This window comes from Camellia sinensis, chromosome 3, assembly GCF_055761805.1.
Source record: "Camellia sinensis isolate YWXY chromosome 3, ASM5576180v1, whole genome shotgun sequence".
In the NCBI taxonomy this organism is placed as follows: Eukaryota; Viridiplantae; Streptophyta; class Magnoliopsida; order Ericales; family Theaceae; genus Camellia; species Camellia sinensis.
Genome location: NC_138963.1, coordinates 81,887,520 through 81,956,380, shown reverse-complemented (window position 1 = coordinate 81,956,380; position 68,861 = coordinate 81,887,520). Strand labels below are relative to the sequence as shown.

The following is a 68,861-nucleotide window of genomic DNA, read 5'->3' as shown; positions in this document are numbered from 1 at the left end:
AAAATAAGTGAAAGGAGTGCATAGCAAGAGGAGGTGTTATCCACGATTGAATATATTGATCGGAGATGGTTGTCACTAAAAGTGATTTCTAATAAGAGATGGTGGCTAACGATAGTTGACACTGGTAGAATGTGGTTAGTGATAACCTGGGGAGGTGGTGATTTGATCATCAGAGGTGATTATCGAATGAGGTCATTGCTGATAGTGTTAAAAAATGGACTTTATCCATAAATTCCTCTCTACCTACTTTTGTTCTACTTAATCCAATTTTTTTTTTTTTTTTTATTTTTTATTTTAAGTCCCCTGAGTAACATAGTTACCAAAATATCCTTACTAATAATAGGATGAAGCGCACATTAATATTCATATTAACAATGTAAATGTTTCATGATGTGAACATTTACACTGTCAAATTTATTTAATGTGAATGTTCATATTAACGAATTGTTAATGGTTTAAAAAATATTTTAAAGGTAAAATTATCCATAAAATACTTTAAATATGAGAATTATAATTTGATAGATCAAATGTCCAAAATAATGGATTTGGAGTGGCGGTTGTGCGGGATGCACAGCCGCTACTGTTGTGCAGTCAAATGGACCTATTTCGGAGCCCATTTCGATAATTCGATCCATTCACATTTTAAAATATATTAAGTAGAACATACTTACAAAAAATTAAGTTAATTGGATATCGTTTACCCATTCATCCACTCACATTTGTATTCATTTTAATACTTTACTTTAAATCACAATTGTTATTTATTTTTGTAAATACAAATGTGAGTGGATGAATGGATAAATAATATCTGATTAACTTAATTTTTTACAAATATTTTCTACTTGATGTATTCTAAAATATAAACAATTCAAATTATCAAAATAGATTCTGAAATGGACCAATTTAACTACACGTACAAAAGTACTTTATTAATTAATTGAGATATAAATACTTGAAAAAAAAACTTCTAACAAATTTCCCATTAAAAATGGGGTGGGTAATGGAAGTGATGAGCGGTGATTCTGGCCTGGAAGTAGTGGGAGAAGGATGAAAGAATGTGGTTTTGTGAAATCAACTTCTTCTTCTTCTTCTTCTTCTCTTTTTTTTTTTTTTTGGTGGGGTATGCTTACAATGATAATAAATTTGGTAAATTATTTATAAGCCTTTGAAAATGAAAATAGATTGTTTTTGTCTGCAATTACAAAAATAATTATAAATAAAAATAGAAAATTAAAGACATAAACATTGTCAATTAGGCCATGTTATTTAGGAAAAATTACAAATTAGTGGTAACTTCACAAATATTTATAAATTTAAGAAAAATTTATAACTTTATTAAAGTTGGCAAAATTTATCACTAATTTAAAATTATTTCGAAAACATATATCAAGCCAAACCAAACCAAGTCTTAAGTCCTATCAAATGGGGTCGGCTACATGAATCCTTCTTCTCCACGCAGCCCTATCAAAGGCCATTTCGTTAGTCAAATTAAGTAGATCCATATCTCTATTTATAATGTTAGCCAACGTTAATCTAAGCCTACCCCATCCCCTAACACTCCCCTCTACCGTTACAGCATCGCATCTCTTCACTACTGCCTCTATTGGTCTCCATTGAATGTGACCAATCCATCTCAATCGATTCTCTCTCAACTTATCTTCTATCGATGCTACTCCCGAATACACTCATTCCTAATTCTGTCCTGTCTTGTCTTGTCTTGTCTAGTTTTGCCACACATCCACCTTAACATTCTCATCTCAGCCATACTCATCTTATTTACATGTTGTTTCTTAGTTGCCCAGCACTCCGTCTCATGCAACATCGCTGGTCTAATAGCCATTCTATAGAACTTATCTTTTAATCTAGTGGGTATTCGTTTATCGCACAGTATCCTAGACGTACTTCTCCATTTACACCGTCCTGCCTTAATCCTGTGGGCTACATCCGCATCAATCTCCCCCGTTGTTGTGATAATCGACCCTAAATAACGAAAATATTCACTCTTTGGCAATTCTTGGTTCTCAATCTTCACTTCTCCTCTACTTTCATTGTTACTTTTACTAAATTTACACTCCATGTACTCTGTCTTATTTATGCTTATCCGAAAACCTTTAGATTCAGGAGCTTTTCTCCAAATCTCCAACTTTGTCTTAACTCCTTCTCTAGTCTCATCCACTAGCATGATATCGTCTGCAAAAAGCGTACACCATGGCACGTCATCCTGAATATTTCTCGTCAACTCATCTATAACTAAACTAAAAAGATAAGGGCTTTAGGTAGATCCTTGGTGTAACCCAACAGTAATACGAAATTCATTTGTCTCTCCAGCAGGCGATCTAATAGTGGTCACCACCCTTTCATACAGGTCCCTAATCACATCAATGTAACCTTTTGTCACCCCTTTTTTCTCTAACACCCACCATATTATATCTCGGGGCACTCTATCATATGCTTTCTCAAGGTCGATAAACACCATATGAATGTTTCTTTTCTTTTCTATATACTTTTCTATTACTCTCATCAAAAGATAAATCGCTTCCATTGTTGACCTGCCGGGCATAAACCCAAATTGATTCTCTGACACCTCTGTTATATCTCGCAATCGGCGTTCCATCACCCACTCCCACACTTTCATTATATGGCACATTAGCTTGATTTCTCTATAGTTGTTGCAATTATGGACATGTCCTTTGTTCTTATATAGTGGTACTAAAATACTCTTCCTCCATTCATTGGCATGTTCCTAGTCAACAAAATTCTGCTAAACAACCTAGTCAACCAAGCAACCCCCTTTTTACCCAAGCACTTCCAAGCTTCAATAGGGATATCATCGGGTCCTAAAGCCTTATTTGATTTCATCTTCTTAAGTACAATCTCTACTTTAAAGTTCCTAATCTTGCGATAAAACCTATAGTCTTGGTTTTTCATATTACTAGCAATTTCTTCCTCTATTGTCGTACCTTTATGTTCCTCATTTAGGCTTGGTTTGGCATAACCAAAAATGTCAAAAAGTCAAAAAGTCAAAAGGTCACTATCCTATTTAAGCTATATCATCTTATTTAAGTCACATCACCTCTCTACCACATCACTTCAAACCCAACCTATATCCAACCCATATTTCATAAAAAGTCAAAAAGTATACTTATTTAGTTTATCCCAAACAACCCCTTAATAGTTTCTTAAAATAGTTCTTCCATCTTTCCTTAATCTCTTCATCTTTCACCAATATCTTAGAATCCTCACTCTTGATGCACTTAACTTGATTAAAATCTCTTGTTTTCCTTTGTCGTGTCTTAGCAAGTTTGTATACTCTCTTCTCTATTTTTTTACTATCTAGTCTAGTATATAGGTCATCATAAGCTTTCAACTTAATCGCTCTTACTACTTTTTTGACTTCCTTATTAGCCAATCTATAGCTCTTAAGATTTTTTTCAGTTCTATCCTTCTGTCACTTTTTAAAGCACTCATTCTTTGCCTTAACTACTGCTTGAACCTCTTCCTTCTACCACCAAGTTTCCCTAGCGCTGGGTCCCGTCCCTTTCGACTCTCCAAGCACTTCCCTTAAGATTCTCCTCATACAATTGGCCATCGAGTTCCACATAGTGTTAACATCATCTTCCAAGTCCCAAGTACCTTCCTTATCCATTCTATTCTTAAATATTTTTAGTTTATTCCCTTTTAGGTCCCACCACCTCGTCCTACGACGCCCACCATCCTTCCTAGCTTGGTATTGCCCTCTAAAATATAAGTCTAGTACCAAAATCCTATGTTGAGAGATCAGGTTCTCTCTAGGAATCACCTTACAATCATTACATTTTAGGCGGTTTACTTTTCTTACTAAGAAGTAACCTATTTGGCTCTTAACTGACCCACTCTTAAAAGTTATCAAATGCTCATCTCTCTTCTTATACATAGTATTGGCCACCATCAGGTCAAAAGCCAACGCAAAATCTAAGATACTCTCTCCAGCCTCATTTCTGTCGCCAAACCCGTATCCACCATGCACCATTTCATAGCCTAGTTTATCTATGCCTACATGGCCATTAAAATCTCCACCTATAACCAGGTTTTCTCCTACGGGCATCTTCTGTAAGATCTCATCCATTTGCTCTCAAAAATTCCTCTTAGTCTGATCATCTAATCCTACTTGAGGGGCGTATGTACTAATAACGTTTACTATATTCCCTCTAATAACTAGTTTAACTAACATAATCCTATCCCCTTTACTAATGACCGCCACTACATTTTCCACCAGACTCTTGACAATTATGATTCCTACCACATTCCTGTGTCTATCCTTATCACTATAATACAGTTTAAAACCAGTATCCTCAATTTCCCTAGCTTTCTCACCCGTCCACTTAGTTTCTTGTACGTAAGCTATACTAACTCTCCTTCTAAACATAACATCTATCAATTCCATCATCTTACCAGTTAAGATTTCTATATTCTAAGTGGCTACCCTAAACCTGTAGTCTTTGACTAGTTTTTTTACCCGTGCTCGTCCAATATTTTTAGAATAGGGTTGAATTTTGTATGTGTCTCACATTGGTTCGGTTGGTGAACATTATTGGTGAAAAAGAGATCATTCACAAAAAAAAAAAAAAAAAAAAAAACAACTTTTGTAAGATAAAGTGTAATGATATTAATTACATTCTGTTTTAATTTCTCACAATCTTTTTGCAAAAGATTAAAAGACAAAAAAAATATTAAAAAAAAAGGTAGATTATAAATAATTAATAATGATATTAATTATATTTTGTTTTAGGGGTTGTTTGGAATGACCTAAATAAGTGTATTTTTTGTTTTTTTACAAAAAGATGTGTAAAAAAATAGAGAGATAATGAGATAAAAAAAAGATAAAAAGTGTGTACTTATTTAATATAGTCAAACTTGAGCTTAATTTCTAACAATTTATTTGCAAAAGATTAAAAGAAAAAAAAATATTAAAAAAAGTAGATCATAAATAATGTTGCTCCACGACAAATTTGTAATGATACTGGTGGCGGGGGCAAGAGATGGTAGACAGAGAAGAATGACTGGAAATTGGTTTTGACAAAAATAAATAAATAATTTTCCAAAATTTCAAAAATTGTTGCAGCATTTTTTTAAAATGAAATTGCTTTTTAATTTCTAAATATTTTGAAAATATATGATTAAAAAAGCACACAAAAACAAAAAGACTTTGTGAAATAAGGCTTAAAAAGAAGAGAAAATTGATCTAATATCCCTTTCTAACTTTTAGTAATAGGAGAGGTCCACAATATATTTTTTTTTTTTTGGCCTAAGATCCCTCACCCACGCCTATATATCACATCTTCTCTCTCTCTCTATCTCTCTCTCTCTCTTTTTCTCTCCTCTGTATTCTCTCTATCTCTGTATATACGGGGCTGCAAGATAACAACATCGTTACTGTGAATCTCATACCGCCATGAAGAGGAAGAAGAAGAGGAAGAAAATTTATTCCTTCAGTTGAATTTTCTCTAGTATTTGAATTTTTTCTGAAAATATTAAACTTTCACTAATTTAGGTTACTTGTTTTGATTTTCACTGATTAGTTGTCTCATTATGTGTAATTTTCCCTTTGAAATGAATTTTCTCTAGCACTAAAGATATCCCCCTTGGATTAATTTTATCTGAACACATTGGACTCTCTTTCTCTCCGTGCTTTGTTTGATTTTCTCTGACTCATTGTCTCTTTGATTTTCTCTCAAATTTTTTCTAGCATTTGAATTTTTCCTACCCACATTAAACCCTCACTAATTTATGTTGCTTGTTTGATTTTCACTGGATTTCAAACTTTGAATTTTATTTTTGATCTTTTGGGATGTGTAGTGTTTGTTGTTTTTTAAACTGTAATTAGATTTTGTATTTTAAGTTTTTTGATAAATTTAGCGTGGTGTTTTCTTGTAAAAATTATAGAAAAATTGGTTTATAAGTAGCTCAATTTTCTCTGGTTTGTTTAAAACACAGAGAAAATTGTGAACAAATTAGAAAGAAAAAAATTGGTCAAAAAACAGAAAAACTTGTGAGCAAATCAGAAAAATTTCAAACCAAAGAAATTTTAAACAAATTTCTCTGTGTTTCAAAATTTCTTTGAATCGAAATTTCTCTATAAAAATTTAAGGACTCCAAACTATTTTAAAAATATTTCATATTCTTTAGGTTATAAAATATTAATAGGCATCTTTAAAAAAATTTCCCTAAAAAAGAACATACACATATCTTTTCTTCTTTCTCGATTTGCTTTCAAATTTTTGTCATCAAAGTCTACTCTTTTCTTTTCATGTAGGGCACTCTCAGTCTATTTTATCATCTTTGCTTTAGAAAAAGAAAAAGGAAAAAAAAAAAGAAAAAAAGAAGCATTAAAAATTTCTTTTTAAAAAATAAAAGCATGCAAATGTTGTTAGGGACTCGGGGCACACAAACTAAAGATAATAATATTACAAGTGTGTGAACTAAAAGTATTCCATTTACGTTATGATTGATGTTTTTAAGTTATGTTTAAAGAAAAATTTACCTATAAATCATATTTTAAGAAATGTTAATTCATTTAAATTTAAAATATTTTTTATAGACCAATTAATTTTGTTGATTTGAAAAAAAAGTAGATTTAATGTATTATTTGTAAATTGAATTTATGTTTATATTTTTATTTCTATTATATTTCCTTCTTTCTTTTTTCTTTTTTTCTTTTTAGGTAAGATATACAACCTAGGATAATCAAATTTGGAATTAATTTTTATATGAGAATTTTATTTTATTTTATTTGAAATGACTTCAAATGTAAGATTCTTTAAATATTTCAAAAAGAGTACAAAAAATGACTTGAAATATATGATTCTTCAAACATTACAAAAAGATGTGAGATTCTTCAAATGTTTCAAAGAAAGTATAAAAACCCCTTAGTAAATTTTGGACAAATGTATAATTTTAAACTATAATACTCCAATGTAACACTCAAACGTAACACTCAAATGTAACGCTTTAAAAAAGAACTTGTCAGTATACTTTTCTCAAATATGACCCCCCTAATGTAACACAAAAAAATTTCTTAGTGTATTTTTTTCAAACATAACATTAAAAAAAAAAAAAGATGTAAGATTCTTCAAACTATTCTAAAAGGAGTACAAAAATTCCTTATTAAGTTTGGACAAATGTAGAATTTCAAACGGTGAGTGTTACATTTAGGAAAAATATACTAAGGAGTTTTTTTAATATTTTGTGTTACATTGGAATTTTATGTTTGAGAAAGTATACTAATTTTTAGTTTTACGTTATTGAAGTGTTATAGTGCAAATTACCCAAATGTGTAATTTTACATGTAGAGAAACTCACTTTTATCCCTAAAAACTTAAACTTAAATGTGTAAGTGATTACCATTTTATATAATTTGTACTTTAATATAACTTTTAAGTTCATAAGAAAAAAAGAAAAGAAAAAATTAAATAATTTATAAAATTACATTTTAAAATTTATTGATATTTCACCATTTTTAAAACTTAAAAATAAGCCAATAAAGAAGTTTTGATAATTAAATAAAAAAATGATTTGATTGACACACCCTCAACATTTTTTAAAACAAAAATGATCATTATCACGAAAAAATTGTAGCATATAATTTATTTTCACAATTCTGAGGACTGAATGATAATCATGCATTCATAGCACAATAGCCCAACATGTTAGCAAACCAAGCTAAGTTTTTTAGGAATTAATAAACTTGACATTTAAATAAAAAAACACACACAATTAATCTAGTGACTGAACCTGCTAGGAACATAAAAAATCCCATATATAAATACACAGATGGAAATTAAAAAAATATATATATATACATATATTTGCATCTATAATTGTGGGACTTTTCCTGCCCACTAACAATTTGGTATTTTTTTTCTATTATAATTTATTTAAATTATTTATCTCATAAATTATAATAAGAAACTGCTTTGAAAGATTGATATTTACATGGCTTATATATAATATAAGAAACTGCTTAGAAGCCATTACAATAAAGAATGACTTCCCTTTCATACCATTATTCTCCATACTTCATTTTGATGCTCTCCGCGATGATGATCCAAAATGTTATATCTCGTAAGCCCAACAATACCGATAAAGTGTACAAAAAATCAATTTCATCAAATATCATTGTACAAATGATTTTCAAATTTACAAAATAAATTTGAAATGAAATGAAAAATAACCAATAAATGGGAAATGGGAAATGGGAAATAGGAAATCTCATGGATAAGTCTTAGTGGTACGAATGTATTCAGACCATAAAGAAGAATGAATGGAATACTGAACATATATGTAAAATATTTTACATAATAAAATGGACACCATAATTTGAAGATGAAGAACAAGCAGAAGCACTAGCAGTAGTAATAATAGTACCAAATTGATCTGTTTTTTTTTTTAATCACTTTTTCTTAAAGCTCAAATTCCAATACTCCCCTATTTCATATCCAATAGGCATAATATAGGCTGGATCTGAACAAGCAGCAGAGATTGACACCTAAAAAAGCCCACAAAAAGATTACAAGACAAAGGAATAAAACCGTTTCCTTTAACCCCATTATCATATGATAATGATCAATAATTCATCTTCTCCTCCAGCCAACAATCTTTCTCTCTCTAACTCAAAAAATACATTAACACCACTCATATATATATATATGTATATATATAAAGTTCTTCCCATTTGCCACTTATATGTACGTTGGATAATAAGCTCCACACCCAGATTCATGAGGCACACGTCGGCATCAGGCAGCTGGAAAACAAGCCCCATCCTCTCTTCTGCAAACACACAAAAATATATAAGTAATAAATATAAAATCACTAGAGAAATAAAAAGGAAAAGGTCAATAGAAAGAAAATGAAAAAAAAATTAATAGGACTTGAATTCAAAACTATGTTTGGTTTAGTTGAAAAATGAAGAAAAAAAAAGTGCCCAAGACTGTGTTTGGTTTATGGATTTAAGAAAAGATTTGGAAAAAAAAAATAAAAAATATATGTGAAATGTAAATAAAATATATCTAGTTTTTAACTAATTTTATATACATTTTTCTTTTCCGTTTTAAATCTCTCCCTAAATCCACGAACCAAACAAAGTCGAAGTTAATTTAAAAGACAAAAGGTGACATTACATTTCTTTCTCACTTTTTTTTCCCTTATATTTTTCATTATAACCAAACAAAAAATAAAATTACACTTCTTTTCCCTTTTTCATTTTTTTCATCAAATCTTTTAACTAAATATAGCTTAAAAGTAAGGCTAAATGTAAACCTATTGTGATTAATGTAATATTTCATTAACTAGAATGGAAAGCAAATTAAATAAATATTTGATATTATCACACATTTTGCTTGTGGTGTGGTGTCTCAGAGTATGCAATAAAACTATACATTTGGAAATATTACTTAAAATTTTTATCTAAAATTATCAATTTATAACTCATATTTATTCTATATATGAATCTTACGCTATACAAATTTAATTTTCACCTCGTAAATATTGAATAATTCTTTTGAGTCCATAGGATTGTATGACCCTAAAGTCGAATTTATAAGTAATCACAGTTTCTGTGAACATGAGCCCTTTACACCTACTATGATGAACCATCACATGGAAACAATTAAAATCATTCAGTACAGTACGCCATTGAACCAACTGCTTTTACTTTCGTTTTTTTTAACTTACCCAAAAAACTGTTTTTACTTTTTTATTATTTGTATATTTTTATAACATGGGACCCACCTAATTTACACGAAATCAACAATCAAAAGTCTACGCCATTGATGAAGGGGGGCATGATTCTATCACATGATTTAGACGATAATCACCTGTGGTCCCCATTTTGTCAACTTTGTGGTGATGATATTAATACATTGTTATGTTATTTGGGAAGAGAAATTATGTAGATAAATTATTTTTTCATTCACACTGAGTAAATACACAATGCAAGTGAGAGGCATATGAGTGATATATATTTTTTAATATTCTTGTATTTTAAGGGTGTATTATGCATTTTATTACTCTTCTCAGTATTTGTTACCTTTTATCACTTATACTCCGTTTAGATATTGAGATGAGAAAAAAAAAATTATCTTTGTATTTGGATGAATAAAAGAGAGAGAGAGTAAATAAAAGAAAGAAAAAAAATATTTTATTTTATTTTATTAAATAATTTTTTATATTAATAAGTTATTTTTCTAATTTCTTCCATCATAGGATAATTTTAATATTTTTTTTAAAAAATCATTAAATTCATTTTTTTCCCACCAAATCTCATAACTCTTAGTTCAAAAAAAAAAAAAACTCATCATTCTTGATGAAAAACAAAACAGACGCCTGTGTTTGGTTTGGGAATTTAAAAAGAAATTTGAAAAAAAAAAGAAAAAAAGTGTGAAATTATATGAAATGTAAGTATATTTTATTTCTATTTTACTTTATTTTTTTCTTTTTCTTTCTAAATTCCTTTTCAAATCTCCCAACCAAATACATCGTAAGTGAAAATTCTTTTCTCGCCATTTCACTTCCTTAACCATCTAAACAAATAAACAAATTTCTTATCCTCACAATTTATTTTTTTTTTTTTTTACCAAACCTCTCTATCCAAAAGAGTGTAATTTATAAACAGAAATGATAAAAACTTGTCTTTCTTATCATCTTTTCCCCCAGTGACTCCATCCAAACAGAGTATTACTGTAATTTTTTCCTTCCCTTTGTTGGTTTTTCATGGTTTTCCAACTACGCTGTCATGAATGTGACAGACATGTAGCTTTAGCTAGTACGCGAGCGAGTAGAAAAAAGAAAGGGTATGGTACGGAAGAACAAACTCACTCTTCGGTGCTTGGCGCGGAGGAGTTCCGGCGAGATCTTGTAGAGATCTTCGTCAACAGCTTTGGGAGTTTTTCTCGGCGGCAGCGGCGGCGGTGGCGGAGAAAGAGAAACGGGGCTCGGCGGTTCCTTCACATCACACACCACCCATGCCTCCTTTTTCGCTCCTTTCACAATCGGGTAACGTGCTTTTGCCTTAAAAAACAAAGAAAGAAAAAACACTCATCACAACAATGTCCCCATTTTCCAAAAATAAAAAACACAGAGTTTGCTTTCAAAAAACAACAAAAATGCTTTCAGAAACGAAAACAGAGTTGGTTATGCTTACCCTTCGGCGAGGGACGACGATCATGGCGGGAGTGACGACGTCGTTCTCGTACAAATCGCCGGCCACGTAGAGATCGCGATCTGCAGAGTAGCTGTAGCGAAGCAAGCCGGCTTGCCTCGCCGATTCGAAGCACTGAGTGAAAGGGAGATCGTCGGTGCAATCCCAGCTTCCGAAAGCCGGTACATGGCTTCTCCGAAAGTCCTATTCATCAATAACACCATTAAAAAAAATAATCAAACATTGTAGTATATTGTAAAAAGTAGTACTATTAGTATAAAATGTGGACATTTTTTAGAAGTCGTGCTAAGAGAAGAATACTTACATCCATGGTGTAGAGAAAGAAGAGTTTCTGGTAGAGAATCTGTGTGTGGGTGAGAGAGAGAGAGAGAGAGAGAGAGAGAGATTGACCTCTCGGCTTGAAAGTGTTTAAAATCGATTTTCTTTGTTGTTGCTTTGTGGTATGTGCGCGTGGGGGTACATATAAGGCCTATTTTCGGAAGCAGGAAGTGTTTGGAAAATGTTAGATTAGTATGTTTTTTGGTTTTTAATGTAAAAATATAAAATAAGAATTGGATTTGTAGTGATTTGATAAAGAAGTGATGTGACGTGATGTGATTTAAATAAGATGATTATGATCTAAATATGATAATGTGTTAAAACAACATGTGCTATTTTAGCACAGGCCAAATAACCACTAAGAAAAAAAAAGTTTTTTTTTTATTCTTTTTATTTTTTTGAAAAAAATTACTTAAAAAAAATATAAAAATAACATAATTTAAAGGGGAACATTTTCATAAATCTCATTTTACTTACTTATGTTCCATTTAGTTCACATTATTTTCTGATATTGCAATAAGTCCTATGGGTGAATGTTATCCCTAATAATATGAATGTTTACATTTATAATTTGAATGTAAACACCGTCAATGTGAATGTTCACACCATCAATGTTAATATTTACATTGCCAATTTGAATGTTCACACTGTTAATGTGAACTTTCACACGTCAATATGAATATTCACATTACCAAATTACTAACCGCTCAAAAAATATTTATAAGGGTAAAAATATTCATAAAATTCCTTAAATATGAGAATTAAGATTTGATAGATCAAATATTCAAATAATAAAACTTATTGAAATATAAAAATATATCTTATAGACTAATTAAAATATAAACACTTAAAATAAAAGTTCTAATAAATCTCTAATTTAAATAAGTCAATATGTAAATAATGATTTTTTCCTAACGGGGAAAATAAGCCTATATATAAGAAAAAGGTGAAGGAGGCTTTATTTGCAAAGACTATTTTTTACTTTTTGGACTAAAATTTACAAAAATATAAAATAAATTAAAATAGTTATTAAGATAAAATATCATATTAAACTCATAATTATTTTATTTTTTCTCTTACAAATATCATATCAAAAAAAATTATAAAAAGATTAAATATCTTTTCAAATATATTTTAATCTATTAAAATAATTAAAAATTAAAATAATTTATTAAAATAGTCAATTTTTCATATGAAGTCAAAGAATGTTGGGTTTTTCTGTTGAACAGACACACTCACGTGACATTTTGACAAGGCTTGTTAATTTTGGAATAATTTTTTTTTCCCCTAATGCTAAGTATATGCTAATAAATCAAACACCCACAAAATAAAAATAAAAATAAATAAATAAATAAAATTACTTTGGAATTTATTTATTTAATATATTTTTTGACTTTTTATAAAGAAATGTAAAAAATATAAAAAAAAAACTAACTTTTTGGTTTTGGTTTCCAGGAAATATATTTCATAAAATTCTACTTTTTTATTTTTCGTATTTTTTATTTTCAATGAATTTTTTTTAATATTTTAAGATTTTTTTTTTAACATAAATACACTTAAAAAGTATAATATTTGTGAAAAAAATATTCAAAAAATTCACCAAATATAAAAAATATAAAAATACAAAATTCAGCACATTTTTCATATTTTTGTGTATTTATTAATTTTTTAAAATATTTTTTCACAAATATTTTATTATTTAGATATTACTAAGTAAGGTGCATTTACAAAAGTAAAAAAATTATTTAAAATTTTAAAAATATTCATTAAAAATAAAAAAACAAGAAAAACAAAAAAACTCAAGTTTTTAGAAAATTAAATTTAAAAAACTAAAATCAAACCCATGTAATCCAAATAAATATAGTTATCAAATAAGGGCACTTATTTGCATTCCCAATCAATCCCGTAATTGGGTTTGGTTAACTAGTAAATTGATTGTACGTTGTGAAATTATGAGGGTGATTTGAAAAAGAAAAATAAAAAAATGTGTAAAATATATGTGAAATATTGTTATATTTAATTCACATTTTACTTTTCTTTTTTTTTTTCCTTTTTAAATATCTCTCTAAATGCTTGAACCAATCTTTGCCTCCGTTTGGCAAGTGGGTTGACTTTTTGACTTTTTGATTTTTTTGACTATTTTAGCCTTGGGTTAAAAAGTTTGATTTGGGAAGAACTTTTTGACTTTTTGGCTTTTTTGACTTTTTTTATGAGAGAAGAATGTAATGATTATGAGTTAGATGTGATATTTTATTTTTTGTAACTAAAATAGTTTATTTTATCTTTTGTGACTAAAATAGCCAAAAAAGCCCGTTTAGCTCTTGCCAAACGGAGCATTCTGCACACTCTCATAAATCAAGCATATACATTTTAAGTTTTTCTTTTTATCAAAATGTCTTAACAGCATTCATTAACAAAACTCTATAGTTTTATTTTTTATCTCATTTTGCCACACTTAGACACAAAGATCACATTTGATTTGAGTTTATAAATTCTTTTGACAAAATAAAAATTAATTTGACAAAAATAAATATCAAAAATATATTTTTGATTTGTTAAATTATTTATACCTTCTCAAAAGATAAAATTATATAAAAAAGATAATTATTTTTTAGTTTTACATTTTTTTTTATCAATTTAATTTTTAATTTTTTTAAAATTAATTTTCAAAACCAAACCAAACATAGCCAAAGCATTGGAGCTCACAATAATAAATGAGAAATGTTTGGTAACTCAAATTTTTTTGACCCGAATGGCTCGAATGTATTAAAACGATGTCATTTTACACTCAAAACGACGTCGTTTTATGACATTCGAGCCATTCGGACTATGAAAATTTGGATTACTAAGCATTATTGATAATAAATATACATGACACCCACTTGTGTTGGGAGGTTTGGCGACAATCTAAATACAGAGCTTATTTGTTACAAGTTATCACATCATTTTTTTATTTTTTTATATATTTTTTTTTATAAAAAATCAAAAAAAATAACTAAATAGACCAACTCCAAACCACTTGTGTGAAAAAAAGATACAAGAAAAATGGATTAGATGCAGTATTTTCCCTAAAAGAAAATAGGGTATACTTCATATTCAATTCTTGTAGGGTGGAGCTACACGTAGGGTTGTCTTGGAAAATTGGTTAAAAATTGATTTTTTAATTTTTTTAATTTTTTTTAAATGTATAAAAAATAGAGTAATGATATGACTAAAAATAGATTAAAAAGTTGACTTTTGACTTTTAAGATTTTTAGTAAAATGTCAAAAGTCATATAATTCCTAAAGCACTATTTGGAATAAACTAAAATGAATTTGACTTGCGCATTATTTTTTAAATATTTTTTTGTATATGAATTTTTAGTCCTAGAATTACTAAAAAATAGATGTGCACCCTTGATTTTTTTGTGTGGATAATCTCTAACGACTAAACCCATATTATTAGGCAAAACACAATTATTAAATTGATGAACCTGAATATGAATTCTGTCCACATGTACTCTAATTATGTTCACATGTATGTAAACGTAGAATTTGGGAATGTTGTTGCGCACTGTGCATCTTGGTAGACTCATTTCGAAACTTATTTTGATAATTTGAACAATTTACTTTTTTATGAATACCGAGTAGAATATATTGGTAAAAAATTAAATTGATTAGATATCGATTATCTTTTTATCAAATTATTAAAATGAATAAACTATTTGAATCATTAAAGAGTTTTGAAATGAGCCCAATAAATTATACAACAATTATTGGAGTGCATTATACGCATCAATAATCCCAAATCTATAAACGAAACAAAAATGCCTTAGACCCCCAACTGGGGGTGCTGGGGTCGGCTCCTATTGGCCAAAAAAAAATTGTTTTTTTTTTTTAATTTTCGACCAACCCCAGTGCGCCACGTCACTGGGGGTTGACCCCCACTGGGGTCTGTAGCACAACCCATAAAACGAAATACTCAAAATTATCTCATTTTTTTAACCATGATATCACTTTTAGGGTGTGTTTGATTGGGGGGATAATGGGGGACTATTTACTGTGTGGATTGTAATTCGGAAGAAACATCCAATCCAGCGTTTGTTTTTTTTTTAATCCGCCGGATATAGAGTCAGGCCGGACTCCTTATCCCCCATATGGGGGACTATTGTGTCCTAAAGGGGGGTGAGACAATTTTGGGGGGACAATGTTGGGATTAGGTGATAAAATGACTATTTTGACCCTCTACTATTTAATTATGTATTATATTTAGTAAAATTCAATAAAATTTAAATGTCTCAATTTAAAAATAAAATAATTTTATTTAACTTTTTATTGGTGTTTTATTTATTTAATTTTTTTAAAATAATTTTTTATAGATATTTTGTTGATATTTTATTTTAAAATTTTGTTTATATTTTATTTAATTTCATTATTTAAATTTTAATAGATGTTTTATTTAATTTCATTGTTTAAATATTATTATTTTTAAAAAAAAATATTTAAAATTTTAATTAAAAAATAACATATATTTTTATTGATATTTTATTTATTTTATTTATTTTATTTTTTTTAAAAAAAAATTATTTAATTGTGTAAAAAATAAAATAAAATAAATTTTTAATGTAGATAAAAATAATTAAAATATTAAAGATATGTTTAATATTGCTATTATTTAATAAACTATTGAAAATGGGTAAAATAGCCTTTTGATCATTTATCCTATCTAGTCTGTCTAACCAAACGTTGAATTCACTAAAAATAGTCATTTCCAGATATCTAATCCTATAAAAAAACAAACACATGATACATATCCAATCCAACTAAATAGTCCGGGGAATTCACAGTCTCAGGACTCAAATCCGATAGATTCTAATCCCCCCTTATCCAGTCCATCCAATGGTGTGTCTAATTGAAGGGATAAGAGGGGGGACTATTTACTGTACAGATTGTAATCCGAGGGAAGTATCCAATCCGCCGTTTGTTTGTTTTTTTAGTCCGCCGGACATGGAGTCTGGCCGGACTCTTTATCCCCCCATATGGGGGACTATTGTGTCCTAGGGGGGGTACGGGACAATTTTTGGAGGACTATCCACTGTTGGGATTAGGTGGTAAAATGATCATTTTGACCATCTACTATTTAATTATGTATTATATTTAATAAAATTCAATAAAATTTAAATGTCTCAATTTAAAAATAAAATAATTTTATTTAACTTTTTATTGATGTTTTCTTTATTTATTTTTTAAAATAATTTTTTATAGATATTTTATTGATGTTTATTTTAAAATTTTGTTTATATGTTATTTAATTTCATTATTTAAATTTAATAGATGTTTTATTTAATTTCATTGTTTAATTATTATTATTTTTTAAAATAATAAAATTTAAAATTTTAATTAAAAAAATAACATATATTTTTATTGATATTTTATTTATTTTATTTAAAAAAGTAAATTTATTTAATTGTGTAAAAAATAAAATAAAATAAATTTTTATTTAATCTAGCTAAAAATAATTAAAATATTAAATATAGGTTTAATATTGCTATTACTTAGTAAATAATTGAAAAATGGTAAAATAGTCTTTTGTTCATTTATCATTTCCAGGCATGTAATCTCATGAAAAAACAAACACATGATACATATTCAATCCAACCAAATAGACTGGGGGATTCACAGTTCCAGAACTCAAGTCCAATAGATTCTAATCTCTTCTTATTCAATCCGTCCAATTAAACACCTGTATATGCCATGTGCTATCCAGTTTACTATGATATCACTTTTAGTTTAGTATTTTATTCAACAATATTTGATAATTGATGATTGGCGTAAGATAATACCATCTTATTTGTTATGAGCACTTAATTTTTAATTTATCGATTGGGAAGTTGGGTGGACTTTTTAGTTTTTTAATTTTTTTAGCTATTTTAATCTGGGGCTAAAAAGCCTGGTTTGATAAGGACTTTAGGTTTTTTTGATTTTTTTTTGAAAGAAAGAATGTAATGATTATGGATTGGATGTGATGTTTTGTCTTATTGAATTAAAAAACTTATTTTGTTTTTTGTGACTATTTTAGCCAAAAAAAACCTCAAAATTATCTTCCCAAACGGAGCTAAAATTTGTTTAGGATGGTTTGAATTACCATGTCAATTTTAATATTTTCCAACTAATTATAATTGATCAAATCAATAAAAATAAACTCAAAATCCATTTTGCCAATATTTACCTTCTATAGGCCTATTTTAGCAACCCAACATTTTAATAAAAAAATCACTATAAAAAATTCAACTCTTTTTTTCTATTATTTTACATGTCTTTTCATAAAAAATTAAAAAAAGGCTAAAAAAATAATTCCCAAAACAGCTCCAAATGTGAAAAAATAGAATTTTAAGTTTTCTTCAGCAATATAATTAATCAAAGTGAAGAATAATTCTATGGATATGAACACTTTTTTTAAATCTTACGCTTTGTTTGAAAACATCACAAAGTAGCTTAAAAATAAAAAATTATTAAAAAGTAAAAAAAATAAGAAATATCAAAAAATTAAAAATTTCTATTCATTTATTTTAATTTTTATACATCTTTTTTGTAAAAAATAAAAAATTATTTCAAACATATTAATTCTTTTTATCTTATATTTTAACTAAAAAATTACTTAAAAAAGTTTCTAAAGGACCTAAACAAATATAATTAGTTGTAAAATTTGAACTAAATAAATTTGATAAATAAATTATTAATAAAAAAATAATAATGCTTGGACATCGAATGAGTGATCACAAAATAATTTTCCAATTTCTTTTCCAACAATGATTCATCCCATTAAAAATATCACCACTAATAGCACTAATGCATTAAAAAAGTAAAAAAAAAAAAAAACACAACTCCAAAGTCAAAACATCACATCATTAATGACAAGACCCACTGTCACCTAATTAGTGGGAGCACTAATTAGTGCTCCAAGCATTTTTCTTTCTTTTTGGAGGTGCAGGTTGATTTAAAAGGAAAGAGAAGGACGACCGAGAAAGGGGGGAAAAGTAGGCATGGGATCCAGAGAGAGAATTCTACAAAGTGGAAAAGAGAAAAAAAAAGCAGCAAACCCAGATACCCAAGTTTGACAGTAGCAATCAGAGAAACAACAAGGACAGAGGAGATAAGAAGAGAGAGAGAGAGAGAGGGGGGGAGAGATGGTTTTTTTTTTTTTTTTTTATCGGAAAATTTTTCCTACGTGAGGAGTCGCACAGCGGAAACATTAAATTCATATTAAGTGTTGATTAGATAATTTAAAATTCAACCTCTTAATCAATTGTGTTTCGTTCAAAAAATTAACTCAAAAAGGAGGGAATTGTGTTTCGTTCAAAAAATTAACTCAAAAAGGAGAGAATTGAACCTATGACCTTAAGACTTAAACTGTAAATCTTAATCACAATGCCATCTACCCAGGATTATTGCTTTTCTTTTACTTTTTATATTTTGAGTTGAAAAATGCTTGGGAGCACTAATTAGTGCTCGTGGCAGTGGGTCCCATCATTAATGATGTGATGTTTTGGTTTTGAAATTGTATTTTTTTCTTTTTTTTTTACTTTTTTAATGTATTAATGCTATTAATGGTGATGTTTTTAGTGGGATGAATCATTGTTGATTTTGAGTTTTCTTCTTTGACACTTTTTCTTTTCTTTCCTTGTTCCTTATCAATGGATACAGTTGCTTTAAGCCTCGTTTACAGCTGATGAATCGAAGTGTATATTCCAATGTATTACCGATAAAGGTGTGGCTTTGTTCCGTGAGAGATTGGTACTTACCAATTGTGAAAACGCAGAGAGCTTGAAAATGGCTTTTTAACCCCCAACACGCCTAGGCTCAGAGAGAGATGTCAGAGTAAGAACTTGGTGCTTTGTGCCACGCTCTCGCGATAGGAAAAGTAAAAAAGTAATACTTAAATGGAGGAGAGAGAAGAAGAAGACAGTGGAGGACAATAGTCTGTTACTGTGTGAGGTCAACACCACACAGTTATAGCCAGGTTTGAATAGCACTGTTTGTTTGCAGCTTTTACTAATATAGCATTAATATTATTAAAATCTTGCAGTGGACGGTGTCCAACGATTAGGAAATTCTAGCATTGTCGTGGGAAAACAAAACATAGCCTTGTTTGGTTTATGTTTCTCAAAAAATTTTGAGAAAAATTCTTTACAAATAAGTTTTCTAAAGTAATCAAATCAAACAAATTTTCTCAATTTTTTTTTTAAAACTTGTTTGGTTTACAAATTTTCCAAACAAATCTATCTCTCATACACATCAAATTAATTACTTTTCCAAAACTCTCTCTCAAAATAATTTTTCAAAACATCTTTTGAAAAAAAATTAAACCAAACAAATTTTCGTACTTTTTATCTCAAAACATGTTTCTCAAATATAAACCAAACAAGGCCTTGAATTTGCAACAATAATTCATTTCATTAATTTGAGAACATTAATTGATAACTAATAAGATAAAAATTAAAAAAAAAAAATACAAGAGCAAAACATCTTATCATGTGAGACTTATACTATTTTAAAATTATTAATACTCTTCTTTTTAGTGATCTCACTTATTTTTCTTTGAACTTAATGGACTGATTATTTGTTAGAAAATGTTTCCCAGCTCCAATTTTAAATTTTTAAATCAATCTCAATTGATGTGTTGTGAGTTATATTATTTAAAAATTTTATTAAAATATAAGATAAATTATTTACACTCCTATCGAGATTATTTAGGGCTATTTTGGGAAGTTGACTAAAAGCCACTTTTTTTGGTTTGTAGCAAAAGTCAAAAGTTAGCTTTTTTGTTTTTTTTTTTCATTTGGGAAGTTGGTTTTTAGCCAACGGTGAAATTATAATTTTACCTTCATGAGTCAAAATGTGTTACATAGGTGAAGTCGTAAATATTTTAAATAAATGGGGGTAGTTTCGTCATTTTATTATGATTTAACATCATAAACAAACATTAATAAAAAAAGTCAAAAGTCACTTTTTACCAACTTCCCAAATCATTTGTCTAAAAAAGCCAAAAATTTGGTTAAAAGCCAAAAAGTTACTTTTTACCATTTTCCCAAAATAAGCCTTACACTCCAATCGAGCTTTAGTTAAATAACTATTTTTTTTTAAATTTTAAAATTATATCCTGTATTTCAAAATTTACATTCACATGATAATTTACCCTTATTCTTAAGTAAACGGTAGGAATTATTATAGTATTGAACAATCTGATTTAACTTGAAATCTTTTTGATAAACTAATAAAATTTACAAAAAAATTATGTTAGATGAAAAAAGAAATTTAGACTCTGCTTAATTTAGTTTTTGAATCATGATTTGAATTTTAAAAAGAGAAAAATTGTTCAGTTTTGAGGCCTCTTTTGGAAGTATCATTTTTTAGCCTAAAAGCTAAAAAATCACTGACAAAAATTAAAAAGCCAACAATCTATATCAAAAACTCAAAGATTTATTTTTCTCTTTATTTTTTGTACATATTTTTATAAAAAAATTAAAAAGTCATCCCAAACATATTTTAATCAAAAAATTACTAAAAAAACATGTTCCCAAACTAGGCATGAGTTTTGAGTTGTATTTTGAAATTTTTTGAGTTTATATTTTTTAATATTAAAAAAATTTCTTAATTTTATTTTTTTAGGATAAATATTTTTTATTATAAAAATTATTTGGTTATGAGTTTTGAAAATTTTTAATTCAAATACTTATTTGAGTTCTAAACTAAACACTACCTAAGTTCGTGGAACCATGTTTGATTTGTTATTTAGAAAACATTTCATAATATTTTTTTGAAAAAAAAATAGAAACTAATTTAATGAAAATATATTTAATTTGTAAAAATTATATCTAACTTCTCAAAAATAAAATTATATAAAATGATAATTATTTATTATTTTTTTATTTCTTAACCAAATTAATTTTTAATTTTTTTTGAAATTTTTTTTAAAATAAATACTGAACAACTATTGCCTGACTTGACATGATGTATCAGTCAAATATCATCATTTCTCTACATAATATAGTTAGGGGTATTTTAATCAATTTACTATCTACATCAACGACGTTAATTGTAATGGAACATGATGTAATTTTTAAAATCTCATAGAAAAATCTGTAATTTAGTTAAATCTCAAGAGGCGTGTGTAATTTGCCCTTAAAATATAAAACTATTCAATTAATGCTTGTCATGTCATTGATGTTTAAAATGGGATGTATCATTGTTATTATTTGTTTACGAAATTCTCCTACACACACCCTTACTATACCCATTATTAAATTATGTTATTTTCTTCTTTAGTTATAACCATTTTTTTTCCTTTAATTATAACCTTATTTTAATTATAACTCATGAGATCTTTAATTATTCCTTATGTTCTGTTTGGTTATGATTTTTTATTTATTCATAATTATGACTCAAAAAATATGAAATTATGCAATTTTCTTATTTAGTTATAAAGTGTATACGATACACACTTCAAAGGTTATGTACGATAGCTTTAGGGGTGTAAATTTAGCCTGGCCCATCCGGACCCGAGCTGGGGCCAGCCCATATCGGGTCTCGCGGGCTCCTGCCAAAGTTCGAGCAGGGTCGGGCAGGCCCACGGGCCAGCAAATAAGGCCCAGGCTTAGGTGTATTCGGGCCTTGGGCGGGCCGATGGGCTTGGTCTCAGGCTTAGGCAGGGCTTGAACATTTTTTTTTATATTTTTTTTAACAAAAAATGACACTAGGCCTCGGGCGGCTTGGGTTTTGAGTGAGCCTTGTGCGGGCCGATAGGGCGATCCAGGCAGGCCGGGTCGGGCTTCAAAACGATGGCGCAAGCCTAGACCTAGGGTCTCGGTCTGAGCTAGGCTCGGGCCTTGGCCTAATCCGGTCAGGCCCACCCTAGGCCGCAGGTGAGCTTTAGGCCGCCCACGGACTATGGGCCATTTTTACAATCATAGATAGTCTTTCCCTATTTGTTTAGTAATGCTAAGCACCTTTAAAATTTTATCAAAATTTCTACTAAATATTTTATGGATATTAGATTTGCATGGGACCTATATGGTGTGAATTCTATACTCATATGAGATATTTGGTAAAAATTTTGATAAAATTTTTGAAACATGTAGCATTTTTCTTATTTGGTGGTTTAGGAACAATTTTTTTTACGTTATTTACAAAGACAAATGATAATAAATTTGCAAAGACAAATGATAATAAATGTATTGTTTAATATTGAGAAATGTTTAAAAAGTGTTTTGAAATTGTATGAAAATATTAATAACTGTATTAGTTTTAATAAAGGTGCCTTAAATTTAATAAAAAGTATTTTATATTATTTATTTATTTATTTATTTATTTATTTTGCCTTTTACTTATGCTTTAGAGACACTCATTATTAATAGGGAAAAGTTAGGGATCATGAAAATTTTGTCATGAAAATGATCATGAAAAATTTATAATCCTTAGATTACCTTGATTAGTGCGTGGTGCTTTATTCTAAGTGTAATCTAAGGGTCACAAAACTTTCATGATTATTTTCATGACAAAATTTTCATGATATCTAACATTGCTGTTATTAATAATAAGACAATTTAATAAATGACACTTGTCATATTGTCCACCATAAACCAAACAAAAATTATTGGATCCCATTATCTTAACCAATGAGAATTAAATTAGTGTACACCACATGAAATTGCGTCAAGCACACCAAATAATTTTTTTTAAAATTTTTTTGGGAGTTAAAAAAAGAGTAAATTGTACTTAACCTTTTATATTTGGCCACTTTCCTAATTTGACCCTTACAGTTTATTTTTAATATTTAAATTTTTTTCTAATTTAGTTCTAAAAGTAACTTTCTTTAAAAATTGGACAGAAAATAAAAACATAAACAATCATATGAGATAAAAAATATGTTATTATATTAGAAATATGAGTTTGTGTCAAATGTGTGAGTTATATATAATAAAATATTTTTATACTATGTGACTGTCAATTTATTATTTTCTATCTAATTTTTGGCAGAGGTAAACTAAGAAAAACTTAAAACATGAATGGGTCAAAGCAGAGGGGTGGGGGGGGGGGGACTTTAAAGGTTAAAGTGAAAAAGTGATCAAATATAAAGAGAGCAAATTGTAATTTATCCTTAAAAAAATAAGGGTTACTTACACTTTTTACTCTTGTAGTTTGATCTAAATTTCATTTTAGTTCTTATAGTTTAAATTGAACAATTTGGTCTCTACACTTTAAGTGTAATTTCAATTTGGTCATTTTATTCAAATTAAAAGTGAAAATTAACAATTTTGATATATTTGTCAATTTTTTAAAGTTTACACATAGAAAAAATTAATAAAAATTTAGACAGATGGACCAAATTGAAATTGGAGTAAAAGTGTAGGGACTAAATTATTCAAATTGAAATAATAGGGATTAAAGTTAAATTTGAGTTAAACTATAAGGGTGAAAAGTGTAATTAATTCAAAAAACTAATATATTTGCAAAGGTTTTTTTTTTTTTTTAATGAGAAATTGATGAGACATTTGACTTTTTTAGCTGATGACAAAGAATTTAGTGGCATTTTGATTTTTTTTTTAATTAACAAAACTTCAGTAGCGTTTGGTAAAGTTTTCTAAATATGATTTGAGAATAGAGTTGTATTTTGAGTTTATAAGTTTTGGAATTATGATTTGAGTGTGGAAAATTTATTTGGTGAATGAGTTTTGAATTGAGTAGGAATTTTTGATATGGCATATGATATTTGATACAAAAACTTACAACTCATAGCCAAACACACAATTCAAAATTCTATTCAAAGCTTATAATTTTTTTTAAAAAAAAATTCTAATTTTTTTTATTCAAAATATAATAAATAATAGGTGCCAATTGTAATAATAAAATAAAATTAAAAAAAACTATCCCGGTCAACAGGCCGGACGTTCGGGAGGACGACCGGTTAGCCCAAATTTTCCCGCCTCAGAAAGAGTTTTCATAAGTGGGTGTGGAATTAATTTTTAAAAATTCTAAATAAACAAAACACTCAAAATAAGAAGCGGAAATATGTTTAGAGAAACTAACTAAACACAACCTTCATTTTTGTATGCAGTCTCCAAACGCCAGCTCAATATAGTTTTTGTATATAAAACTCATTATTTTGAATCAATTAAAATTAGTATTTATGTACAAAATTTTAAAATATACGAACAAATTTATTTTTTGATTAAGCGATAAGTGGTTTCATTTGATAAATATGTAAGCACAAGTAAGCACAATCAGATCCAAGGTAAGTTGGGTTTGTTTGATATAATTTATTTTTAGTTAAAAGTTGATAATTAAAAACAGAAGGTAAAAGCATATCTCTTACACTTTTTAAAATTTTAATTTTTTTTTTGAAGTTATTTCTACCTAATAGGTTATAATACAGGCTCTGAAAATTAAATAAGTTATATACAACTCATATAAGTTGTAGTAAACAGTCCCGTTGTAACAAAGTGCATGATAAGTAAAATTAATTTTAATGATAATAAAATTACAAAAAAACATTTTGTTATTGAGGGGAAGATTTGTGTTGAACAAGTGGGCCGAGATACGGCAGCACGGAATATGGTGTTGGGCTAAAGACGCTGCGCTTGGCCAAATTGCACCAACACAACGCTTCGGCCCATTACGTTGGGCCAGGCTGAGGGCCGCCGGGATTATGGAGGCATATCGGTGTTTAGTCGAGTTAGGATCATGTGGAACCGGATATTTGGTTAGGTCTGCACAGATGCGTTGGGCCGAGCTATGGACGGTTCGAACTGATGTGACCCATGAGACTGATGTGTGAGGCCGAGATGCCGAACGGCATGCCCCGCATCTGGTCAGTTCTAATGGACCGGTTTGGTTTACTTGGCAGTAGCTATCCATCATAATGTTTATGTTTCACCAAGTAATAGCTCGGTTTGATATTCTACATAGGCCAATGATAAGAAAAGGGGAATCCACTCCTGGTATGCGTCAATACCGTTTGGTGGTGGGACAAACACTGTTTAGGGGTTTTGGTCTCTACACGTGTAAGAAATATAGAGAGGAGCACAACCGCCTGTCCAGAGAAGGACAACAGAGGTAGTGCGCCCACAATCTCTGAGGCTGGATGGCCAGCCTTGAACAGGAGGAGCATGCAACCATTAGAGGTAAGCTATTTTTGATCTATACTCTCTCTCTAGAAAGTGCTCTGTCTTCTCTCTTCTTCTCCAAGTGTACTAACTCGACTGTTGGAGGGTTTATCCGGCAGTACATTGCCGGACAGCTCACCATCTTTCTGTTCTCAGGTTGAGCGACATCACACGAGGCTTGGACATAAGGAGTACGGAGAACAACAAACGTTTCCTTCCCGCACAATTGGTGCCGTCTGTGGGAAGTCATTGACAAACAAACCTTGCTCTCCAAGCTTTTTTAACAGATTTCCATGGAAAACAACGACGAAACACTACTGTCCGTCATCGACGGCGTCACACCAGAGATCGGTCCGGAGGAAAGATGGCCCTCCCTCTATTTCGACCATGGCGGGCCTGGAGACCTCCTCTAGAGGGCAGCTCAAGGACGTGCAAGACAAACGTGCGAGTAGCACTGACCATTCAAAGAGTCCTGAGGGTCGTCGACGGCGAGGAGAATCGCTTGCTCAGCGCCTGTAGCATAAACTTAGAGAACAGGACACCCTAATTCAGAAGATGGCGGCTGAAATGGAGAAGTTGAAGCAACAAATCAAAGGGAAGGGTGTTTCTAGAGTGGGCGACCATAGTGAGTGCACCCAACCCCGTCGCTCTGACTTCATCACTAACGAGGGACACCCTCGCTCTCTATCACCAGAAGCTACGGAGTTGGTGATTCCGACCCATCGATGGAGAGGTCCTACACATGAGACAGCTGCTACCATCCCTCGACGACGTCGAGATACTCTTACTCCGCCCGTTTAGAGGACCTAAGGGATGTGCTGGAGGAGCGAGCACGCCGCAGAGAGGCCTAAAGTGTGCCGTCGTTGCAAAGGTTGAACCCCTAAATCTATTGCAGTAAGGAGGTGGCCATGCCAGTGCTAAGAGTGGTGGCTCCATCACTAATTAATAGAGACCTGGCAAGACTTACCGTTACCCCACTATCTCCAGAAATCGAGTGCACACCACTCCCTACCGAATTCCACTAACCTAAGTTCACGCTATACGACGACAAGATGGATCCGTACATGCATGCTAGCATGTTAGTCATTACCGGCAAGCGATGGCAGGCCATCAGCGCAACGATGCCTTGATGTGTCTTATCTTCCCAGTAAGTTTAGGAGAACTAGGGCTAAAATGGTTTGAAAGGCTTCCAGAGGAGAGTATCGAGGGGTGGCAACAACTAGCGAAAGCCTTTGTCACCAGATTCAAGACCAATACTCAAACACTGAAGGAGGTTGACCACTTTCTGGGTATCAAGATAGAGTCGGGTGGTTCTTTGAAGGCATACAATAGCAAGTATTGGGAGACCTACAATGAAATCTTCGATTGCCCCACCAATTTGGCGATCACCCAATATAAGTGAGGTCTACCAGTCGAACATAGGCTGCGAGACTCGCTTACGATGCATCAGCCTACAACTATGGAATCCTTAATGCAGCGGATCAATGAGCGCATCCGAGTTGAGGATGATGTCGCCACAGCAACCATAACCGAGAAGGTAAATCCGATTGCGATGGACAGACGTGTGGCTGGGAAGGTTCACTCAGTGGGGTAGGAGGATAACCACCCTAATGACCGAGTTAGAGAACAACATTGCGATACTAACCGCAATGACAGAAACACAGGCCGTGAGAATGACCGAGCTAACGCTTCTCGCAACGAAGAGGAAAATGCCAAGAGAAAGTTGAAGGCACAAGCCGAAATCACCACAGTCTTTAAGATCCTAATTTATCGCATCCTCAGTGAAATCCGAGGTGAGCCATACGTTCATTAGTTGGTAAAATTGGGAGATACACAGAGGGGCTTCAACTCAAGTTATTGTTGCACCTTCCATGAAGAAATGGGGCACCGAATGAAGGACTGCATGCCGCTGAAACAATACTTAGAAGAGCTGGTTGCGGCTGGGCACTTAGATCAGAACATAGATGGAGGCATGAGGGCCGCTCCGCAAGGACAAGCCAAACCAAATGGTCTTGCCATCTTGGACGCGGCACCCTAAGGAGTCATCAACGTTATTCACGGCATCATCGAGCCAGCACGGGATTGCGAACTCAAGGGGATGATCAAGAGGCCAAGCACATGAGGGAAGTGCTCTCTGTTCAGCCTATCGTAAAGAAAGAGAAGACCGAGATACGAGACATCATATCCTTTTTCAACAAGGACTTGGAGAGAATTCAAATCCCACATAACGACGCCTTGGTAGTAACGCTTCGCGTTAAGGATTTTGACATCAAGTTAATTTTGATCGACCAGGGCAGTTCGGTCGAGATCATGTACTACGACGCATTCAAGCAGATGAAATTGGAGGACAAAGACTTGGCCCCCGCAACGTCTCCTTTGGTTGGTTTCAACTCTCAACCAGAATGGCTGATCGAGAAGATCATATTGTCGGTCAAGGCTAGATCAGTTACGAAGCAAGTGGAGTTTTGGGTGCTGAAGGTCCCATCGACCTACAACTTGATCTTGGGGAGGGGCTTGTTGCACGCCATGCAAGCAGTGACGTCAACTTACCACCAGGTTATGCACTTTCCTGCTCCAGCCGGGCATATCAAAGAGGTTTGGGGGGACCAAGTGATGGCAAAGCAATGCTTCGTTACAGTAAATGGCAACCGAGCTGCCAAAGGCTTTGTCCAAATGATAAAAGGGCCAGAAGGAAAGGAAGTCCTGGAGGATGTGGGAAGAAAAGCTGAAGAAAAGTCGGTTGAAGACTTAGTGGAGGTTCGGGTTGATGAGAATGATCCAAACAAATTCTTTCTCTTGGGCTCATCACTGTCTAGCGCCGAGCGGTTGAAGTACATCAACTTTCTAATCTCCAATATTGAGGTCTTTGCGTGGATGCCTTGCGATATGCCTAGCGTCGACCCAAGCTTCATTTTTCATCAGTTGAACGTCTTCCCCATTGCTTGGCCAGTCATCCAGAGAACACGACGCTCAGCTTTGCACCATGTCGAAGTGGTGGCGAAAGAGGTAAAAAACTTGCTAGAGACTGGGGCAATTGAAGAAGTGCATTACCCCAAATAGATTTCTAACATGATAGCGGTGCCGAATAAAATTGGAAAATGACGAGTGTGCTTTGATTACAAAACGGTCAACCGCGCCTATCCCAAGGATAGCTTCCCCCTCCAAAGAATCGACCAGCTGGTGGACCTTACAGTTGGCCATCAAAGGTTTAGTTTTCTGGACGCGTATCGCGACTACCACCAAATTGCCATGTACGAACCAGACCAAGAGATCACCTCATTCACCACTCCAAGAGGCTTGTACTGTTATAAGGTCATGCCGTTTGGTCTTAAAAATGCCGGGGCAACTTTTTAGAGGATGTGACCAAAATATTCGCTCCCCTTCTTGGCCGCACTATGGAAGCCTATATTGATGATATGGTAGTAAGGGGTAAGGATAAATCCTAACACCTTACCGACCTAGCAGAGATGTTCGCCGCACTCAAACACCACAAGCTGTGCTTGAATGCCTCCAAGTGTGCTTTCGGAGTCGAAACTGGAAAATTTCTAGGGTTTTTGGTCACCAACCGAGCCGAAGCCGACCCTTTTCAGATCAAGGCAATACAAGAACTGGAGTGGCCAAACACCATAAAGGACGTGCAACATCTTGCTGGAATGACGACAGCGCTGAACAGATTTATCAGTCGGTCATTAGATCGTTGTAGGCCCTTTTTCAAGACTTTGAAAGCCAAGTTTTTCTGGGATGCAGAGTGCGACCGCGCTTTGGCGGATCTAAAGGCATATCTCTCTTTAATTTCAATCTTGGTCACACCATGGTTAGGCGAAGGGCTCTATCTCTGCTTAGCAGTTTCTCAGTATGTGGTAAGCACAATTTTCATCCGTGCTGAAAGGATTCAGCACCTCCCTATTTTTTATGTTAGCAAGACACCGCTCCCAGCCGAATCGAGATATCTGCCACTTGAAAAATTGGCTCTAGCTCTCATGATGGCCTCCAGAAAGTTGGTGCACTATTTTTATGCCCACACAATAGTAGTGTTAACTGAATTTTCGCTCAAAGTGCTCTTTGAGAAGACAAATTTCACTGGCAGAATTTTTAAGTGAGCATTAGAGCTGGGGCAGTACGACATCAAGTTCTAGCCGCGTACAGCTATTAAAGCTCATGCCCTTGCCGACTTCGTGGCGGAATTTTCCCCTGGCACTCATCCTGTTTGTTCTATTGATTTGGCTAGTGCGGACTTGGCACAGCCTACGGATTCAATGACACAAAAAAAAGGGTGAGGAACAAGCAATAGAACGGCAAGATGATACCGGGTTAGCAGGGGAGGAGCCGGCTAATTTACCGAATGACAAGCTAGGTGAAAATACAAGAAAGCATATGGCTGAATTGACCAGTATCTCGCATTTGAAAAACTCTCAAAATCCCTTCGACTGTTGAAAATTGTTCATTGGTGAGATATGGAAGCTCTTCGTCGATGGAGCCTCCAATAGGCATGGCGCCAGGTTGGGGGTCATGTTGACATCGCCAGATGGACTGACCATTGAGCATGTTATCACGCTTGGGTTCCCAGCATCCAATAATTAGGCTGAATATGAAGCTCTCCTCGCCGGGTTGGAGAGTGCTCTACGAATGAAGACATCAGAGCTTATGGTATTCAGCGACTCCAAACTGGTGGTCAATCAGGTTTCTGGGGAATATGAGGCCAAGGATAAAAGGATGGCCAAGTATCAAGCGCTGGTGCGCATCGAGGTCAAAAATTTTGCCGCGATAAGAATAAAACAAATTAACTGTGAAGAAAATAGTCAAGCCGACGAATTGGCCGATCTAGCATCTATGCAAACGTCCTTTCCCAATCCTTTGATGATAGAATTCTTACCTCGATCAAGCATTGAGGAACCTTCTACATCGACTTGGGCCGTCCTAGATAGATCCAATCGTCACCTTACTAAAAAATTGAATTCTTCCCACTGAAAAGAAGGAAGCCAACAAGATTAGGGCCAAGTTAGAGCGGTTTTGACTCTCTCCATCTAGCGCTTTGTACAAAAAGTCCTTTACTGGGCCGTACCTAAAGTGTGTCCATCCCAGCAAGGTTGAGGCTTTTGTCTCCGAGATTCATGAAGACATTTGTGGTAGCCATATTAGGGGCAGATCTCTAGCATACCGAGCAATTCCCAGGGTTATTGGTGGCCGTGTATGTAAGCTGACGAACAAAAAATATGTTTGCAAATGCGAAAAATGCCAAAATTTTGCTCATCAGATCCACCAACCGGCCAGAGAGTTGCTCCCCTTGACAAGTCCATGGTTATTTGCCCTCTAGGCGCTAGATATCGTTGGGCCACTCCCAACGGCTCCGAGGCAATTGCAAGTTTTTCATTGCTGCCACTGATTGCTTCACCAAATAGGTGGAAGTCGAGCCATTGGCCACCATCAAGGAGAAAGATGTAAAGAAGTTCATCTGGCAGAATATCATCACTCAATTTGGCATCCCAAAGGCCCTTATCTCGGATAATGGCACGCAATTTGATAGAAAACTCTTTCGCGAATTTTGTGAAGAGTTGAAGATTGAGTTCTACAATTCTACGTCGGCCTACCCTCTGTCAAATGGTCAAGTCGAAGCTTCAAACAAGACTATCTTGGACGGGCTGAAGAAACAACTTGAGAAGGCCAAAGGCAGGTGGGCTGAATAACTCCCCAACATGCTCAAACTACCCCGAGGCGCTCGACCGGGAAGACTCCATTCGCCCTAGCTTATGGCATAGAGGCAGTTATACCCTTGGAGATCAGCATGCCAACCATCCGATTTGAAAACTTTGAGCCTGACTTGAATGGTGAAGCTATCGCCCTGGAGTTGGACCTGGCTGAAGAAAGAAGGGAACGGGCGCTAATCTACATTGCGGCCTATCAACAAAAGCTCTTCAAGAAATATAATAAAACCGTGCATCCACGTCTATTCAAAGTTGGGGACTGGGTCTTGAGGAAGGTGATGGGCGACACGTTGGTCCCTGGAGCAGGCAAATTAGTTGCAAATTGGGACGACCCATACAAGATAGTAAGCCTGGCCGGCAAAGGAGCGTACCATTTGGAGGACTTGGACGACAAAGCCATACCAAGGTCATGGAATGCGGCCAACCTCAAGCTATTTTACTTTTGAAATGTAATCTTTTATTCTTTTTTATTTTTTGAAACTTGGCCTTTTGTTATTAGATGTAATGTATGATGTGTAATAGAAATTAGCCACTTCTTTCTCTTGTATTATGCATTTCTGTACTAAAGTATTAAGCTACTGTGAGTGCTAGGGGCAATTCGGCCTTAGCTGCGACGGTCCACAGTGTGGAAAATTAGGGCACAAGACCAGGCTGAATTTGCTCAAACCTGGCTGACTTTGCCTGCTGTGCAAACAGTTTGCTTGTTCTGAGTTGATTTTGCTCATATTTGCCTGAGCTAATTTTTGCTCACCATTGTCGAGCTGAGTTTGCTAATGTATGAAACAAGTTGATGATATGCCCAACTTCTGAGCTGATTTTGCTCTCTGGGATAAAGTTGGTGTTCCACCAAACTTCTGCTATAAAATCGAGTTGACTTTACTCGTTAACCCGACCTGACTTTGCTCGCCAAAAATGAGTATGCGCTTTGTCCAAACTCAAGGATCCCTCAATCAAGCTGATTTTGCTCACCCGAGAAAAAAGCTGGTGTTTTGCCCAACTTATGTTAGAACCAAGCTGACTTTGCTCGACAAAAGGGGTTGTGCCTTCTGAGCTGACTTTGTTCACCCGCTCAAACAATTGGTGTTTTGTTGAACTTGAGGTTGGAAACCGAGCTAACTTCGCTCGCTACCCCGAGCTAATTTTTCTTGCTATGGAGAAAGTTGGTGTTATGAACGATTTTTGTACTGATACCGAGCTGAGTTCTTTCGTTACTTTGAGTTGGTTTTGCTCGCCTACAAAATAGTTTGCACTTTGTCCAGCTCATGGATTAATCTTTCATCACACTGAGCTGAATTTTTTCTCGAGAGATGCATGCTTCCCTAATTTTGTAAAGGAATTTTACGTTTATACACATTTGAAAAGTTATCCGAGCAGAAATTCGCTCGGCATAACAAAGATCATTACACCATGGAGCACTGCAAGCAGATTTTCATCTCGGCTACGTGCAAGTTTAGCCTGACATAATTAAACCAAGCAGTTTTTATCTCGGCAACATTGAAAGCAATAATCACAATCATTCAAACAAAGAATTGAAGAGAATGAAACAACGAATGCGTATGGAGAGCAAAAAGTCGTGCTTTTCGTTCATGATGAAGTTCAGTTACAAAAGGTGGGTTTCTCCATAGCCTGGTTACAAAAAACAAAAAACAAAAAGAAAAAGAGAAAGAGAGAAGTCCTAATCTATGTTCACTGTGTCTTCTTGGTCAGCCACCTCCTCATCATCGACTTGCTGCGTGGCCTCAACTCCAGAATCTAGGCCCACGTCAGCATCTAGCTCATCTTGATTATTGCTTTACGACGCCTCCTCAGAAATGGCTAGTAGTGCGGCTGCATTCGCAGCCTGTTGAACGGGCTCTTCTTTGGCTCCAGCTGTATGGGCCACTTTGATAAGCTTTTTTTGCGCGGTCGAATTATACGCTTGCATGCATGTAGGAATGAAGACAGGCGGAGGGTTGTTGAAGATATCCGACTCTGACCCTTGGCCAAGTTTCTCTGCGGCAGCCTTCCAACTACACCGAAAGAAAATGTCCTTAGTTCCCTCCACCTGCCGTTCATACACTTTTTTCCCTCCAGCATAGCCCCGATCTTCGGCATCATCAACTTGTTTTTTTCCGCTCGGCCTTATGGACGGCGCAGAGCTTGCGTAGCTCGGCCAGATACAGTTCCTTTTTCACTTGCACGACCTTCTCCTTCTCTTCATCGGCCTTCACAAGCTTTTCAGCTAGGAGCTTTCGCTCGGCTAGCACTGCCTCGTGAAAGGTCTTCAGTTTCTCCAGCTCAACCGTCTTTGTCTTATTATCGTTTATTGCCTCCAGCAAACTCTGCCGCACAAAGATCATGCGCTCATGAGCGAGGTAATTTTTTTGCGCGGCCTGCAATGAAGAAGATGTCAATACTCGCCAAGCGATAACTTGTTAACCAGGAAGGTCGCATACATACCAAAACAATTGATTTCATGATCGACTTAAGGATTTTCAGGTCGGAAAGCTCTTCCTGCCTCTTCATGTCGGTTGGAAGAAACAGGCTCTTGGTCATCTGGAAACCGAGCGAGTAGTCCTTATCAGCATACATCGAATCAAACGTGCTCACCGCTCGACCCTTGTACTTCAATTCGGGCGACCAGACCGGGGGGGCAGTAGGGCGTGCAGATTGCTCGGCAAAGTTTTGTTCAGTCTGCTCGCCTTGATCGGCGGACGGCATCTCGGTTGAGTATTCATCGACCCAGCGTTGCTCGGTCGAACCTCACCTTTGCCTGACCAGAAGCTTGCTCACTAGCAAGAGCCAATACTGGTCTCTCCTGTTGCACGACTGGTCGAGAGGATTGGCCTCCTACCATCTCTATAGGCTGCGAGTCGCTCGGCTCACCCGTGATCATCGATTTGATGGCGCGATTTTTGCCATCTCTTGTTCAGTAGTCAGGGGGAGAAGTTTGATTAACGGAAGAGTTGGATTTGGTTCTAGAGAGGGGGCACGAAGAAAGTCGGTGATCTTGCTTTTGCTCAGTGCTGTGTGCCTATAGCTCGGTTCATATTCGAGCAGCTTTTGGGCCTCTCTTTCTTTGATCGGATGCCGAAGAGCAACCCTTATAGCCTCTCGATTAGCGTTGGAGTAATCGTCCGCCAAGAGTTTGTAATCTGCAAAAATGAAACAAGGGTTAGATCGGCAAAGATAAATCAAATCCAAACAATTAAACCGTGCTATGACGCTCACTAGTGCTCCCAAAATTTTTACGTATGTACTACCCGGTATGGGCGTTTCGGTGTGTTTGTAATTTCCAGACGCCCACAAAAAGTCGTCATCGTTCATCTCTTTATCTGGGTTACCTTGTACAAGCTTTGCTCTGCCTTTTCTAACCTTCAGGTACCAGCAGAAGCCACACTTATTCTTACTAAGTGTGTATTGGTGGAATATCTCAGCAAGGCCAAGATTCAGACTGAGTATCCGATTCAGCATGGCTACGCTGTTTATTATTTTGTATGTGTTGTTGGAGACTTGGGTGGGGCACAACCTAGTCTGCCTAAAAAATTCGCAGACTAAGGGTTGGACCGGGAAGCGTAAGCCACCTTCCATAATAGACACGACCGTGAAGGGGCATTTGTTCAGTTTGCCTCAGGAAGTGTCTCCTTTCTTGGCCAGCTCTAGGTGGACGTCGTCTGGAATGTTGTATTCTCTGTGAAACTCGGCCATTGCCCCAGGCGAGCTAACCATAATGCGGTATTTCTCCATTTATCTCGGTTTTATTCTATATAGTAAATTTGATAGTAGCTCGATCATAATTAAGCGGCTTAGGTGATTATTTGTTCGGTCTTTGAGCCTTACCGATGGTGATGTCGATGTGTGCCTGGTCGGTCCTAGTTCTATATCGTTAAAAATAAGTGCAAGTGTTAGTACGGCGACGAGTGCACGACCCTCAAACACGCCTAGCTCAGCCACGAAAGTTCTAGTACCTTCTGGTCTTAACTAGGTATTTTCAACTCGGCAATGAACTTAAATCAATTGGCCTATTTTGGGCCTTCATCCGAACCGCTTGACACTCATCTCGGCTAGATGTTCTTATAAGCTTATAGGGCAGTCATAGTCACTTGGGAAGAGCACGAACCAGTTCCGGCTCGGCTCGACTCGGCTCTATCCTATTTGTGTATCTAAAATTGGAATTTAGCTCGGTTTTGTCCATAAGTCAATCAGGTCATCCTAAACTAAGGACCATATACTGAAATTAAAGGAAATAAGGGGCACAGGGGCCCCATTTATGTTTTTTATTCCAGTTTGGCTAATTTCTATGAATATCCACCAGTTTTACCCCAAAGAAGGGGCACGGGCAAGGTGGTAACAACCCCACATGAAGAAATTTCGAAGAACACGAAGAACAACAATGGAGAAGAGGGAAAAGTAAAGAGAAACTCATGAATTTGGGCGTCAAATCAAGGTCCAGCCGACCTCAATCTCTGTTGCAATGACCTTGAGAGAGGAAAGCACTGGAAACGGAGCAAACGGGAGTGACGACGGCGATAGAGGTAGAAGCTTAAGGGTTTAGGGTTTTGCACAGAGGAGGTGTACAGTGATGGGGTCGAAGGACTGACCTTTCGCGTATATAGGAGATGATGAAGAGGCGCCAACTTTTCAAATTTTAGAGATAGTGGGGACAGTTGTAGGATTGCACAGAACCAATAGGGAAAAGCCACGTGGCATCGATGTGATGGGTTGTCAGTACGGCTGATCAATGGATGACAAGATAACCAGCACAAGTCTCAACGACCGGCCTAAATGGATAGCTCGGTTGAAAGAGTAATCCCACTCCCATTTAGCTCGGATGAGATTAAGGGGCAATTGAAAGGGAGATTTGTGCCGAACAAGTGGGCCGAGATACCGCAGCACAGAATATGGTGTTGGGCCATATGAGGGCCGAAGACACTGTACCTGGCCCAATTGCACCAACACAACGCTTCTGCCCATTACGTTGGGCCGGGCTGAGGGTCGCTTAGATTATGGAGGCATGCAGGTGTTTAGTCGAGTTAGGATCACGCGGAACTGGATATTTGGTTAGGTCTGCATAGATGCGTTGGACCGAGCTATAGACGGTTTGGACTGATGTGATCTATGAGATCACTATGTGAGGTCGAGATGCTGAACGCCATGCCCCGCATCTGGTCAGTTCTGATGGACCGGTTTGGTTTTGCTTGGCAGTAGCTATCTATCATAATGTTTATGTTTCACTAAGTAATAGCTCAGTTCGATATTCCACGTGGGCCAACGATAAGAAAAGGGGAATCCACTCCTTGTATGTGTCAATACCATTTGGGGGTGCGACAAACACTGTTTGGGGGGTTTTGGTCTCTACACGTATAAGAAATGTAGAGGGGAGCACAGCCGCCTATCTAGAGAAGGACAACAGAGGTAGTGCGCCCACAATCTTTGAGGCTGCATGGCCAGCCTTGAATAGGAGAAGCATGCAACCGTTAGAGGTAAGCTACTTTTGATATACTCTCTCTCTCTAGAAAGTGCTCTGCTTTCTCTCTTCTTCTCCAAGTGTGCTAACTTGATCATCAGAGGGTTTATCCGGCAGCTCACCGCTGGGCAGCTCACCATCTTTCTGTTCTTAGGTTGAGCGACATCACACGAGACTTTGACACAAGGAGTACGGAGAACGACGAACATTTCATTCCTCCCTGTACAGTTATAATAAAATAAAATAAATAAATACTTCAATTTTACTAATTACCAATTGATGATGAATTTTTTTAGGTATGGTTCTTAAAATTTATGGATAATTGGTAAAAATTCCACTCATGGGGTTGTATATTTGGTCAAAGGTTTGACCCTTTTTTTTTTTTGGGGGGGGGGGAGGGGGAGGGAAGGGGTGATAAAGATATGTTTAAGAAATTATTTGATGAGAAGAACAAATTATTTTTTTGAAGAATTTTTTTTCCAATTGTACTCTCATTGCTAGACTGCTGCAAGATTGTCAGAAAAGTCACCAGCACCGAAATGTTTGCCTAAAAAGTTAACGGTGGCAATTGGCAACGATAGTGATGGTAGTGGTAATGATATGAAGAAATAAGTAAATTAAGTGAACAAATAAGTGGTACTAGTGGCGACTCTAGAAATTTATTTTAGGGTAGACATTCAAAAAGTTTAGCTTTGTTTGGTTTATATTTTTGGAAGTTATTTTTAAACGGATTTTTGTTTGTTTTTATTGAGCTTTTCATATTTTAGTCAATTTTTTTTTTGTTTTTTGTTTTTGTTAACTTTTCAGATACATCAAGATTAAATGCATCTTAAAAGTATTAAAAAAAAAACTAAAATATGAAAAAAAAATTAACTAAAAACAAATGAAAATCCTAACAAAAATGCATAGATTTTTGTTTGAATTTTAGTTTATATTTAATAAATATTTTTAATATTTTAACTAATTTGTTTTACATTTTAGATACATCTGGATTAGATGCATCTAAAAAGTACAAAAAAATATTAAATTATAAAAAAATCACTAAAAATAAAAATAAAAAAACTCTCTAAAAACAATTTTGGAAAAATCAATCCAAATAGGCACTTACATTTTATAAATCTACAATTAAACTTTTCAAATAAAAAAATAAAATGATATAATATATCGATGCCATTGCTTTAAAAATAATGTAGATAACTTTTACATAAATATGTTGTCTTTATCACTAGCATGGTAAAACGAGATTTTTTTCTTATAGAGTTTGGTTTCGTTATTGAGAGGGGAGTTTGCGTCAAGCAAACGGGTCAAGCTATTTGTGACTTGGGCCTTGCCCGTTGGATTACGCGACTGAGTTGGCATAGCCGATGGCAGTTTGGCTGAGGTTCTAAATCAAGCGGCTGAGTTAGCCCAAGGTCCGGAAGTTGGATTGGGCTAAGCCGACCTAGGTTAAGCGATGGTTCAAGGCCGAGCAAGGTCAGCGGGAATGAATAGAGATGGGAAAACCGAGCTAGTTATTGAGCTTGACCCTGACCGGGCTATGCCTAGCTCGGTAGAAATTGCCAGGTGGTCCAATTGGAGTGCGAGAAGAGAAACTCGCCAATGGTGTGCGTCAATACCGTTTGGCAGTTTGGCCAATGTTGTTTGGTGGTATTGACGGGTACACATGTAAAGAATAGAGAGGGCAGTACAGCCACGCGTCCAGGAAAAGATGAGCAAAGTGGCGCGCGTAGAGGCTATATAGACTGAGCGGCGCTTCTATACAAGAGGTTTGATTTTCTGACAACCCAGGGCTCTATCTCTCTTTGATCTTCTCTCTCTTTCTTTCTCTAAAAAGGTGCTAACTTGATCGTCAGAGGGGCTTTCCGGCATCACACCCGCCGGGCAGCTCACCGTCGTTGTGTTCTCAGGTTTTGCGGAATGGAGCAAAGCTTGGACACGAGTAGTACAGATAGTGATGAATATTTGCTCCCCGTACAGTTATGATAAATTTGTACAATAAATTATAAAATAAGTTTTTAATTGTTCAATAAATTAGGAACATGAATAAGCATAAGATTTGAAACAAGATAAAATGCATAGAAATATATATTTATATTGGATTATTGTTTAGGCAGTTAGTTACATATCTTGGAGAGAACAAACAAAAACAAACACAAAGTAGAGGAAAATGTATAATACACACCCAAAATAGGGAGTGAATTATATGCATCAGTTATGATATTTGTAATTTTTGATTATGATTTATTGTGATATTAGCTATCACATATTATGAATATTATTTTGATCATTATCAAAAAGATATTTGTTTATATTTTATATGGTGTTTGATTATGAATCATTATTTTTTTTAGTTATGAATAAATAAAATTTAATTATGATATTAATATCACAAATATCATTGTATTGGTAATAATTGTGAGACCATTAACTATACAATATTGACTTGTAAGGTAACAAACAAATTATTGTAATCCAAACATTATTGTTCTAAACGTGAGTGGATTATGATTTGGTATTTAATAGGGTGGAGTAGGTGTTCAGCCAGGTAAATTGAGTTGATTGGGTGTTCAATCAATTGGATATGATATTCAAACTTAAATAATAGACGGGTATAACATATACTAGTTTTGGGGTGGAGTCACGATGGAGTTACATAATTTATTTTAATTATTTTGTCTTTATTTTCATGTAAGACATAGTGTTATATATATATATATATATATATATTTTGGGATAACTTGTTTCAAGTAAATAAGTTAATGGCTCATAGGTGGACTTTGAAGGGTTGGGTGATGTTATCAGGATTAGGATTGCTTTGTGGATTTAGATCTTCTTGTCCCTCTTTGAATTGCTCTATGAATGACATTGTGTATAACCTGCAGCAAGTGAAGTTCTGAATCAAGAGTTGATTTGGTTTGCAGATTGCAGCAGTGTGTGTTGTGGCATGATGTGGTTTTGGTGTTAGGCTACTGTGTGGCTTTTTGTCTTTTTGTTCTTCTCCTTGATTTTGCGTTGGTTTCTCATCAACTTTTTGTGGTTGTGCTAGTAGATGATTGGGCATTCTGGTGCCATTCTAGTTGGGATTGGAGTAGTTTGTTTTGATACTCTTTGCACATCCACCGCTTTATTGATGTAATCTTATATGAAATGTATGTTTTTGTCATTAATAAAAAAAAATTTACTGATAAAAAAAAAGAAAAAAAAAAAGAGTTGATTTATGATCCCAAAACTAATAATCAGAAAACAAACCTTAGAAACACCCACATTTCTTAATAATTAGTGTTTTTTTTTCAACTTATTTAAGTTATTCGTTCCTATCTCATAAATTATAAGCATAGCTGCACCAAATAATTTGACATGAATTTCTAAATTTTTTAAAAGATATTCATTTGCATACCCTTGTTAAAGGATAGACGGTCTTGGGTAGGAGTGTAAATTTGGCTCGGCCCGACTTCAAGTTGGCTCATTATCAGGCTGTGCGGGCTCTTGCCAAAAATCAGGCTTGGCCGGGCCGGCCCACTTGCTTAAAGGGTACTCAAGCCTCGAGTGTGTTGGGCTAGCGAGCCTAGGCTCGGGCTTGGGGCGGGCTTCGGCCAAGCCTAACCATTTTTTTTCAATTTTTTTTTTTTATCAAAAATGACACTGGGTTTCGGGCGGGACGGGATGGGCTGGGCCGGGCCTTGAGTAGGCCGATGGATTGGGCTTCGAAACAAATGGCCCAAGCCTATGGTCTCAGGCTGGACTCAGGCTCGGGCCTAGCTGGGCTAGACTTTGGGTGGACCGGTGGCCTAAATTTATGCTCCTATCTCTAAGTGATATATGAATAATGAGATGAAATGTGAACAAAGAAATAAACAAATAACTGACGTGAATGAATAAGTGAATAATGGACACAGACAAATAGAAAGGAGTTTGCAAATTGATAATTGTCCTTTTAGTCCTGAAAAATAGAATTTGAACCAGTCTAAAAAGTGTAGAAAAAAACATATGACTTGATTATAAAAAAATTTACTTACTTTCTTATTCGTACAAAAGGAAAAGAAAAAAATCCTCGGTTAAACTTGAACTGCAAAATGGGGCATTGGTAGCTGAGAGATCTACTGTGAACATGTGAAGGAAGAGAGAGGGTCTCCCTAGAAAAAAACTAACTCAAAAGTCAAAGATATTAGAGCAATTACCAATGTCATGGAGATTCTAACCTAGACAGTGTACGAGAAGGTCAAAATCAGACTATGGAGTCAAACAAAAGGTTTGCTTCCCATAAAATTTTCTTCAGTAAAGGTGCCGTTTTAGACGAAAAATTAAGGTGAGGTTTGACATTTTTTAAAAAAATTAAAAAATTAAAAAGTTATTAGTTTATTTAAGTGATATTATTTTTTTATTACATTACTTTAAACTTAATTCATATTTTATAAAAAGTTAAAAAATATACTTATTTAAAATATTTCAAACAATTCGTAAGGCCAAGAATATAAAGTTGAATCCAAATAACTGTTTTTTTATTTTTTTATTTTTATAGAGAAATGTTGACAACCATTCATATATAGAGGTGTTTTGGAAGAGTTCGGATCCTCTCCTTGAGGGAGGTCCTTGAGTTCCTGCGGGCAACGGCTCAGATCAGCCGTTGGACATCCAACGGCTGAGATTAAAACAAAACAAAAAAAAAAAATTGAAATTTTGGTCGCTCTCCCGCCCAAACAAAAACACAACTCAGAGCTTATACAGAGCTTTCTCGCACAGCACTCAGCACACACCCCTTCTCCTCCGTCGAACCCATCCTCACCGGCGGCGACCCACTGTCGATACAAATTCTGTCTCCTTCGCTGCTACATTCTTCTTCTCCCCCTCACCGAGCAACTCTGCCCTCCCTTACATCGTTCGTTGATTTGAAGTCATTGACGAGATTTCACCAGAAAATAAGAATCAATCTGAAAATTGAAGATGGTTGAAGAAATAGAAATTTGCATTTTTGTTTTTTTTTTCTTCTTATTTTTATAATGATTTGTAAGTCTATGGATTTGCAGTGGCTTGGAGAAATAGAAATCTGCACTTTAGGTTTTTTCTTCTTTTTTTTATAATGATTTGTAAGTCTGTGGATTTGCAATGGCTATTGATATGTATAATTTTGGGTTGAGTTGTTTGTGAATTTGAGATGTTTGTTTAAATGCCTCAATGAAATTGTTTTTCATTGTAAGTCTGCTGCTGAAATCAATTTGTATGCATCCTTATGCATGAACATTCTAATTTCAAGACACCATGATTAGAATAGAGATCATTAAGTTATTTCAAGTTACATCCAAACATTCAAAATCTACTTAAAAGGAACTAAGGAAATGAAGATATTTACACAAGAATTCCATGAAAAGAAAAGCATTTGTAACCAAAGAGCAAGAATAAATGGGCAAACTAGGAGTGCAAACCATGATAAATTTTACACTCGTTTTGCTATCATGTAAATCAGAAGTTTTACTAGAGCTTACAAAGATGACAGAGGAAATTTCCAAAAGGCTTGCCTAGGTGACATGAAAATGAAATCACGATGAAATATCAACATCGAGAGAGAGAGAGAGAGCAAAAAAAGGAAAAATCTATTGACTTAGCTAAAAATCAGATTTTGAAGTTTATACAGCGTTGATTTGCTAAAACTTTATCAATACAATTATTGCAAAAACTAGAATAAATTTAGCCAACTGTGTGATGTGTATTTTCCGATCACAGAATCTGGCTCTGACCAAGCAAAGAGTAACTTCTTGTTCTTAAGAGCATCTCCAACCCATCCTTCAAAACTTCAAATATGAAGGATCCTTTCTAATTTTGAGCTCCAACCCATCCTTCATTTCTTCCTCCCAAATGAAGGAAGATGGATTGATCCTTCAAATATGAAGAGAGGATGAACAAAATGAAGGAGCCTCTAAAACACTATTCACTCTACATTTCTTATTATATTCAAAATAACTTTTAATGTGTAAATTTAATTTTTATAAAATTGACATCAATAAAAAGTATAAAATCATACCTTTAAAATGAGTATAATATTAAATATATTTTACAAAAATTTTAAAATTAAATATTTATTAATGAACAAAAATTACTTTTTGATTGGAGTTCGAATGAAAGAAATGAAGGCTTGTGATTGGAGTTTGAATGAATAGTGATCTCCTCTATATTTACTTTTTGCATCTAAGATAGTACAGCTGATAATAAAATGGGACTCCCATGTTTAAAGCTGGATGAGCTTTTCAGTAAATGAACACATCCACATTTACAGGTGATTCTAAACATTGTTATGAATGGAGTAGGCATCATCATCAAGTGATTTCCCTGGCACTACTAATATAGTTTCATTTGGAATTTGGAAAAGGATACTCAAAAAAACTAGTATCTTAATTCCAGTATTGATTTCGGAATCTGCAAATTTTGTGGCAATAGTGTTTTAGATAAATAAAGGCGTCAATACAATAATAAATCCGACCATCTTTGGTCACTCTTTTTATTCAAATCTTTCCAAACATCAAATTATCATCAAACAAGGGGAAAACATAGCAGCAGCACATGGACAACAACACATGAAATATATCTGCAACACATGGATAGGTGCTCTGTTTTGTTAATGTTTATGAGCTACTATTGTAGAAATTTGCAGTGAACAAAGATGAACAATCAGTTTAATGTTTATGAATAGTTTAAGCAGTGAACAAAGATGAACAATTAATGTTTATGACTAGTTTAATTAATGTTTATGAAGATGAACAAGCAGTGAACAAAGATGAACAATCAGAAATATTATATTCCTCTTTTAGTTAAACCAAGCAGTGAACAATCAGAAATATTATATTCAGTTTAATTAACAATCAGTTAATTTGTGGATGAAGATTACCAGAAATATTATAAAATCATTTTATAAAATTATCACATTTGATTTGTGAATATAAATCATTTTATAAAATTATCACAATCAGAAATATTACATTCACAAACCAAACCCAAAAATTTCAGAGCTATAATTATCAAAGAAGATTACCAGCTATAATCAACAAAGGACTGGAAGAGGAAGAGTTCAAGAAGATGACCGAAATTTGAGAACTTTTCGTCGTTAACATATAACTTGTCGTCAATTACAAATCATTCAACAATTCAACAATGAAAGTTAACATGTAATTAAATCAACATTTCATTGAGGCATTTAAACAAACATCTCAAATTCACAAACAACTCAACCCAAAATTGTACAGATCAATAGCCACTGCAAATCCACAAACTTACAAATCATTATAAAAATAAGAAGAAGAAAAAACCTAAAGTGCAGATTTCTATTTCTCCAAGCCACTGCAAATCCATAGACTTACAAATCATTATAAAAATAAGAAGAAAAAAAAAACAAAAATGCAAATTTCTATTTCTTCAACCATCTTCAATTTTCAGATTGATTCTTATTTTCTGGTGAAATCTCGTCAATGACTTCAAATCAACGAACGATGTAAGGAAGGGCAGAGTTGCTCGGTGAGGGGGAGGAGAAGAATGTAGCAGCGAAGGAGACAGAATCTGTATCGACAGTGGGTCGCCGCCGGTGAGGATGGGTTCGACGGAGGAGAAGGGGTGTGTGCTGAGTGCTGTGCGAGAATGCTCTGTATAAGCACTGAGTTGTGTTTTTGTTTGGGCGGGAGAGCGACCAAAATTTCAATTTTTTTTTTGTTTTGTTTTAATCTCAGCCGTTGGATGTCCAACGGCTGATCTGAGCCGTTGCCCGCAGGAACTCAAGGACCTCCCTCAAGGAGAGGATCCGAACTCGTTTTGGAAAGATGGTAAAAAGTTCTTTTTTGACTTTTAAAACTTTTTGACTTTTTTGTTTAATATTTGTTTATGTTGTCATGTCACTATGTCTTAATGTCAATTGACCAAAATATCCCTACCCAATTGAAAATTTACACATTTTTACCATGTCATTTTCCACCTATAGAGGGTAATTTCGTAATTTCCCTTTTGGCTTATAACCACAATCCCAAATCAATTTTATGGCCAAAAAAGCTACTTTTGGCGTTTGAGTAATAAACCAAAACGCCACTTATAAGTGTGTTTCAAAAATGAGCCATAATTATGAACAGAAAAATGTCTAAAACAATTTTTAAGGTAGTTGTTAGTGTTAAAAAATATGTAAAAAGTATATTTGAACAATAGTGTTATATGTATTAATTAATGTAAATACTAGTGTACTAATTAATATTATGTCATTGTCACTGACCCTATCTATTATACAAATTACAAATACACAAAACTTCTAAAATTATGTTACATCATCTGTTAGTATACCAGTTAGTACATTAATTAATACATATAATATTATTCATATTTGAATATGTAAAAAATTTCCAGATCAAAAAGGAATATGTAAAAGTACTTTGTAGGAATAGAAATTTCAACCCGGCCCGACGGGGATCCGATCCCCTGACCCTGATTAGAATGGTTTTTTCCTGAAAAATACCCCCACGGGGACGGGGATGGTATTCAAAATTGAATCCCCGATCAATTTCGGGCTGGGGACGGGGATAGCTTTCACAGCCCCAGACCCGGTCCCATTTCCTCGATGTGAAATTACTGTTATGCCCCTATATATATATATATATATATAAACCAAACCCTAACATAACACAACCCCTCAAGCCTTACCGTCTGTCTCTCATCTCTTTTTGGCTCTCTCTCTCTCTCTAACCCTCTCATCATCACCAATCGATCTCTCTCCCTCCGTTGTAAGCATCATCAAACACTCTTCAACACACACACACACACACACACACACACACACACACACACACACACACACTCTTCAAAAAACCAGATTCAATCAATTGCGCTTAGAGAGAGGAATTCTAAAGAGAGAGTCGCAGAGAAGAAGAGGGCGGAGAGTGGGCCAGATTTGTTGCAGTCTCCACCAAGAAGGCTCATCGACGGCGGCGGGTTATGGTTTTTGTTGATGCCTTCCTCAGATTCGTCTCTCCCACTCCCTTCCCTCAAATCTATCGTTTGGACCATCCGATTGACCAATAGATGTTGAAGCACTTGAGATCGTGGTTAAACTTTGATTTGTGTAGGAAAATGGGTATTATTGTGTCTTTTTTAGCGGATTTTCTTTCAATGGTGTCCTCTGTTCACTTTTTTCACTCTGATGTTAATTTAGTGAGTAGTGTTGAAGTTGATCATTGGTTTGATTGTTTCTTGTTGAGGTACGAGAAATGGATTCATTTGTTTTTGGTTTGATATTTTTCAAAATACTCAAAAAGTTGGTTAATTGTTAAACTGCAAACAACATTCAGCTTCTTCTTCATTTAGCCGCTGTATTTTGTTTTGTTTTTTTTTTTTTTTTGGACCGGAAAATTTTCGGGGTCGGGGAAACTCGATTCCCGTTAGGAGGTGAGGGCGGGGACGGTGATAGGTTCCCCGTCGGGGATTGGGGCTGGGGACGGGGAGATTTTCACCATCGGGGATCGGGGATGGGAAGTGTGATCCCCGGCCCCGCCCCAGCCCGTTGTCATTCCTAGTACTTTGAAAATGTGAAGATTTATTGAAATTATACATGTTTTGACATTTAGGCTTGGTTTGGCATATCCCAAATAATTTAAAAAATTAAAAAGTTACTAAAAAAGTTAAAAAGTTATCACTATTCACCAAAAAAAAAATAATTTTACACACAAATTATTACAACTCAGCCTGACGTCCCACAGACTGTTGCTGAGTTTTTTAGAAAAATTGCACGGGCGTGGTGCGCAAACAGCATAGTGCTGTTCGGCCTGTGGGGGCCTATCACGGGTCTCGTTTTGATAATCTGAACCGTTCAATGTGTAAAACTCGTCGAGTACTATATGTCTGCAAAAAATCACGTTGATTAGATATCGCTAACTATATAATCAAACCAGTTTTGTATAAAAAAAATAGATGGTGTTATAGTTAATGGTTAAAAAAAACTAATCGGGTCAGATAGCTATCGATATCTGATCATCGTGATTTTTTACAGGCATATAGTATTCGATGAGTTGTACACATTGAACGGTTCAGATTATCAAAACGGGACTCGTGAGGGCCCCCACGGGCAGAACAACACCATCCAATGCAATGCCCGAAAAGTAGGCAACCATTTATTATCATCAATTCACTCTACCCAGACTGTACGGCCGTACTGCCTACTGTCCTTATCTTCTCCTACACACTAATTTATACAATTTTTTCATAAAAAGTCAAAAGTTAACCCTAACAACCATATTTTTTTCTTCAACTTTTTAATCCAAAAAGTCAAAAAGGGCCCTTATTTAGGACATTTCAAACAACCCCTTTTAATACTTCTTATTGATATTCATTAGGATTGTTATTAGCAAGACCTATAACTAGGAGTGAGCAGCGGATATACCGATCTATCTAAACCGACCGAATCGAACCGATCAGCCGCATTTTGGACGAATCTGTGATGACGAGTGGATGGTTGCGGATTGATTTCTTCCAATCCGCCTAGTTTTGGACGGATGGCGGATTTGAAGTTTCTTTGGCTGCAACTGAACCGCGAAACCGTGAACACCCCTAGTAATTTGTAAAATTTTGTGTTTTCAATTTGTTTAGATATTCTATTTGTGTTTTCAATTGAAAAAGAGTTTAATATTCTGTTGAAAAAGAGTTTTCAACTTGAATATATTTTTTGAATTGAAAAAAATGAATGTATTATTTATCTATATTTTTTGGTTTTTAAATCTAACTCTAAAAATAATAAATAAAAAAATGATATATGCTGGTTGGTTTTTGTTTTCAAAAATAGATATAGACGTAACAATACAGAGGCATACAATATCTACTACTACTCTGTTCATGGTTTTGATGGTTTGAATTGTTTTTGTATTTTAAGAACTAGAGATTGTAATATTTTATGTGGATGAGGTACGCTGTGATTGTAATTTGTAGATGAGATATGCAGTGATTGTAATATTCTAAAGTTTCAAGCTTTTTTTCTTTGGATGAGGCATGCAGTGATTGTAATACTTTTTTAAGTCATTGACTCTTAATACTTTTTTTTTCTCTCGAGGAAGTGCACAAGTTGAATTATGTTTAAAATTTATAAAATTTTAAACCGCCAAACTGATTCGCATCCATCTGTCAATCCGCTCAATCCACATCCATCGAATTGGCAGACGGATGTGGATTGATTTTCTCTAATTCGTTAATTTGACGGATGAATGATAGATTGGAGGTTCCGTGGCCACAATCAACCCGTGCCCACCCCTATCCATAACTATACACCAATATGTATTAAAAAAAATGTGGACAATTTTGTAATACATACCTCAAAAAAGGTGTGTTTTGTTTGCCCTAGTTATGACCTTTATGTTATTTAGTTATGACTTATTAGTAAGTGCAAAAGATCATCATATAACGTATTATTATCCTCGAAAATGAATATGTATGTCATACATGACTTGATTGCATTTAAATCTTAATAGAATTCTAATGAAAGGAATTTAGTATAATAAAATAATATTTTAAATTGATTTATTGTTGAGTTTTGAAGTTTACGAGGGCAAACTGCAAATGATTTAATATTTAAGGAGAGTAATTACAATTATAAAAATATTATATTAAAATAGACTATTAATCCAAATAGAGTAATGTTAGAAACTCACACATTTTAATAAAATTCTAATGAAAGGAATTTAATATAATAAAATAATATTTTGAAGTGATTTACTGTTGAGTTTTGAAGTTTACGATGACAAAGTGCAAATGAATTAATATTTAAGGAGAATAATTACAAATATAAAAATATTACATTAAAATAGACTATTAATCCAAATAGAGTAATGTTAGAAACCAATACATTTATACTTATAAATTTACCGGTAATGATGTGGCATGAGAATTGGGTTCACAATCATTAAGTGTATAACAAATTAAAAATTAACACATATCCTGTTACATCATTATGGATACCTTTTGAGAATAGTAAACATTTTTCAAATCCAACAATAGTTAGAAAGTTAACAAATAGCAAACTTAACGGTCAATCACCAAGCTCAAGCCCAACAATCAACAATTCAATGATTAAAAAGTCAACAACCATCAGACTTAATAATCAATCACCAAGTTTAAACCCAACAACCACTAATAGTTAATAGCTAAAAAGTCAACAAACATCAAACCTAATGGAGAAAAGTTAAGAATTATGAAATTTTTTTCATGAAAATGATCATGAAAGATTTATAATCTTTGGATTACCTTCATTAGTGTGTGGTGCTTTATTTTAAGTGTAATCCAATGGTCACAAAGCTTTCATAATTATTTTCATGAAAGATTTTTCATGATACTTAACATTGTTGAACTTAATAATCAATCACTAAGTTTAAACCCAACAACCACTAATAATTAATATTTAAAAAGTCAACAAACATCAAATTTAAGGGTGATTCCATTTGTATTCAAATAATAACTCAGTACTTACAACTAAAATTTTAAAATTTTAGTTCTTATTATATCCTAATTTAAATTTATTGATAAGGACACTAAACATTAAACCCTAAAAGAAAATATTATTTTTTTCTCATAGTACGCTCAAACAATTTATACGTATTTTTCATATTCAATTCTCTTCATCTTCATTTCTAAATTTTAATTATCAATAAAAAATTAAATCTCACGGAGTCAACCTTTTCGTCTATCTTTAAAATTAAAATCAAAACTATTATTGAATCAAATTTTTGAAATTGCAACGAAACAGAGAGTGTGAAAGCTGCAAATATGTAGTCAATTTTCGAAATTGCAATGCTCCAACAAGTTTTCCTCTTTCTTTTTTTTAACCTATTTGTAAACCCCTATTCACCCACAAACATAAATTGCTAATTTTATTTCTTGAGTTTTGATCTGTTATATTTGAGAAATTTAGATTTTGTGTGGCTGAAATTTGTGTTTGGTGATTGTTATTTAATTTAGGTATCTAAAGAGGCTGAAGAGAGGCATGTATTTTGTCGTTTTCCTTTGTTGTTCTCCTTCGCTGATACCGTCGTTCCATGTATGTGAATAAAAAGAATAATTCAAATGAGAAATCTGTTTAAAATTTTTTTTCTTCAAAATTATAGAATAAATCTTATTAATAAAAGATGGAAAAGCCATCAGCAAACATCTTTCTCCATAGAGGAGTAAGGCCAAAAAGGAGGTCTGAACTTCCATATAAGAGTACCAGACAAACTCACCCCATGTCTTGCCAAACATTATGCTACACCATTAGCACACCTTCTTACAAAACTCAACTCACAACACTTGAAATTATTCATCAAGCATCTAACATCATTAATGAGTCCTTCCACATTTGTAACCACCATTGTCTCCTTCGATATCGTACAAATGACGACTTATTGTACATCACCCTCAAGGACAATATTCCAAAGTTGTAGCTTCAGTGCAAAATGTAAGCTCTCCCGTGCAGCCAAAACTTCAATGGTGAGAGGTTCAAAATTCCTCCGCATATGCATAGTTCTAGCAGCTATGGAAATTTAGAATTTTTGATTTGTTTATTATTTGGATGTATTTTGAAGGGTAATTTAAGAAAACAATATGAGATTTATTAAAAGTAAATTATAACCATACATAATTTAATAGTGTCTATTGAGAAGTTGAACGTATTTAATAATTTTTGTAATGCAAATAGAATCCCCTATACTTAACAATTAATCACTAAGCTCAAGCCCAATAATCAATAATAGTTGGAAAGTTAACAAATATCGAACTTAACAATCAATCACCAAGCCCAAGTCCAACAATCACTAACTTAACAATCGATAACCAAGCCTAAGCTCAACAACCACTAATAGTTAGTAGTTAGAAAGTTGATAAACATCAAACTTTACAATCATTCAACAAGTCCAAACAACTACTAACTTAACAATCAATCACTAAGATTTGATAAATTCTCATTTTGATGAAAAAAATATTTCTTATTTAATTTGATGAACATTTGATAAATAAATTGGAGATGATTTTTGAATAGTATTTCTCATCAAATATAAATTTGATGGAAAAAAAAAAAGATTAAGGTGTACATAGTGGAAAACTTTACGTTCACCATTATAACGGTGTTATATGTAAACACTAGTGGTTATGTGAACACTAGTGATTGATACACGTGATATATGTGTAATTTAAATAAGTAAAAATAAAATAAAATATGTATTATATACTGCGTGTCATTCAAGTAGTAAGAATCTTTTCTAATAAACCGAAGGACCAAGGTTTGGATCCCACTTCTCCCATCCATCTAGTTTAGCCGTTGGTACATGTAATGCGTGTGCAATTTAAATAAGTAAGAATAAAAATAAATAATAAAGAAATTAATATTATAATATGTCTATTGTCTAAGTGGTAAGAGTCTTCTAATTTAAACCAAAGTTTTTAGGTTCAAGCCTTGTGCATCTCTTTGTATAACTTTTTGTTTAAAATAGAAAAATCTGACACGTGGCATAAGGAGAAACAAAGGTTTCAGGATACCAATTGAGGCCTTTTGCTTAATATAACTAGTGGATGGCCTTTTGCTTAATATAACTAGTAGTTGGCACACGCAATGTATGTGTAACTCAAATAAATAAAATAAAACAATTTATTTATTATATATTGTGCCATTCTAGTGGTAAAAGTCTTCTAAAATTTCTTCAATATACCCAAGGTCCAATATTTGTGTTAGTATAATTGTAGAGAGTGAGAGAGAGAGAATAGAGAATCTTTCTATATTGAATAATATTATGTGTTACAATACAATAGAAAGTCCCTATATATAGGATGAATAAGAGTAGACAACAATAAATCTACCAAAAAGGAAGTCCTAAATAACGAAGAAATATAATAGAAATAATAATCTTAGGGCTCATGTCATGTATATACATGAACAGTTTGAAATCCACTTCTCCCATCTATATAAAAAAAGGGGAATGATCCAGGCCCCAGCACCCCAGTGCCCCCACACTGTTGTGAGAGAGGGGTGGAGAAAAAAAAGAAAAAAAAAGAAAAAATATAATGTGTGGTCACAAATCAATTGGAGGTCATGGGAGTCAAAAATGGTGAGGGTCTCAAGTATTTTTCATAAGAAAATGAGGGACGTGGTACAAGATGAAACAAGTAAAGGTGTTAGGTTTGAGTCTTACCCTCTTTTTTTAATCTTTTTTTTTTTCATTTTTTTTTTATATTGAGAAATCCATTTAGCACGTAGAGAAGTCAAGGCTTTATAACACTAATATGGGTGTTCACTTTATATATATATAAAATATAATATATAGTATAGTAGAGATATTAGCTGGTGATCAACTCCTCAGTAATTATATTGGAGACCTTTGTGGTCCAACAAGGTTTTGTTGTAGTGATGATTAGTATGATCATGTATTGCCATCCTTTTTTATTAATATATTCTAATATTTTGTAAAAAAAAAATTATACATTTTGTGAGTGTCAAAGTAGAAATCACAAGAATTATTTGATGATTTTAGTATTTTTACAAAAAGATTTGATGACTGCTATAATTCCAACAATGTTTAAGCTAGGGTCGGGCCTTTCCATCAAATCAAATAGAAAACTCCGAAATTGTCATTCTAGGAACCAGAATATGTGATTGATCAACTATTGCGGTTCAAGTAGCTATTCTCTTCCCTTTTTTTCAAACTCCCATTTGTATTGAAAGGGTTGGGCTAAAAACTCTTCCGTTATGTTTGATTTATAAATTTGGATAGAAATTTAAAAATAAAAAGGCAAAAAGTAAATAAAATATAATTACATTTCAATTATATTTTGCACACATTTTCCTATCCAAATCGAAAAACTAAACACAGCCTTAAGTTCTAGACAAATGTTTGAGACTTCTAAAATGTCCCCTCAAGTTGATCTACAATGATGTATCATGATAGGTATCCACATTTGATTTGTCACACCTTCAACCATATAGGATCTAACACCCTTTTTTTTTATCAGCAAAAAGAAACTTTATTGATGAAAAAAGCAAGATACATGTGAAACTTACATCAACAAAGAAGGGAAGTGCAAAAAGCATCATAACTAACCAAATCAATCCCAACTAGGTTGGCAGCGATGAGGTAGCACAATCCTATGCTAGCACTAAACCCAAGATTGGTGAGGAACCAATCAAAAGAAACAAAAAGAGAGGAAAGGAAAAAAAACAACAAATAGCCAGAGCACACCCATAGCCAGGCCAGTAGCAACATCAGATCCTAAACTGAGAAATGAGCAGCACACCACAAACACTCCTAGATCCCAGACACAGTAGCAAAATCAACAACCATTTGGACTATACTAACATACAGTAACACCATCTGGACTACAACAAAAACAACAACAGCTACAACAACTTCACACCACAGCATTGCAGTAGCAACACTTCCTCAGCACCAGCAAGGTCCAAGCTCCAAACCTCTCAGCTGCTCCTGCTTCTCCAGCATAAGTAGCCCAGCAAACTACAGACCCCTTCAAATCCCTTCAACTACTATGACATCCTGAACTGAACCACACCAGTAATGTCACGACCCAAACCTACCCCCTAAAAGTTTGGACATGACTGGCTTGACTCGAGGCCTTGATTTAATTATTTTAAACGTTACTCAATCTTGGGGCCTGGACGGAAGCAAAATAATAGAAGAATAAACATTCATTAAGCTGTGTCTAGATGCCGGGATCATGTTGCATTACCATATATATGCATAACGTTCCAGGTACCATTCACATTACAGAATGCGAAAGGGAATCAACTCGTAAGTTAAGTTTTAACAACACCTACATACATATTTATAGTTCCCAAAAACGATAATAAAATATGCCATCATAGGGACTTTCCAAAATATAACAAAAGAGTCACTTTAGGTGACTTAGCAAAACGGGTTCAGCTATAGGCTTCAGGGCTGACCTAGGGTTGACCCGCGAGCTGGTTACCTAGAAAACATTTAGGAAAGTAGAGTGAGCAAAACCCAGTGAATGATAGTAGTACAAATAAATTAAAGGTACAAACATGAGTTAACATTGCATATTCATAATTCATAATCTCACTCATTTTTTCTTTTCTGAACGGCCTTCAGCCCATATAAGACAGAACGACCTTAGGCCCAACAGAATACAGAACGGCCTTAGGCCTAACAGAGTACAGAACGACCTTAGGCCCAACAGAATACAAAACGGCCTTCGGCCTATCGTAGTACAGAACGGCCTTAGGCCCATCATGTTAACAAAATAGCCTTGGGCCCACCATATTAGCAAACAGAACAACCTCAGGTCCATATGTCACGTGTTAACGTTCAAACATATATCAGACGTATCGCATATGGCATAAGGTACGCATAGAGTGAATAAGATCTTAACTAACATATATTAACACAAAACGTTAACAGAGCATAATATTATGTTACTATCACTCATAGTGATGTGGGTGAACGCTGGTTCCCTCTTGCGGATGCCCTACACAGAGCGCATAAAGCGTAAGTACATCACCTTTTCTTAATTTTCTTTCATTTCTTATTTTTCAATTCGCTATGTTTCATGTAATTAAATACACCATAGGAGCATCAAACGGGCATAACAACATGTTCAGAGAGACGAAAAGAGCGAGAGAAAATTACAGAGTTTTCCCAACTTGGGCCGCACGTATGGAAATCCCCACCGCACGTGCGGGAAGGTGCGCCACATGTGCCTTTTTAGCAGAATACTCCCAACCTTCTCCCTTGTTTTCTGCACGTGCGGCTGTGCCTCCCGCACGTACGGTAATGGGCCTCGCACGTGTGGTCGTTTACCCTGTTTTTTCTGTCCGAAACTTCAACAATTACAAGTGCACAAGGGGTAGTCACATAGCCAAATTCAAGGTAGATGCACACCAAAAACATAGCATATAAACATATAAACACAAAATTCTAGTCTTTTGGCCTTTACACCTCAAAAGTTCTATGATTTCTCCATGATTCCCTCACTCATACTATGTAAATATACATGTGCAATGTCTAGCTTTCCATTTGTGTGAATTCAAACATACAAAAGAGTGAGATTAGACACAACATAGAGAAATCAAGTGACTAAGTTTCCCCTTGTACATATTTAAGAGGTACATGGTCATTTATAAGATTCAATTCTTCCCAATCATAACCCTAACTTTCATGGCGTAAGGATACTTCAAGTCAAAACTTAGTTCCGAGGAATTGAGAGTTTACTAATGATCTATACTCACCTTCAATTGGATTCTTCAATTGTTCCTAGCAAGTTCTGGAATCCCCAAATCTTGTAACTTTCCTCTTTTTCCCTTTTCTTTCTCTCTTTTTCAAGATTCTCAAGGTTTTCCACTCAACATATATATATATATATATATAAAGAGATGAGTTCAAAGAGGGGGTTTATATAACACATAGATAAGTTTTTAATTTCTAAACTTGCCAAACGAGCCCTAACGAATCAGAAAAAATAAATTTTCAATTAAACCTCCCAAGTATCTTTAAAAATTCCCACTAGCATGTTCACATGCTCAATTTCAGCTTATCGCGCCTCTACGCCTTTAAATTTCTAAGGTAACATTTTAATTTTAACAAATGTGTTCCAATATTCAACAGATAGATAACATAATCAAACAATTCCCACATGTAAGCATAACTTTGCATGAAGTTTCACATTAAACATGTCATATCTCAACTAGGGATGTAAAGCATATAAGAGGGTCAAGCTATTACAAGTAACACCCCAACAATAGGACCTAACAACACTTTTATCCCAAACACTATCTAACCTGATGTAAATTAATCACCATATCTTGAACTAAGTACTGTAACCCTGCAATATTACTCTTTGCCCAAAAAGCTATCTTATACCTCACTAAATCTACTAGCGCAACAAAATTAGGAAGTCTCCCAGCGAACACCTTCTCATTCCTCAGCTTTCACACTGACCGCAACATTACAAGTGGCACCAAGATCCAGATTTTCCTCTCATTCTTCTTGAGTTTCACCCCAACCCACCATTGTAACAAAGCTTCAACTGTACATGGTACCACCCAATACATATCCCACCAGTTTAGTAATTCAGACCATACCCTCCATACCGGTGGGCAATGAAGTAAAACATGACTAATTGATTCAATTGCATTTCTGCATAATGGACACAAGACACTAACCTGATCATCCAACACACCAATCCTATGTAAAAACTCAGCAGTCTTTACTCTTCTCCTCCAGGCTAACCACCCAAAGAACTGCACTTTTGGTGGAGCCACAGACTTCCACGGCCTTTTAGCAACACACAGAGCAGGTCCCTTATTAACTTGAAGCCACTTCCACACAGATGCCATTGTGAACTGGCTTGAAGAATTCACCCCCCAATGCAAACAATAAACCAAATTCCCATTCTTGACAAGGCCATCATTCAACCAATCTCTCAACCTGTATACCTCTTCTTCTCCCCAAGCTCTTAATTATCTTCAAAACCTTAAACTCCATTGTCCTGACCTGCTCTTTGCTGCCTATACTGCATGACCAAACCCTCATTGTTCACTGATAACTGAAACAATCTTGGGAATTCCTCCCTTAGCACTCTATTGTTGCACCACTTATCAATCTAAAATTTAATTCTTTCCCCATTCCCAGTCCTTACTTTTGCATTTTCCAAATAGAACTTTACCATCAGTGGGTTATCTTTAGAAATACTCAAAATACCTTGCCAAATTGGAGAAACTCTACCTTCTACCATTCTCACAGGCCAACACCCTCCACCCTCCTTTCCATATATATTGCGCACTACTGACTTCCACAATGCATCATCCTCAACACCATATTTCCACCACCACTTCAAAAGAAAGCTAGCATTCATATCATTGATACTCCTCACCCATAAACCACCTTGACTCTTGGACTTAGATACCTCATTCCATCCTACTAAATAAGCCTTTCTCCTAATCTCACTCCCCTTCCACAAAAACTGAGCCTGCAGTTGCTCAATTGATTTCACCACTCCCTTAGGCATCTTAAAAATAGAAATGTAGTACGAAGGTAAACAAGATACCACCGATTTAATTAGTGTTAGCCTACTTGCGAAAGAAAATAGCTTCCTTTTCCACAAAGACAATTTTTTCCTTACTTTATCAATTACTGGTTGCCAAGTTGACTGTCTTCTCGGATTAAGCCCCAAAGGTATGCCCAAGTACACCAAAGGCAGCTTTTGAGTTTTACAATTTAGAACTACTGCAAAATTTGACACTTTCGTATCTGAAACACCTATCCCATACACAACACTTTTATAAAAATTAATCTTCAGGCTTGACATCACTTCAAAGCACCTAAGCACCCTTTTAATCGAAAATATCTTCTCTAGATCAGCTTCACAAAAAATGATTGTGTCATTGGCAAACTGCAAATGTGATACACTCATTACATTAGACTTCACATTAGCTCCCTTAAATAGCCCCAATTGCTGAGCCCTTGTCAACAACATGTTCAGACCCTCAGCCACTAGATTAAACAAGAACAGTGAAAGAGGATCCCCTTGTCTTAACCCTTTTTGGGGTGAAAACTCATCCGTTGGTGAACCATTTACTAGAACTAAAATCCTAGATGAAGATAGACACTCCTTAATCCAGCCAAGCCACTTCTTCCCGAACCCGAAGTTAGACAACATTGAGAACAAAAAACCCCAATTAATTGAGTCGTAAGCCTTCTCAAGATCAAGCTTTAGAATCACACTTCTCTGTTGTGACGATTTCCACCATTCAATATCTTCATTAGCTATCATGACACCATCTAGAATACACCTTCCACCTATAAAAGCAGTCTGCACCTTACTTATCACCCTAGGCAGAATCTTCTTTAATCTGTGAGACAGAACCTTCGCCAGAATTTTATACATCGAATTTACCAAGCTAATTGACCTGAAATCCACCAAATCCACTGGGTTGTCTTTCTTTGGAACTAGTGTGATGAATGACCTATTCATGAAACTCCTTCATGAACTGGAGAATGTCATCCTTCATTACTTTCCAATTCTTCTAAATGCATGCTAAATTGAACCCATATGGCCCTGGAGCTTTATTCTCGTCACAATCTTTGACAGCAGCCCACACTTCCTCCTCCGAGAAATCTGCTACTAGCTCCCTAGCTGACCCATCAACTCCTATATTCACAAAAGTCCCTTCCAACTTAGGTCTACCTCTCCACCTTTCTGAGCATACTTTGTTGAAGTATCTAAACACAACCTGTTTTACCCGAGTAGGATCTTCAATGACCACCCCATTCTCCTTAACTAAATCCAACATATTTTTACTTTGTCTTCTACTTGCCATAACATGGAAATATCTTGAGTGAAATTGTGAGTTTAGTATTTCTCTAAATTCTATTTCACTTTGATATATATGATTTGTTTGTATGAGGCGTAGACTCTGTGAATATGGGTTCAGTGTAATTTTCTTTTGGAGAGGTTTGCCACTATTTGAAAAACAAATGATAAATTACACTTACATCTCTGGATGTTTGAAGAAAATATAATTAGTTTTACATTTTTAACATAATTACACTAATTTCTTTAAAATTTTAATTCATATAATATTTAGACCATTTTTCAATAATAATTTTTTAATTATATGAATGAAGCACTAAAAGGTATATTTATATGTCTGATGAATCAGTTCCAAAGATTATATCAGCCAAGTGAAAAACAAGAGATTTCCTTGAAGCAACAAGTATCCAGGAAAAATAGACAAAATGTTGGGTTCTATCTTTCAGAAGACCTCTTTTTGCGTGGGAAGAGGAGGAGGTTGAAAGATTGAATCCGTTCTGGGTGCAGGTCCAGTATGGAGTGAGTGTATTGTTGATAATCTCAGATGGAAATGTGATTAAACAGGGGTGTACAAAGCTAATCAAGTCTACAGATGGGGTGAAGCTACATTTGGGCCCATATTAGAGTCAATTGAACTAATTTGGAATAATATTTCCCCTCCCAAAGCTAAGTTCATCACCTAGTTGGCTTGGAAAGGAAGATTGAAGACTATAGAGATGCTTCATAGACATGGAATTCTAGGGTAGAATGTTGATTTAAACTGTGTGTTCTGTCATGAGGAGATGGAATCCTTGAATCATATTATGTTACATTGCCCTTTCACATGGAATGTCTGGTCCGCTATCATCAAGTGGTGGGGCTTACATTGGGCTATTCCTGGATCAATTGATTGCCTACTTCAATGGTGGTTAGGTTGGAAAGGCAATAAAAAGGAAAGACAGATTTGATTTCAATGACACTACTATGGTCTTTTTGTACTTTCAGGAATGAATGCATCTCTAATAATCTTCTACCAAAGATTGAGGAGCTGCGTGACCTTAACAAAATTAGAGTGGCTATTTGGGTGAAGTCTTAATCAAAAGGGTTCTTCTATTCTGTTAGTGAGATGGTTCACAATTTGCAACAAGTGAGAAGGTGCTCTGGATCCTGTTGATGGTGCAAGCTGGCTGGAGTGTGTTTTATTTTTGTGGTCTGTTTTGCCTTTGTTCTGCTTTGTTTGCATTGTGGTGCGTTCTGTTGTGCAGCTTGCTCATTAGTGATGGCTATCCTTATGTGTTTGGATGGGCCATCCTTTTGTCTTGTTGCTCGTTATCTTTCTTTGTTTTTGGTTTGATGCTTACTAGCTTTTGATGGTGTGCTAGCATATAATTGTATGGGTTTATCGGTGCCACCTTAATTAAGATCAGTTTGTATCATTATAATGCTCTTTGCACTCATTCCTTTCCTTTATTGATGTACCATTTCGTTTTTCATTAATAAAATTTCTTTCTTTTGTTATTAAAAAAAAAGAGAGAGTATATTTATCTTCGTTTATTTCAGTGTCTATCTATTATTGGCATTAGTTTCGATCACTTTAATTTGTCTTTAAAAAAATGGTATTACTAATCTAGTCATATCAAATATCATTCCCATCATTAGGAGAGTCCTTACTACAAGATTGTTCTGAAAAGTTTTAAAAGAAAAAAAAAAAAAAAAAAATCTCCTTTAGCATTAAAGTTTTGAAAATGTGGCTAAAAAAGCACTTTCAAGGACAATGTAATTTTGTGCAAACCAAAATTTTCTTTTTTAGATTAAAAAATGAGTCCGAAAAAGATAATAATTCATCACTAAATATTCAATTTTATCACTAAAAATATAACAATGACACTTTTGACGAGTAGGATATTTCGTCCAATTTTTTTTTTAGAGAAATCTTAATTTTTTGTAGTGTCGGTACACTACAACAAAAAAGGCCTTTGGTGATTGTAGATGCGCCCCGAGAACTCTTCGGGCTCCGCGTTGCGAGGGCACGAAATCCGTTTTGTTTTGAGCTACTACAGTTCGGACTTAATGTCACGGTTCTGAATCTAATCCCACAAAGTGCAATGTGAGACCGATAAATCACCAAAGAGTCCAAATCTGGCAAATCGTTTTGGAAAACTGATTTTTATAAAGAAGTGCCAAACATGGACTGCTTTTCCAAATACAGAGTTGCCACCTAAATATTTTATTTTGAAAAATTTAGGAAACCTTGACTCGTGCCTAAGGCCACGAGTCCGTCATCACCAAAGTTGTCTTGGCTCGGGAACTTGGGTACGAGAGGGGAAGGTTATGTAATGAGCACCCCCGCTCGCCCAATCAAAAGATCGGCCTTTACTAAACATGATATTTTGTTTTTGAAAACACATTTGTTCTTATTCCGGTTATTAACCTATAATTACTATGTGATGCGCACAGCATACAAATATAGACTAGATCACCTAATTTGGAACAAAACATTGCATGTTCATGTGTGAAAATGATTTGAAATTTGTTACTCGCAAGTAGGTTAAATTTGGGATTCAATGAATTGTTCAAATTCAAGTAATCCAACCTTCACCCACAGGTATTCAGACAGTTATATCAACTAAGCAGTTAGTCTCATGGCAAGCATGCTTTCATGGTAACATTAACACACATGCAGTATGCTAAAGCGTAAACACTCACAGTGTACTTCAAGCCAAAACAAAGAACTAGTTAGAAATCATGTATGATCTTAGTTCATGTTAAGATGGCTAATGCAACACATGTGAAAATGTAACTAAGATAGGCTCAGTTACCTAGAATGTCATGTGAAATGCAACTTGATAACATGCTGTTGAACACATATTCAAGCAAATGTATTGAAAATACAATGCAGTTAGTATGATGCGCCGAGCCTGGTGCATGCAATGCATATGAATGGATGCACGCATGAAAGCATAGGGTATGCTAATCGAAATATGCCCTAAAACTAACCATCGTAAGTGGTTAAGTAAAAGGGAGAAAGAAATGGGGGTTTGAAGACATGCATCACACACACGCACGCTTATTACAACATTGCGCCCTCTCGATGGAGGGACCGAATAAGAAGCTAACTAGCTAATCTAAGCTAATTAAACTAATTATTACAAAAACAAACTAATTAACTAATCCTAGTTAACTAATTTATTACAAAACAAATTGAAATAGCTAAATGCATTAACTATTAAAGTACAAAAAGAATGCTTAATCTAGCTAAGTAAAGAAGCTAAATAAAGCAGTAAACAAAGGTGCCCTCAGAGGGAAGAAAGCATGCATGTCCTGTTGCCTCGCTCGAAAATCCGTCGCGATGCCCCAATTTGTCTCTATTTGCAATTGTTTCCAGAACACTGCACAAAGCTCCAGAAAGCTGAAACTTCATCATGGAAACCTGTGGGAGGGCTGCCGACCAGTTGTTGAGGAAGTAGACCACTTGCGGACCACTTTCTGTGATGAAAAACCAAAAAAGTGGTCGGCCAGCTAGTAATACTGGTCGACCGACCAGTTGTTGCTGCTGAATTCTAATTTGCTGCAACAGAGAGCAAGAAAGGGCATGACAATGTATTTGCAAGATATGTGTGCACAACCACCCTCCCTATCATGTCATGAACTCAAGGGAGTGTGGGCCACCAATTACGCATTTCAATGCGTGATGGCCGAGAAGTCAAATTGCACAATTCAATATAAAAAGAATGCACAAGTAAACGCATAAAGCCTAAAACTCTATCATGTATGATCAAGAGCGTCGGCGATCGAGAATTGAGGCACATCACTTCAAGTATGAAACGTCCCTCGTTTCTCGTGTTTGGACTAACACCTATTCCAAACAACAATGCAACACATAACATGGCATACACAATGCGACTCAAACATGCAAACATGCAATATGACTGAAGCATGAAACATGCAATGCAACATGAATAACCTAACAAGGCTAATGGCATGCAAACAATGCTAATGCATGCATGCACAATGCAATGCTACAAGGGCAACTTAGCAATGTTAGGAACATGCATACTCAATGCAAAGAAACAACTTGGCATACACAATGCAAATAACCACATGGCATGCACAATGCAATGTAAGATGGTATACTTAATGCAATGAACAATAAGCATGCGAACAACATATAAACAAGCATGCTAAATGGATTTAAACCAAAAGGGAAGAGACCTCAGTCATGCCCAAATCAGTGGCCATTGGTGATAAAATTATGGCACATGAAGCATATACAAGCATGCACATGCAATGGCCCATCAAAGAGGCCTAAGAGCACAACTCTTAAGAGTGCTCAAAGAGTGACAAACATGGAAGTGTAACCACACCAAGTGCACTAAAATGTGGTAAGAAACGATGCCAAATCATTCAAACAAAGCAAGTAAGGAATGCAAGAGTCCTTAAGGCATGAAGCTAATAAAGAAGACTACAAAGGAGGCATGCAATACATGGAAAATATGCATGAACCAATCATGGACATAGCTCAAGTAGGTCAAAACAAAGACCTAAACATGCTGAGATGAGGGCTCAAATACCTAGGCAAGATGGCATACATGCTAGGCCATAAACTAGGCAACCATGCTCAACACTCAAAGGCATTTAAAGAGTGAATGAAGTGGGAATATGACAATGCTATAAGCTCTGAAATGAAGTATTAAATGATGCCAAATTATCTAAATAGCTCAAAGATAGCATGCATGAGTCAACAAAACACAAAGCTAGTAAGGCCAATTACACTACAGCTATACAAAATATGAAAGATATGGAAAAGACAACCCAAAGCAGTCCTAGATCATGCCAAAATGATACTAAAACATGCATGGAAGAAAACCAAAACAAGCTAGCATGAAGGGCATAAGGCATGGTGCATACAAGGCAAATAAGGTGGATTACACTGCACCTATTAAGACCAAGCATGTGATGACTTAACTAGTAAAATTCAGAGTTATATCATGGCAAGATAACCCTAAAAATACATTGAAATGATGGCTCGCAAGCTAAAGCATGAAGGCATACGCAATGGTTCATGTTAAGGCATAAAGGAGCAAACCCTCCAACGCATTGAATAAGTGAAAGATGCAAGTGCATGAGCATGAAACATGGACTGAAATCACATAATAAATGATGCCAAATCATTCAAATAGTCCAAGTAAAGCATGCTAGTGGACTTGACACACAAACCTAACAAGCTAGAATGCACTATAGCTATACAAAGCATGGCATGCATGACCAAAACAATACAAATCAGAGCTAAAGCATGTTAAAACTTGGACAAAAGCTTCTCAGAGTCCAAAAGCATGCTAGAATGACATGTCAAAGCATGAGACACATTAGGCTAATTCATGGAATTGCACTACAAGTGAATGGAGCATGCAAAAGCCAACCAAACCAAACCCTAATAGAGGTATGACATGGTAGAACATCACCAAAAACATGCTGAAATGGACTCAACATAAGCTAGAAAGACATGCTACTTCATGAAGCATACAAGACTAGTTTATGAAATTTACACTATAAGTGTATAAGGCATGCAAGAGCCAATGAAACCAACCCAAAAAAGATCTAAGGCATGTCAAAATAATACCAAAAACCTACTGAGATGGCCCCAAAACCAGCTAGAAAGACATGCTCAAACATGAGGCACACAAAGCTAGTTTGTAGGATTTACACTACAAGTGTATAAAGCATGCATGGAATGACCAAACCAAGTCAAAACAGATCTGAGGCATTCTGAAATAACCCCAAATACATGCTAAGAACAAGCCAACACAAGCTTAATAAACATGCTCAAACATGAGGCATATGAAACAAGTATTCAAAATACAAGGAGAGGGGATGACCCTCTCCTTTTTGGGACCTCAAAACCTCATCTCCACCACTGAAAATCCTCTTGATTTCAGTGGTAGAAAGGTCATGCAAAGGTGATCCCAAAGCTTAAAAAGAAGACACAAAAGTAAGGCCAAACAAGGCCTAAGAGTGGGTAAACAACCCCAAACACAGAAGTGACCTTAAACAAAGATCTTAAGGACCAAAAATCAGAACTTTTTGTAGTTAAGAGTTAGTCCTAAAATAGCATGAAAATAGGCTCAAAAGCTTAAGCAAAAATGGGGGATTTAAGGGTTAGAAACTCACGTTGAAGACCACCTTTAAAGCTGCAACTCTAACAGCTTCTTCAAGCTCAAACCAACCCAAGAACACCAAAAACAACTCCTAAGCACCTCAGCAACTAAGGGATGGTGTTTGAGTGTGTGTCTGTGTGTTAAAGTAAGACAAAACTACACTTTTGAAGCACAAAAATGAAGTAAAGGGCAAGATGGATACAAGAGTGTATCTATAACTCTTAAGGCAATTTTTCTGAACCTAGAGGAGGGAGGAAGTGGTTCTCTCTTATAGAGAACCAAAAGCTAAAGCTTCTCAAGGAAGCTAAGCTTCAAGGCCATCCCTCCACATGTATGGAGGATGGCTTTAGTGCCCTCCAGCTGTGCCAGCTGGAGAAAAATATCTCCAAAAATGTGCCAAAAAGAAGCCGACCACTTGAAGTGGTCGGCCAGCTACTTACAGTGGTCGGCCGACCACTTCAAGTGGTCTCCTAGAACAAAAACTGGTCGGCCATAGGTGGGAGAAGTCTACACATTGAAAGCACGGTGGTGGTATGGTGGTCGACCATAAAAGATGGCCTAAAGACCAAGAAAGCCAGTTATCCGACCAGAAAACTGGCTAGCAAGAGGAAAAGTGGTCTCCAAGGGGAAAAATTGGTCTCCCACCCTTGTACCACCTTCCAAACAAGGAAAACAAAGTTTATACCGAAAAGAAACCAAAACGGATGCAAGACGAGAGATCAAAAGGCAAAGCACGCGGCCGAAAGCCTCGAAAACTAGTCTACAGGCATCAAAAGTGGTATACGACCACAAAAGTGGTCTCCCAGACCACAGTGTTCCTTTAGAAAGAGGCAACAAGGTGTGGTTCAAAAACCACGCCAAACAGAGAACGTTAAGCGATCCCGAGACAAGGCGCGCGACCGAAGGCTTAAAAAATCAGAAACTAGTCTCCAAACGGGAAAAGTGGCCTACAACCACAAAAAGTGGCCTACGACCACAAAGAGATGGTCTACAAGATCTCTCTCTCCCTCAGGGAAGAGAAAACAAGATTCAGTCCACAAACCGAGCCAAAGCACAAAGAGTTTAGAGGCCTGGAGGCAAAGCTCTCAGCCAAAACTCCAGAACCTCGAAACGAGCGCAACATGCACTATCACTGTCACGACCCCAAACCGCCCCTAGTAGTTTGGTGCCGTGATGGCCAGTAATCCGTAATTACCGAAGGCCAACTTACAAAATTCACACACAATCAGAGTATTTAATATGGGGCTTACGAGTGCGGAAGCAATATATATATATATATGCATTTACAGAATCTAAATAGTCCATGAGAGCCATGCTTAAGTCCAATGAAATGACATACATCTTTACAAGTCTTACAACTTAAATACAATAAGGAAATGAGATACAAAACACATCTTGACCAAAAGGCTTCTCAAGCCGACGTATACAAGTACAAATGAAAACAAGCCGAGAAGCATGATCTTCAAGACGATACAAAATGATAATCCAAAACATGTCGGCAATGCACCCAAAACACATCGGCATCACGTCTAGGCCTCAATGCCTTCTTGTTCGTCACCTACATATATATAGAGAGGGTGAGCTTGGATACTCAGTGAATGATATTAGAAATAAAGGTTTTGCATGACTGATATCCAAGATTTCTTTCAAAACAATACATAGTATACTTTACAATCAAGAGGGAAATCAAGTTCATTGCCGGCCTCTCAAGTTCTTTGGATGTTATTACATCTACTTAATACAAGAGGGTGACGACATTCCCAAGACAAGAGTGCAGTTGCATTATAGTCCCCTGCAACTAAGGACTTTCAAGACAAGCTGTGCTGCGAAAGTTTATAGTCCTCTAGCACTAAGGACTGTCAAGACAAGAGTGCAGTTGCATTATAGTCCCCTGCAACTAAGGACTTTCAAGAAATGTCATCAAAACAAGATAGTGCTTGATATGCAATTAGGGATAGTCATTCATGCTAAATCAAATACTTTTCAAGACAAGGCAAAACAAGATTTATCGAAACAAGTGTAACATAACTTTATTAGAAATACCACTCACATAGTTTCTTCACACGTCGGGGTCGAGACAAGCCCAAGTCCTACAAACACATGGCAAAGCCTATTGAATGCACCTTCAACAAGTTTTGTATGTACACAAATGGTTTCGGAAAACATGCTGGGCACCAACCGGGTCCAGGCCGAGGTTCCACACCTCCTCGCCGAGGTGTGTCCCCGAGGGCCACATGCAAGGAAAAGAGGTCGGGAAACTCTGGGTTTCCCTCTGCTGATGAACATGAGGAACATGAGTGTGAAAATATGAAAAAAAAATATGAATGTTCGATTACAATCTGTTATCACAAATCTGGGATCTTCATGTTACGAGTTTGAAAACATGGACCTGGGTACCCATAGTTGAAAATCATGCAAGAACAAACACAAAACATGAGTCTAGGCAAAAAGCTTTCGGATCAAAACATGACTTTTCTTGAAGAACACATGAATGTCATTTTCTCTTTCCAAAATCGAGCTTCAAAACGATGCATGGCTTACAAATCATTTTCAATCATGTAATGCAATAACGTAAACATAGAGAACATCATGAGCAGATCAAGAATCTAACCTTAGAACGCGGATCTAACGGTCGGATCTCTAGGAATCAAGCTCGAAGATCTACTTCCTCACTCTAAAACTCCTTCTTCCTCCTAGAGCTTCTCTCTCTACAAGGCAAGTTTATGATACTAAAATGATAGTTTTCTATACTCGGTTCTGGGGTTAACCCTCTGCTGAGACACGTGGCGGCGACTGGTTGGGTTCTACCTGAAAAGGTGGCTGACAGGCCAGACAAAGCATGGTGGAAGGGTGTTCAACAAGCAAAGCGGTATGGGCTCTCTGACAGGCTATGACATCGGCTAGCAACAAGGCGTATCTAACAAGCTACACGGAATGGCACTTCGGCAAAGGAATGACATCGGCTAGCAAAGGATTTCGGCAACTAAGGTGACAATGACCTCGGCTAGGAAGGACAACACTTGACTAAGCTGTGCCACATCTTGGCCTAGATGCGCCACACCTCGGCCTAGGTCATACCACTCCAGGACGAGATCACTTGGGTGCAAGGTAACATCTCGGCTAATGTGGTCAAGGCAAGGACTGAGGTCGACAAGGGGTTCCAAGATACTATTACTAGACTAAGGATGACCTCGGCTTAGAATAACATCGGCTAGTATAACTCCGGCAAGGCGTGACCTAAGTTTCACATCAAGGAAGGAACAAGACAAGCATACTACACTTAGACAAATCACAAGGTTTCAAGACAAGGCACGGGTCATATTAACTCAAGCGAAACAAATCACAACACACACATGCAAACTTAACAAATCATAATCACACAGATGCTCATGAACATGATGAGAACATAAAATGTGGGTTCCTACAATCACCGAGCGCTCAATCGATGACGTCTGAGTCTTAAGGTCGATAAAAAATGGTGTGTCTACACTGACAAACTGATTTGTCTTCAAACATCAAATTTTCATCACCAAAGTGATCAATGATGAAAATTTTTTATCACCACGTTCGTCGTTTATTTGTTGTCGTAGAAAGTACCTGGTGACGAAAAATCATTTCGTCGCCTATTCTTCATTTTTGGCGACAAAAATTTTCATCTCTAAATGATGAATTTTTCGTCCTCTATAACATCTATTTCGTCACTATAATTAAATAATATTTTATTTTTAATTGTTTTGGCGATGAAATATTTCGTCACAAAATATTAAGATAGAGGTTTTAGTGACAAAATTTATCTTCACCAATGATATAGATTAAGGTGACAAAACAATTCGTCACTAAAATGAGCACAAAACAAAATTCTTCAATGACCAAACAATTTTGCCGCCAAATATTTCAAGTTAGTGACAAAATATTCAGCAAATGTGGAGAAATTATTTGTTGGAACTATATCATTAGTGACAAAATTATTCATCAAGAAAAGTTGTTTGAAAACTAATAGAGACAGTTTTTTATTTTGTCGCTAATAATAATTAACATTTTTTTAAAACGGGGGTAATATTTTAAATTTTAATTTTTTTTACTAAAAATTCCCCGTACATTTTAATAACATGTTTAATAAAATATCTATTACATATTAATACAAAAACTTGTTCATTTTAATAAACACCACAGTCGAAATATGTCTCACAATATCTACAAAAATACAATATCAACTGTGGAGTACAAAACATGTCTCCTAATATGCACAGAAAACACATCTCCTAATATCCACAAAAATATAATATCAAGTACAGATTACCAAACATGTCTCCTAATATATACAAAAATATAAACTTTACAACGCAACCAAAATACATGTAAGGTAATATTAACAAAAACACAAAATGAGCAAACTTTTGCTCTCCAGATTACTAACACGTCCATCTCTAATCTCCAATCTGCAACAAAAGAAAACCAAAAAAAAAAAAGAGAAAAAAGGGGAAGACAATTACTATCTTATCGATAAAATATACAATTTAACATTTTTTGAAAAGTGCATTTTTTGACTTAGTTTTCAAACCAGAAGTCCCGTGCTAGTTCAATAAGTTTTCAAAACTTACATTGGTCCCTCCC

At 34.9% G+C, this 68,861-nt stretch overlaps 2 protein-coding genes across 2 annotated transcripts; one reads left to right on the top strand and one right to left on the bottom strand.

The window, feature by feature from the left end:
• Window positions 1-8,354: 8,354 nt before the first annotated feature.
• On the bottom strand, window positions 8,355-11,705 carry LOC114266362 (uncharacterized). Its single transcript, XM_028207242.2, has 4 exons — window positions 11,502-11,705; window positions 11,180-11,380; window positions 10,855-11,046; window positions 8,355-8,808 (listed from the first exon to the last, which is right to left on the bottom strand). The coding sequence occupies exons 1-4, from the start codon at window positions 11,505-11,507 to the stop codon at window positions 8,755-8,757; spliced, it is 453 nt and encodes a 150-aa protein (XP_028063043.1). The 5' UTR covers window positions 11,508-11,705; the 3' UTR covers window positions 8,355-8,754.
• A 17,418-nt stretch (window positions 11,706-29,123) lies between these two features.
• Window positions 29,124-31,340, top strand: LOC114266376 (uncharacterized). Its single transcript, XM_082918177.1, has 3 exons — window positions 29,124-29,516; window positions 30,238-30,390; window positions 31,056-31,340. Exons 1-3 carry the CDS (start codon window positions 29,124-29,126, stop codon window positions 31,338-31,340), a joined length of 831 nt encoding a protein of 276 aa, XP_082774303.1.
• Window positions 31,341-68,861: the final 37,521 nt, after the last annotated feature.

Excerpts from the sequence above, each read along its gene's own strand:
- LOC114266376 (XM_082918177.1), top strand. The coding sequence starts at position 29,124 with ATGTTCGCCGCACTCAAACACCACAAGCTGTGCTTGAATGCCTCCAAG. Across the intron at positions 29,517-30,237 it reads TAGCAGTTTCTCAGTATGTG|GCTGAATATGAAGCTCTCCT; the intron begins GTAAGCACAATT and ends TCCAATAATTAG. Across the intron at positions 30,391-31,055 it reads TGGCCAAGTATCAAGCGCTG|GTGGAAGTCGAGCCATTGGC; the intron begins GTGCGCATCGAG and ends TTCACCAAATAG.
- LOC114266362 (XM_028207242.2), bottom strand. Across the intron at positions 11,047-11,179 it reads TCGTCGTCCCTCGCCGAAGG|GCAAAAGCACGTTACCCGAT; the intron begins GTAAGCATAACC and ends TTGTTTTTTAAG. Across the intron at positions 8,809-10,854 it reads TCCGCGCCAAGCACCGAAGA|AAGAGAGGATGGGGCTTGTT; the intron begins GTGAGTTTGTTC and ends GTGTGTTTGCAG.